We start from the raw sequence: 60,378 nt of genomic DNA, 5'->3' as shown, positions 1-60,378 counted from the left end.
TCATATGAGAATTTTCAGTATTATATGCACACACACACACACACACACACACACACATTTATTTAGCTATCTAAATGGGGACATTACATAGACTTGTAATGTTTTTATAGATTGTTATAGGTTTTATAAGCAAATCCTAACTCACGCTCTAACCCTACCCCTTACAGAAATGTAGATAGTTTCCTCCACTGAATGCTGAACACAAGTGATTTCTACAGCTCTGAAAGCTCTGATTGAATTCAGTGGCTATAAGAGATAAACAGCCATTCTTTATGAGCTACAGTCAGCGTTTGTGCTGAAGATCCTGTAGTAAATAAGAGCGTCAGACCTGAGCTCACCTCCTTGACCCTCTTTGAGCTCTCTGCTCACCTGTGACCTCAGCTCTGGATTTATGACGGCCCGGCTCGGGATTCTCTGCATGATGTCAATATGGTGTTATAAATACATTGCGGAATTATTTTTCTGTTTTAGCATGCACAGTTTTATTTATCCTTATGAAATGTCATTGGCTCTGCATGTATGACCACACTGAAACAAGCTTAATCAAGCACAGCAATATCTGGGGGAGATTTAAGTAGCTCTTTAATTATACTGCTGCATGCTGATCGGTCAATACAGAATTACACAAGTGTTAACACTGATTTCAGGAAGTTTCAGGATTACCAGGAAATACTTATTCATACATAATGAATTTGCTTAATAAAATAACGTTTTAATGAATATAGACAATGGATGGATAGATAGATAGATAGATAGATAGATAGATAGATAGATAGATAGATAGATAGATAGATAGATAGATAGATAGATAGAGAGATAGAGAGATAGATAGATAGATAGATAGATAGAGAGATAGAGAGATAGATAGATAGATAGATAGATAGATAGAGAGATAGAGAGATAGAGAGTAAGTAAATATATATATATAAACTAAGATAAAATATTTATTTTTATTGTTATTTATTACTGCACATATCATTTAAAAAATCTGCATTGCAAAAGGGAAAAAATAATAATGTTAAATCCAGATCATGTTGAGGTCAGAATTGTGGAAGTCCAGTCATTCATCCGAGATTGTTCCCTGTATCAGATAAGAGTCTTATCTGCTCTTGTTCAGAAACAAAGGACGCGCTCTGCAGCCTCATCCAAACCCGCTGCACGTTACATTCAGCAGTCCGATGCATCTGAGCGTATCTTCTGAAACCAAAAATAACTGTGTGGATTGTGCTCACGGTTGAGGAGGCATTGTCAGACTCTTACAGCTGCTTCATGTTGCCTCAAATTAAAAATTAAATAAAAAAATCTGTTGCAGGAAGATTAGATGGCCCTGAATGTGAGCACGCTTTCTGACAAAGCTTGCCAGCAGCAGATGTGTTTCCTGAACCAAATGTGATTATGATTTATTGCTGTATTTGTGTGAGATGAGGAAACATGGACTCAAGATGGTTTCTTCTAAACAATGTCATTAGTTTTTGCATAGACACGAGAGCAACTAGTGAAATCCGACTTTCGTGTACATTATTCACAATAAAAGAAAAGTACCAAAACCAATAAGGGTTTTTTACTGTTTATATTTTTATAATGTCTCAATAGCAGGGCAAGTTGTCACAAAAGGTCAACATGTTTTCAATAAACACTTTTTACTTTCTGGTATGTCACATCATTGAACCCTTATATATTTTAAACAATTAACAATAAATACAAATATATTATGCATTATATTAAATATAAATATATTATAATTATATATTTATAAATATATCTAAATTAGCTGGCAAATAGTTATAACATATACATTTAGGAAAACATACCATTTCATTAAATTTGCCTGGGGGTAAAATTAAATATGTTTCTCTTAATGTGTAAATAAATGTATATTAAAGTTATATTATAATGAACATTTATAAATATTTCTGATACAAGGCAAAATTGTCAAAGTCCAGCCACTCATCTGAGATTGATGAATGTATCAGAAATATGTTGATATTTTTATTATATCCCATTATGACAATACTCTGCTACTGGGGCGCAAAATCGGTAACATGTTCAACTCTTCTTTGCTTAAAAATTAACGGTGCTCCTTTTCCTCATATATATATATATATATATATATATATATATATATATATATAATGACATGATCCTATTAATGTCTCTGAACCAGAACTCTTTTTTTTTTTTGTGCTTGTATTCATAAAGGAAATGTATACTCCCCAAGGCAAGAGCAGTGGTCACTTATAAATATTACACATGTAGATATTAATCTGTCTTTTTGTGAGGTTTTTATTATATTCCCTGCTGATATCCAGTCACATTGCAAGCTGTTTTTCATGAAATCCTCAATCTGGCGCTCTGATGTCTGCATGGCTGACGGTGGCTGTGGTTCAGGTTATTGTCGGCTCTCTGTGTCAAAGCCACACAGTAAATCTGCAGAAATGAAAGCTCTTGCTGCTTATTTACATGTCTCTGAACTGATCACAGGCAGATTTATTTCAACCCAGCCGCTGATTTATTGCAGCATGAACGCTTGAGATATTTGCTCTGCTGTAGTCTGAATGCAGCATAAGCCAGCGGTGTGAGAATGACTTTAAAATCCCCATTCATCTGAACTTGCTAACAAAAATTTATATAACTACATATTGTCAGTAATTTAATATATATATATATATATATATATATATATATATATATATATATATATATATATATAAGAAATACAACAAATGGCTCATTTAAAAATTATCAGAAGATATTAATAATATCTGAAATATACATTTGTGTTTAATTTATAAACTGTTATTCTACGGCTGAAATAATTTACCCAAAATATATATCACATAGATGCAAGATACAGGCCATTTGCAGAAATATAACACAATGTTAATAAAACTCATTTTAAACCTGTATAATAAGGTCTCATTAGTTAATGCACTAATTAACATTAACAATGAGCAATGCATGTGTTACAATATTTATTAACATCTGTTAACGTGAGTTAATAATTGTTAGTGTAGGTCCATTAAATAATACTGACAGAAACATTTTTTTAAATTAATTTAATAAAGTATTAGTAAATGTTAAAATTAAGATGAACAAAGATTAATAAATGCTTTAGAATTTTTTTTTTATCTTTGATAGTTTATGTATTAAGTGTTACCTAATAATTTATATAAAATGTATTCAATTTAAACACATTATATTTAATTAACAAACATTTTATTGATCTAATTTAACCCATAATCTGCCTATATATATTAAATGTGACAATTTGTGCTCTATGGCAAAATTACATATCAGTTTAAAAATCTAATTGTTTTGATAGTATTGGACTAAGCTAAGAGACATATGTCTAATCTGTTGAGAAATGATTCTAAAAAAATCATGGGAGTATATAGGCATTATTAATGATGCATTTATCTTAATAAAATAACCATTTTAATAATAATAAAAAAAATTGAATTCAAACTCCACTTCAGTATCATGGAGCAACACCAATTCAACTCGAACAGCCTCAGGAACTGAAAGAAAGCCAGTTGTTAAATTCAGTAAGTAATGTGTGTTTGAGGGGATGAAGCGCTCCAGAGATTCAGTGAGCCATGGAAGAAGAATCCAGCACACCTTGCGTCCCACTCGCTCGAGCTGTCAATGATTTATGAATGAAAAGCCTTCGCTTGGCTCTCTGTAATTCCCTCCAGAACGGCTGGAAGAGAACCGAGCTTTCATTACAGCAGCCATCTGAGAACCATTTAAAAGTGAAAGGTGTGTTTTTATGATGTTAAAGGAATCGTATACCCAAAATGTCCATTTATACTCACTGCAAATGATTTTTAGAAGATCACTGGAGCACATTTGGTGAGAAAATACTATTTTCAGTCTTTCAGTCTACTTTAATTCATGTTTAATTCAGTGTTTTACTTGCCGACTCTTTCAAATTATTTGGAAATTGACTAGGAATTTCTGAGCAAAAATGAATTCTACACAATATTTCTCAGTAAATCCCTATGTTAAGTTTAGATGGTGTTTTCTTTTGATCTCGCCTCTGTATGATGCATTCAAAGCAGTGTTTATAAAAACCTTAGTTTGTTTATATGAAGAGATTTATTTATATTGTTTATTTATTTGATTTGGGATTAGTTTTAAAATTTCAGTTTAGTTTTGTTATTTAACCTATTTCAGTTTTACAAAGAAATGTTGTATAAGACACAATAACAAGACACCTTTTCATTTAAAATTGGCCTTAAATCTCATTTTGCTAAAAAAATTTTTTATTTTTTTTTTAATAAAAGATTTTATTGCGAAATCAGTATCATGATTTTTTTACATCCCTATATGACACAGTTTGATATCACTTGAGATAAACAAAACAACACATACAGATGTATCAAATATCATTTATTTCGTTTTTATAAAATCACTTTTATATCTTAAAAAAAATTCAACCTTTATTTTATTGTTTGTAATGATGTAAAATAAAGTCCAAGGAGGAAAGAATCAAAACGGAAATACATGAATCCTCATGTGTGTTAAATACACGTACAGACATGAGGCCGAGTGAAAGAGCGACTGAGATGTGTCTCCTACAAAACAGGAAGGAATGTCAGTACTGAACAAATCATAAAAACTCCAGTGTTTGACAAAGAAAACTAAACAAAGTGAACAAGACCAGAGAGATGTATGATACCCATGATCAACCATATAGAGGATATTATGAGGCGAAGTGTCTTGAGAAAAGGCACATTTACTTGAGAGATAAAAGTCAGATTGAATGCTGATAAGTGTGACTAGAACCTCATAATAATGATATCTTATTTGGAGAGATGTTTGCCAGAGTTTTGGCCCAATTCATGCACATCGTTCTACATTCCTAAATGTTTTTCCTCATCCTACAATATTTGGGACACATTCTGTTCTGTATTGTCACATTACTCCTTGTTTCTTTCTTGAGTAAAGAAAATAAAGCAGTCCAATCAGATGATCACCATGCAAATATATTAACAGTCAAACAAAAGTTCACACATTTCTATCGTCACATGATCCAAACCATCAATAATATTAAACCCTTTTGTCTGTAAAAGAGAAAATACTCTTACAAAAGTACTCTACAAGGTACTTTTCTGTAATTGTATGGACATTAAACCTTAAGTCTGTGTAGATTATTTTATTATAAATTATATTTAATTAACAGTTGGTTAAATACAGTAGATTGTACTGTCTTAAGGTGCTATATCATGTTTTGAAAACAATAGTTTTTTTTTCTTGCAAAGACGTATTTTTATTGACAACAAAACCCATTGAACAAACTATAGGTCCGTCCCTCAAAGTCGCGTTTTCATTCATGCAACGTTAAATATGGCATCTACCCTGACTTAGAGGGATAGTTCACCCAAAAAATACTAATTCTTTCATCATTTACTCACCCCTTTATGTCGTTCCAAACATGTATGGGTTGCTTTTCTTTTGTTGAACATAAAAGAAGATATTTTGAAGACTGCTTCAGTTGATGGTTGGAAGTCAATGGCAACCACCAACTGTTTGATAACCAGCAATCTTCAAAATATCTTCTTTTATGTTGAACATAAGAAAGCAACTCATACAGGTTTGGAGAGACATGAGGGTGACTAAATGATGACAGAATTTTCATTTTTGGGTGAACTATCCCTTTAAGACCATGTTTAAGTATATGGATTTCGATCAAATGTACTTTTGAATCGGTCTCCACTGAGACAGCCTGCTCTATCCATCCCAATCTGAGAAAAACAGGATTGATAATGAGTTAATGGTTCTTTCTTAACAGAAAATCAATTGAATACATTCTCAAAACTCAACCTGAAGCTCTAAATGAATGTCGTCCTCTCGTAATCAAGCATTTCCAGACGTTTCATTGATTTGCGAGAGTAAACGCAAAACTAGTGTTAAATATCTCTTTACAACCACATATCCTGTGTGCTTAGAGCGAGTGATTCTAGAAATACATACTAGCCACGTACACATGAAACAACATAGGGATTATTGAATGTAGTTTTCTGAAAAGGAACAATGTTGAAGTTATAAATAGATTTAAATGGATAGATTGGAACATCCATATAAAGAAAGAAATATTAGTAAAACAAAGATATTAACATTTAAAAAGTTTAGCAAACAACCTGTTTTCAGTCCCTCCATGTTTGTCATTAGACAAGTGATGTTTGCATAAACTATTTGTTATTATTAGATTGATTTGTAAAAGTGGTTGTCACTATCTAATCTTTCCAGATCAAAAACACATTTGTCTCTTCCAGATAAACAAGTTAAGACCAAGATGAAGCAGTCAGAAGTGGAGTGACAACTGAATTAGTTCTAGTGTGAACGTGGTCTTATATTACACTCATAAAAAACCAAGACAGTAAATGATTGTGGCATTGGTTCTAAAACATAAAAAAATACTAAAATTACGTCAGTTTGTCAATTTCTATAAAAAGAAAAGAAAAATCTAAAACTTTGGGGCCAATTTGTTGAAAACCTACATAGTAGTCTCATACACACTGACTGACAATTCAAGAAACAGATTGCAGTATTGATTTAAAATGTTTGGTCATTAGCACGTTACGTCACTGCATTAACAACCTGTTATTATAAGACTGATTTGTAAAAGTGGTTGTCATTATATGAATATTTTTAATGTTAAAATGCGTCACTTTCAAAAGAAAAAAAAAGTGAGAAGAAGTGGAGTGACATCTGAATTAGCTGCAGTGTGAACTTCTGATATGGCATATTGTAAGACTTGCAAGAAAACCTGACAAGGAACGAGATGTTTGTGGCATTGGATCGAAATCATCAAAAAATACTACAATTATGTCAGTTTGACAAAACACACCAAAAGGCTTGTACAGAAAAAAAGGAAAAAGGAAACCTTTGGGCCAATTTGTGGAACACCTACATTTGAATCCAAATATAAGCAGCATGAACAAGGTGTTTTTGCATTCATACAAAACCCCTTTTGGCTCCCAGATTTGGTCCATCTGAAAGCTCAGGCACTGTGACGTTGTGCGCGGTGTTTCACACACTCGACTTCTCTGCGGGACATCATCCTAAGTCTTTAAGAGTGGCGTAACGCTTGCAGAAGGCAAACTGAATAAACATGCACTGCTGGATTGTGGGCGAGCCTTCCAGCCAGGCATATTGCACATCTAACATGAAGAGGACTGATCCAGAAGTGAAACCGATGTATAGTAGTCTATATTCTGACTGCATGTGGATGTGTGTGTGGCTGCCTGGCTTTGGCAAAGTTGCCATGTCACCGTTGTCATTGGCAAAGCATTTCAAGAGGGGGTATGGAAGACAGAAAGCTGCCAATATTGGCTTGTCTTTGTGTTGTGCTAAACTCAGCCAAATAACGTCAACGTGGTCTCGAATCTAACCTCTTGCTTTCATATATTAATAGTGACAATCTCTAACAGACGGATCTTCATCGAGCACAACACCGTCCCCCAATCTCGATGCACTCCCTCCCTGAAGGTTTCCATGCCCCCGTTTTTATCCCTGTTGATCTGGTTTCTCAGGGTTCTGGGGGGTTTTCGGATGCCGTTTTCTATCCCCGTTCAGAGGGAAAGGTTTCTCAGCTTCGTCAGAGTCTCTCGATGTCTCTGTACTTCTTGCGCAGTATTGATACCTGGTCTTTAAACAGAACAGGATCCAGTCTCATCTGCGAATGGACCAGGGGCATGGTGCCAAACCAGCTGGCAAATTTGTTCATGCACGTCTGCCGCTGGGCAAAGTGGTCAGGATCTGCCCAACGTGATGCCCGGGACGTCTGTGGATGAAAGAGACAGTTAGTTAGCTGCCATATCCACCTTATTTAAGACTGGATGCGTTATTTGTAACTTAAATGTGCAAGACATCTGCTGTCATTTGCTTCTAGATATTTTACCTGCACAAACCCATTATGCAGCTTGAAATTATTTTATATTATCATAATCATGAACACACTGGTCTGTATTAAACAGTTTTACTGCAGTGTTATTCTTCTAGTAATCTAGTATAGTGGCCAATGAATCACAATCATGCCTTGCTGTGGTGTTAATGCCTTATGCCTTGTATGTGGATAACAGACTCTCTCTTAATGCTTGTGTATCAGTGTTACGCCAGATCGATGCAACTGCATATAATGCATAATGGATAAAAGTACAAATTCTTATTCAAACAAAAAATGGCTTGTAATTTGCTTTAAAACTACATTTTACTTGTAAAGAACAACAGCTTCATCAAAAATACATAATATTTAGACACTGGCTATTCAAGATAGGCTATTGGCTATTAAAAAGACGTTTTAATGTTTTAATGATTTTACATATAAATATTTCATTACATATTATTTTACATATAAAATAAAATCTTTTGATGTTGATGTGAACTATAATCCAGGCATGATCTTGACAGAGTTACTATAGTTAACTAAAAAAAAAAAAAATAAAAAAAAAATAAAAAATCAAACAAACAGTTTTTAATTAAATAAAATGAGGATTACCAGAAATAAAATACAAAACACTTATTTTAGCAACATTTCTCACTTTTATCTAGTTTAATTAATTAAAACTGAAATTTAAATAACATTTAAACATAAAAAAATAAATATGTAATTAAAAACTAATTCATATAAAAAATAAAAATAAATAAATAAAAATGGAATATTTAATTAATAATACAAATGAATTCAAAATATTTATAAAAACTATAATAGTACCTCAATGATATTAAAGTAACACTGGTTCATGACAGTTATCGTGAGATCTTGGATTTGCTGAGGGAATTCACTGAACACATTCAAAATAACAGACAGATCTTAATATGAGAATAGCAGAAGCTTCTGGAGGAAGCTGAAGTATTTCCTCAAGTCATTATAAGCTATTTTTAGGAGAGGAAAACGGTATCGCACTTGTCTCAACCCTTCCCCAGAATTCCAGATTGAACTCTGAAAATACTAGCACTCAAACAGCTGAACATATGAGGTGAATACCTGAAACACTGACATTGATTTAGGCCCGTATACACTAGTGCATTTTCGTTTTAAAACGGTGTTTTAGAATTAAAATGATCCACGTTTACACTGCTGTTCAGGTAATGATCTCCGTCTACACTACCGTTCATGATATGGTTACACGGTTGCAGCCACGGCATCGTTTACGAAAGTCTCTGTTTGGGTCCATTTACACTGGAACCCAACCTCAGAGTTTTCAAACTAAAACAGGGTCAGCAGCGTTTTAAAAATTCTATGTTGTCGAACGTGGAAAATGTTGGAGTAGTGTAAACGATAGGCCGCGTAACCGTAGCAAAAGTTATGCGTTTTAAAACAAAACCAGGGCATTAATGCAGTTTGTACCTGTCCCATCATCGTCTCCTTGTACTGCTTCTTTTGGGTGACCTTGATAGGAGGCATCTTAGTGACAGCAGACACCAGGAAGTTCATGAGGATGTCTTCACAGTTCGAGAGCTGGTCAACCATACTCTTCAAGCTGCTGGGCAGGTAGTGTGTATACAAGTAGTTATAATACCTGGAGTAAGAAAAGATGGCCTGTTAAAGCCTTTATAAAACTTGTCAACCATGATGAATCACTAATGGGGGGAAGTCGTGGCCTAATGGTTAGAGAATCGGACTCCCAATGGAAAGGTTGTGAGTTCGAGTCCCGGGCCGGCAGGAATTGTGGGTGGGGGGAGTGCATGTACAGTCCTCTCTCCACCCTCAATACCACGACTTAGGTGCCCTTGAGCAAGGCATCGAACCCCCAACTGCTCCCCGGGCGCCGCAGCATAAATGGCTGCCCACTGCTCCGGGTGTGTGTTCACAGTGTGTGTGTGTGTGTGTTCACTGCTCTGTGTGTGTGCACTTTGGATGGGTTAAATGCAGAGCACAAATTCTGAGTATGGGTCACCATACTTGGCCGAATGTCACTTCACTTCACTTCACTTCACTTCACTAATAGTAGTGAGCTGCCTGCCTAGGGAACATGACATAGTTTTGACAGTTTCAGCAGTACAGGGGGTTGGCAGCTAATTCCACCACAGATGAGCAGAGACGGTGAAGGTTCTGGAAAGTGGCTTTGTGCCTCCTTGTAAAGGAAACTTACCTGTGGTAGAAAGCAGCTCCAGTCAGCACCATGGAGTAGTCATTGGTCCACTTGGAGGTGTAGCCCCAGCGCTCCTTGTTGGAGTCCCAGAAATGGCTCCGTGCAGGATATCCCACAATCCTCTCTGGGAAACTTTGCCAAACTGTAAAGGCAAAATCCACCTGCAGAAACAAGTATTCTACAATAAGTACTTACTCAACCATTCACACATAAACCCTAAGATTTGTCACTGTGTTTAAACTGTTCACAAAAGAAAAAAAAACAAGATTTCAGAAATATTTAACTCAGAAATCAGTCCTGTATAAAGAGAGTAAAACCCAAATTAGTGGTCAACCAATGCAGCAGATATTGATATTTAGAGAGCAGGATGACTAATAACAAATTTATTGGTGAAAATACAATTTAAAGCTCCATTTTTTGTTTGAAATTAAAATATAAAAAATTTTGTTAAAAAAATGAATCAACATAGACTTGCATAGCACTGCATTGTTACAATGCAATTTTTGAGTTACAACTTCAATGTATTTGCCAATACATAATAGTTTTCATCGTTATCTGATATGAATAGCATTTGCTTTGTCTGATGTCAGTGCTGCCAAACATTTGAGATATTTTTCTTAAAACTATTGATTTCAGCAAGTCAAAACAACAGCATACGTTTAGAAGCTTGCTTCCAGCAAGGGATAAAAAAAAGAAAAGAAAAGAAAAAGGTAATTGACCTTTTATTTCACAATGAATTGTGAGATATAAAGTCAGAATTACCCAGTTTATTTTTACTACTGTGGTGGAAATCAGAATTTTGAGGTTTAAACTCAGAATTCCAGAAAAAAGCAGAATTTAGAAAATGTGAGAAAACAAGCTTCCATAAAAAAATCTTGTTAATAAGATTTTCCAGATATCCTTCTTTGGTTATCTTGATTTTATTACATGTGACATTCACACTGATGAGGCAATTAATCCAGGTGATCATTACCAAGTAATGTGTATTTATGCTTTAACCACTAGTGGATAAAAAGTTACATAGTGTAACCCTAATGAGCAAACGTATACACATTTTCTGAAATAAAATGAGCACTTGTTTTATACAACACGCACGAAAACCTAGAACCTTTCTGATTTGTTGTCTCACCTCTGTAGTCGAGAGCACAGTGTCTTCATCCAGACTTAAGACTGCGTCAGTTTTGATGTTTTCATAGGGCAGAAATCGGCTGCTCATCACCTAAACATGTAATCAATGCATGAAATCTCAAGAAAATGCTCAATATCTCTAACTTAAGTATGATAAACAATCAAGGCAGAATGCAAAACCACGGCAGTAGCAAAGTTATGCACCATCCATCATTTGTCATCGCAGACGAATAACACCAGACCCTTCAAAAGATATGATGAGAATATAAAGACAGTGGTGTGGAGATTCACCTTGCTCTCGCCCTCGATTACGATGACTGGAACAGAGATGGCGGGCCAGCGGTGCTTCGCAGGGAGAGGCTTGTCACAGTTCCACAGGACAATGATCTGACACAAGCACATAGTGAGAACATCAGATGCTGTCAGTCAGGGTCATTTCTATTATACAGGACATTTTATATCATCACACACAAGTTTAGGGCCTCTTGAGTTTCGTGAATGTTTTTGAAAACATAACAGAACATCCCCTACACTGCATTTATTTGATCTGATATACGGTTAAGACTGAATATACTGATATACTGTAACGCTGAATTTTCAGCATCATTCCTGCAGTCTTCAGTGTCACATGATCCTTCAGAAATCATTCAGATATACTGATTTGCTGCTCAAGAAACATTTCTTATTATCAATGTTGAAAAGAATGAAAGTTTTTATTGTCACTTTTGATAAATTTAATTCCTTTCCGTACCCCCCCCCCCCCCCCCAAATCTTACTTTTGAATGTTAGTGAATTCAAACTTAAGGACATAAACTCACAATATCTAAAGATTATAACTACAGTAGTTTATTTTGTTTCCATTTTATTGCAGTTGTTTAAATAATAAAGTTAGAATTCATGAAATTGAATGGTTCGAGCTTGACCAGAGCATATTTCTGAAAGCCTGATATTTGGCTAATTAACTGAAATAAAATGAGATTATGTTGAAGTATTAAAACTGAGAAAAATAATCTAAATTCAAATTATATGAAGCTAAATAGAAATATTACTAAAAACTAATAAAAATGACAAAGGCACTTAACAAAATGACTAAAACCTAAACTAAAATGACATGAAAATATAAAAATAAAAGCTATTTCAAAATACTATAATAGCACTTATAGTAATACTAGAATAACACTGACCTGGGCACAGTACTGGGATTTTGCCACAGCCACCAGCAACTTGAAAATGGGTTGAGATTGAGATACAAGAGGCGTGACGGCGTGAATGACGGCTGTAAACTTCTGCTGTGGTTTAACACCTGTGAAGATGATCGATATATCTAATCTAGACAACTCATATATACCACAAACATAATAACATGCGGTGGCCTGCTTACCGAGTACAGCATAGAAGAAAGGGAAGTTGCCTAGGTAGGATGAGTATTGGGGCAGAGTGAAAAGTCCTCCTGGCAACCGATTCCACATCAATGTGCTTCGGGCATTATGTTGCAACACACGGTCCTGGATGATCTGCAAAAGGAAGAGTTCTGAATGACCACCAATGATGTTCAGTAGATCCATCAGACTCACTTTAACATTAACAAGGCTCAAATCTCACGAGCGTTTAACTTTGATAAACATGAGGCCATCTGGACTGTAGCCATGTTTATTCGGATGCATATCAATGCTCAGTCTCACAGATCCACCCCTCAAGAGCTGACCCGGGTGTCCTCTTACACACCAACGCTTCCTCCAGGGAGAAGTGTGTGAAACCAGAGCCTGAGACCGGCCTGATGTAGCTCTGTTCTCCCTTCAGGAATAGCTCCCGACATGACTGATCACATGCCTTTCAGTCAAGTGGGAGGGTAAAAGAGTTTGTGCAAAACCAGAAATTACACTTTCACAATTAAAAGAAAATGAAGCATGCTTTAGGACCATTTTGTTTTTTTGGTTGTTGTTGCTAGATTTAATTTACATTACAGTAGGGGAGAGCAGGGGCGAAAGTACCATTTTTCAGAAAAACATCATTTTAAAAGATAATGTTGTAGACAGAGATATATTTCTGCTGTGGTCAGTAACTCATAAGTCTGGTCTATCAATACCAGGTGGTATTTTGTAGAAATGTAGAAAGGCTTCAGTATAATTTCAATTTGAACATAAGTTGCACATTAATACTTTTGACCCCATCAGTTGGGACGAAAGTAACACACAGGTGGGTTAAAAGTAACACAACAATATAAGCTAGATTGTTTTCTGTTACTCTTATTTTTATTAAGTATACCTGACTATGACCTTGTAAATATGTAACTGCAAACATATTCTGTCTTTTATTTTTGTAAAAAAATTTATTAAATTACATATTTATATTTTTATTTTAAATTTAAGTTTCATCAAATGTCTCAAAACCCGACTGTACAAACTTTATTTTTTTATTTTTATTTTTTTATTTCAGTGTATTTTTATAAAACATTTTTTCAACAGAATGAACAATATAATAATTAAATTACATTGGCATAATATAAATTCTAAACATAATGTAACAGTAGGCCTATTCATGTTTCCATCCAGTTGTTTTTATGCATAAATTCAAAATGTGCATTAAAACATCTGGAAACACTGCAAATTCATAGCTGGAGGTGTAAAAGCTAAGGTATGGCTAAAACCTAAATATAACTAAGGTAAATGCAAGGTAGGAGCTGCCCAGATGTTCCTCTATGTCCAGAAACGCCCTCTCAAAAACATTTGGATAAAACCAGACCACTGTTTGTCCTTCTGACCCTCACTCAGACATATTCTTATGGTATAATATGACATAAACATTTTAATAAATGATGCAAGAGACAGAAATTCACAGAATAGCATGTACCGGAACAAAATAAATACTTCTTGTCACTGTACCGGGACAAAAGTAACAACTGTTACTTTCGTCCCGACAGGAACTCCTGGCATTTAAACCTGATTTACTTTTATACTAAAAAACTTTGATAATGCAAACTTTAGGATGTGTTAAAGCACTAAATAACCTGTAGATTGATCATTACTGTGACACATGAAACAAAAAAAACAACACAACTAATAAAAAAAAATACCGCTTCAATAATTTACTTTTTGTACTCGAAAACAGTTTTACCGACCTAACTGCGGGAAATGATGAGGAAATCACGTGATATTTCTCAGCTCCATCAAGGATTGAATGCTGAATATACTGTCATAGCTGGGAATGCAAATGCAGTAATAGGCTCGGAGAAAATCGTTTTGTTACTTTCGTCCCGCGCTACTTTCGCCCCGGTTCTCCCCTAGCTTAATTCTAAGTTATTTAAATAGCAGAATATTTATACATAATACGTATTTATGCTAACTTTACTAAATAAATCATTGCGTCTGAATGATTCTCATACTTTTTTTACCTTTCAATCAGTAAAAATACTTATAATTACAAACTCATAACTACATCTGATTGTGGCTGTATTATAGTATTGAGAACTGTGCTGTGAAAATGTGCATAATAATCATGAAAATCACAATGCTAAAATTTGAATGCTCCTAAAACGAGTTTCATTTTCTGCAAAATATAATTTCCCATTTTTCCCTGTTCATTTTTAGGGTGAAATGCGACTCGGTCCAGTTTTGGAGGGTCTTGATGGCTGCTTGTCTTGTTTTAAGTGATCAGGAAGTTGCTTACCTCCAATGTAGTGAGCACAATTTTCTCCACAGAAGAGAAATACGCTTCCCATAAGAACTGCGTCTGCTGGCGGAGAGACAGAATGTGGTCTTGATGGATGGAGCGAACCGTCGATGGAATCTGAGGAGACGGGAGCAGTGTGATAATGTGTTTTCTACTTGACTGGCCTTTTCAATGGGGGCACCATTAAAATAACTCAGATTTCTCCCTGAGGACAGAGCACTCTGAGGGGGATTTCACACTTGGTTCAATTGCCTGGTCCAAACTAGAGTTCGATTGATTGAAGTGAACAGAAATGATACACAGCTCTCTGCTCCTCAAGAAAGCGAGTGAAACACACAAACACACATTTTTAATCAAACGATATGTTATTAATATCGGTTCACTTCCACGATTTGGCACAATTGCGTACATATTAGCCGTACCACAGACCACCCTTCTAATTGGACTTGGGTATGGTTCACCCATGTGCACCCGAGTTCAGAAGACAGTGTTTACATCATCCAAACTTACCGAACTCTGACGTCAGTCGAAACCCGGGTGCGCACCAAAAGTGCTAGTGTGAAAGTACCCTGACAAACTGGGCTTTTTCAGTCAGTAAAGTTTAACAGTTCACCTCAAAATTAAAAGCCTTTTATAACCTTTTTATTTCTTCAGTGATTGATAGATGTTAACATCCTAGAAACTACCTATCTACTTGCTATGTGCTTACTAAGGCAGTTACTACGGTATTTTAAGTGATCGCAGACAGACAGACAGACAGACAGACAGACAGACAGACAGACAGACAGATAGATAGATAGATAGATAGATAGATAGATAGATAGACAGATAGATAGATAGATAGATAGATAGATAGATAGATAGATAGATAGATAGATAGATAGATAGATAGATAGATAGATAGATAGATAGATAGCGAGTACATTAAACACACTGGAAATAGCCTGAGGTCTTGCTCAGTCTTTCGTGCTTCTGTTCCAGTATTTACTGAGAGGAGAAGTGAGTCACAGCAGGTGTGAGCGATTATTAAAGTCTCTCATCACTGTAAACACAAACGGCCCTTGAGGTAGATTTCCATTACAATTATATCACAGGCCGATTAGTCTCACCTTTTGTTGAGCCAGTCAGTGCCACAGGGGCACGAGAGCATATTAAAAGCTACTGCGGCCTGACAGAAGCTGTCACTCCTCTCACCAGAGACTGTCTTCCTGCCGCAGGCCGCTAATCGGCAGGGCAAGAGGTCTCATTTCAATTACAAACGCACATGCACTTGCTTTCAGTGAGGGGGTCTCCAAAGGTCTGCAGACCATCACTGATAGCTGCAAGCTTGTGCCCGGCAAATTAGCATGTGACATTAGAACGATTTAATTCATGCATGATTAATGAAAGCATGGGGTTAAAACTAATTTCAACATATAAACATGTCTCAGTTCCAAAACCATTTGATTTGACTATGTAGGCATTATTATAAGCATTTTCAAATTCAGATTTTTTTCCATTTCAATCTTTCTGGACTATATTTTAATAGTTAAATTAAGTTTTAGACCAAAAGGCATTTCTAATTAATTGTGAAAATTAATTAAACTTAAAATTTGTCATCATTTTAATTCATGTTTAAATTTGTAGAGCCCTATTTAAAAATGTTTTTTCTCAAATTCCATTTTATTTTACCAAATAGTGTGATTTCCTTTTTGCACTGTTATGGTTTAATTAAATTTTAGCAAACATAAAGCATGTCTAATAAAATGAATTAATAATTTATTTTTGTATGTATTTATTTTTAATAATAATAAGGCCCTATGAAATGTTTTCAGAAATTCTGTGTTATGTATTTAAAGGCATAAAATATTAAAAATTTAATTAATCTCTTAAAAAAAAGAAAAATCAACTATTTCATTTTTTTTTTTATTAAGTGCTACTCAACAGGGGCTTACTGTTACAATTGGCAGAGGAATAAAAGAAAAGGATAAATTATTTATTTAAAAAGAGTTTTAAATATTATTATTATTATTAACAGAGTATATATATATATATATATATATATATATATATATATATATATATATAGAGAGAGAGAGAGAGAGAGAGAGAGACAGAGAGAGAGACAGAGGGAGTAATATATTTATTTAGAACATATTTTTATATATATATAAACCAAACTTTTATTCTGGTGGGTTGCTGTGATATATGATGAAAGTATTTCTAAAATGAAAAGGTAAAATGCTCATGAAGTGATATCTCAAACCAGTTCTGGAGATGAAGTTCATGTGTTCTTGTCCTCATACAGTTTGACAGCAGACGCTGAAAACACATCTGCCTCATTCATTCACACAAACAAGCAGAACAAATACAAGTAGAATGTATTTCAGTAAAGATGCTGCCCATACAGCAGGCAGCTCGCTGAATTTGGGAACAGAGCTGTTGTTTCAGACAGGAACAAGAAACAGAACGAGCTGAACTAGCTCCTATCCTGATATATTCTGGAAGTCGTACCTGTAGAAGAAGTCTCTCATCCCCAATGACAGAGGCCATGCTCCAGTCGATGATCTCTGAGAAGGGAAGCTCCCAGCCGTTACTGAGCATGACGGGAACACAAGCGGCCTGCACACACACACACACATAAAACACACAGAGAGAGAGGCATGTTAGAACAGGCTGAAGAAACATAAAACAAGCGTCATGAAAATTTTATTAGCGTCTTCGAGTGGAAAGTCTGAAAGCAAGAGGAGCTCTCACTTCAGACTTAGAAATGAGGGAATCATGGTTTATCAGATCAGTCATGTTTCTGAAATCTGGCAGCGACTGAGGGAAACACAAAGCGTGGCTCTGCCTGTCTGAACTCGGGCCTCATGGGTCATAACAATGAGATAATCATCAAGAATGGAGACAGAGACAAATGCAAAGATCTACAGGGGGACAAAATCTTAATAATTTATATATATATATATATATGCACACCAATTTGGCAATATACAGCAATGTGCAATCTGGACAATGGACAAATGAAATCAAGCACATCCAAGCAGCTCTTCTGTGTATGTACACTGTCAGACATGTTCACTATTCAGCTACAAATGAGCTGTTGTGTCTTGTTTCTGAAGCAGCGCTGTAGCAGCAGGTACCAACAGACAGATGGTGCATTGTTTATAATACCTGGTCTCCAATTTGCATATCAGCTGCCATTATTGCTCATTAGAGCAGAGCTGCTTTTATTATCCAGGATGAAGTTACAGTTAAAACAATCCCAAAAGCTCAAAATAACTTTATAACCTTAGTACAGTGACTATATATATATATATATATATATATATATATATATATACTGTAATTTGTTCATAAAACATTATAGTAGTTTGATACCAAATAGTGTTGTTATTGTTTAATAAAACAAACTGTTTTGGGGGGTTATAATATGTTTTTGTTGCAAGTGTGGACATGCTACCATATACCAAGGTTTTTTGAACAAGGTACAACATTATTTCAATGTTTTCTGGCCATAAACCACCGTTAAAAATACTGTATGCTTTTTGGACATGTACCATAGCACACAAAAGTGGTAATAAATCAGTATCATGGCTTGTATTAAAATCATTATCAGCCATCACAGCATCGCAGTACCTCAACAGAACTTTAATTGTAGATAAAATGTAATATTTTCCAAGCATAACTGTGTGCTTGTTGTCCTGTCCCTAATCTGTTCAGCTGCTCCCACCCTCTGACCTCCCGTCATCTCTAATATCATCCTGCTGTTTCATCTCTAATATCATCCTGCTGTTATGGACTAATCCTTGCAATGTCATTAACCAGCCCTGCAATCTGCTGAAATACATACAGACCATTACAGCCCTTGAGAGCTGAAGACAGACACAAGAGCACATATGCAGCATAAAAGCCCTGCAAACCTCAGCTAGTCAATCCTCAACACCCACACAATTCAAAACACAATATATAATGGCCTGTTAAGCCTTATGGCTGCACAACAACAGACAACCTGAAAGAGCACAGCCACACTCCCACACAATAGACACCCGTCTGACATCGGCATCACAGCACCACAGAATAGTGCTGGTTATGGACAAAAGTGGATTATTTATTTGACATAGGAATGAAATACCACAAATGAGATCTTTTGAATACCTCAATTTGCTTCTTATATGAAATATGAATATGTTATTTTAACTTAATACTACTGTTTTACCGTATTTTTTATCAAATAAATGCAGCTTTGGTTAGCATAAGGGATTGCATTGATAAAGTATGTGTGTGGGCATGTGTAACATGCATGCAAACTGCTAAAGTGTCTTTCGTTGGCTAGCAGTACTGGCAATGGGAATGAACTGGAAAAATGTACCTGCAGAGCCTCCAAGAAACGGAAAGAGCCCAGACGGCGTCCTCGAGGCACGAGACAAAAAGTGGAGTTATGCAGCATTTCTTTATAGTCGTACCTGTTGAGAAAAAGAAAACAAGGAAGCACATATTAAGAACCAAGGTCAGAAAACATCCTGGCGCAGGAAAACATGCGGTTAATGCTCATCACATCTGGCACTGTGGAAAAAAGCAACTGCATACTTTCCAGTTTACACAACCTTTTTGAGTCACAAATATTTCAACTACATAAAAACATGAGTGAAACAGAATTCCCCCAAATGTTGTCCCAACTAGTCAAACACAGTGGTCTTAAAGAATTTCTACTATAACTACCACAAACTAGAACCCCATAGCAACACATGGCAAGTAACCAAAATATTCTAGAATTTCATACAACTAGCTAGAAGCCATAGCAAACCCCAGCAACTCGTCAAAATACCATAGCCATACCTTAATAGCAATGGCTATTAACCAGCTACCAGGCTTTCAGAAAAATGTCTACTGACTGTCCAAATGCTAGTTTGATTTAGAGAACCAATACGTGAATCTAACCTGCTTCATTTGCAGTGTAGAAAGGGTTACAGACATTTAACGTCATAATATGAATCACACACAAGTGTGCAGACAGTCAGAAGCGAGCTCTTAGAAATCTCTGTTCACGCTCTTGACCTCTCGACCTCTGCTTTGTAGGCTGCTCTTGCACTATGGTGGGATAAAAGCTTCAGCAAATGCTTTAAGCAGTGTTTCAGTCGGCACTTGGATTAAGGGGCTGTTTGGAATTCCGAATGCAACATTCCTGCTTTTTCGCCGGTCTCGCCCTCCCTTCTCCTCGCTTACACATTCTCCATCACGTACTCCGTTCCTTCTCCTCGCTCTCTCCAATGAGTAATCGGTGATGCTGTGCATTCCAATGTGAAGCCCCTGAGGTCTTCCTTCAGCTCTGCTCTTCAGCACGGATGAATGAACAGGTCAGGATGCCTGCCCGGACTTCGGGCCTGATGTTCTCCATGTTTGAGATGAAAGGTAAAGCTTGAGGTTGAGAGTCGGCGGGTGTTGTAGGATGCTGTATTAACCTCGGCTGACCTGTTGGCTCAGTGGGTAACCTGATATGGGGGGTCTGAAGTGAAAATAGGACGGGATGATGCAATCGAAAGACTTCATGATTCTCCAACACCACAGGGTTTATCCTACCGGGTCATTGTGTGCAGACTAATATTTTTAATATGACTCTCAAGCAGATGTTTAAAAGGACTTTTTTTCTGTGTATTTTCCAAATGGTTGTGGTGTCCTTAAAGGCTGAATGAAAGGCTGTCTGTTATTTATTATTGAGCAAAAAAAGAACTTGGGTGGGACTTAATTTTATTCAACACAAATTAACTAGTTTTGGAAAAGTGAGCAACATTTTAGAACACATTCAAAAAGGTGCTAAGCAAATTATTGAGTTTGATAAAAGAATACAAGACCATTTTTTTAAAATACTAAAATCAGGTAAATGATTTGATTGCATGCGATAAGATAAGAAATTCACATTTAGAAAGTAAAAGTATAGACTAAGGTAAAAATAATGTACAAAAAAAAGAATGTTAAAAATAAATAAAATATATAAATATAAAACATTAGAAATAAAAAAATACAATTGTAATATTTGCCTTTAAAATAATTTTACTTTGGTTCTTAAAAAAATTCTACAGAGCAAGACAATTAAAATACATACTAATTGGAAAGTATTGGATACGATTTTACGCTTCAAAAATTTAAAAAATAGATAATTTCTATAATGATACACATTATATAAAAATGATACAAAATAAATTCAAGTTTAGCTAATTACTAAAACTATTAAAGCTGAAATGAAAGGAATAAAATAAAACAGTATATAGATAATAAGTCAAAAAGTTCCTAATTGGTGGTTTAATATGAAGCTTGTTTGTTATGTACAACTGTGTACAGATAAGCAGGGCTGTGAATTATAAGCCACAAGTCTATTTCTTCAAGCTGGATGGCAGGCGAGACAACAGCACAGCACAAACCACACGGCTCCTGTTATAATGAACAGCAATGAGTTCACACATGCAGGTCAGGAATAACTGCAACCCTGCGCCATTACTCAAACACAAGCAGCCAGCCGAGCGCAGTGCAACCTGTTCTCAAAACACACTCTGGCCGGGGCGAGGAAGTTCCCCGCATGCAGGAAGTGATGGAGTGGGCTGTGGGAAAGAACTTTCTGTTGGAATAAACACATCCATAATTCAGCTGCACCTCGATGAGGAGTTGCTCCACAGGCCTCCATGCTGATATTGACCACACACAACTCCACAACATGATACACTCTTACTAACATTAAAACAAATGTAAATAAATGGACTGTGTGTGATAAGACCAGGAATGTACAGTTAGAAAGTAAATACTTTAAATGTATGCTGTGCGTTCAATGCAAGCCTTTTTTTAAGCACACACACACACACACACACACACACACACACACACATATATATATATATATATATCCTCTCTCCACCTTCAATACCACGACTTAGGTGCCCTTGAGCAAGGCATCGAACCCCCAACTGCTCCCCGGGCGCCGCAGCATAAATGGCTGCCCACTGCTCCGGGTGTGTGCTCACAGTGTGTGTGTGTGTGTGTGTATTCACTGCTCTGTGGGTGTGCATTTCGGATGGGTTAAATGCAGAGCACAAATTCTGAGTATGGGTCACCATACTTGGCTGAATGTCACTTCACTATATATATATATATATATATATATATATATATATATATATAGAACTTTACATTTTTAAAATAGCTTCAACCCTCTGTTTGTAAAAAATAAAAAAATAAAAATTAAGTAAAAATATATTATATTATATAAATATATTAAGTAAAAATATAATATATTACATAATAAAAATAGATTAAACGTGTAAATATAATAATTTAATTTATAATATAATAAAAGCAATCATTAATAAAATAAAATAAAATGTTTTGCTATAAAATATTCACTTGATTCTAATTAAAAATAAAATAAAAAAATTATTTGGCTATTAAATAAAATAAAATACAAACAAAAAATACAACTGGTTCTAAAATAAAAAGTTATGTTTTATAAAACAAAACTATCTACTGCCAAATCTTTCAACATGTATCACCACAGTGGTGTTACAGTTAATTATTAAAATGGTTTTCTTTAATTGAAATAAAATACAAATATCAGATGAAAAACAAAAACTGAAATAAAACATTTATGCTGAAGTACTAAAATTACTGAAATAAAGCTAAAAAGAAATGCAAAAAACTAAGAAAAATAAAAAAGAACAAAATTATGAAAATAACTTTTAGCAACTTATTTTCATGATGTTTCAAACGGTTGGCTGCTGAAAAGAAAGCGTGGCATTGGAGTTAAAGGTGTGTCTTTAATCTGCCGTTGTGGGTTGGTGGATGCCCCTGAATCTACTCTATCAAGTCGACAAGCGTGCAAGATGCATGAGAAAAAACAGAGAACTAGAACGTAGGCAGCCAAACTGTCTAAGTTTTCTTTGTTATGTTTATATTTGCCATTGTTGCCATAGCAGCCGGTTGGCATGCGTGGCATTTGTGCCTTAAATCAGATTAGTGGAAATCAGAGCTTGCATGGCAAATGCTGGTTTCACCAACGCTGCCAATCTGCTTGTAATGACTGTGTAATCAGAACAAGATTAAACCTGTACTAAATGCCCGTCTCCCGACACACTTACACAGAGAGAACTACAGCACGCACAACTTCATGAGCGTGTTACAACTGTTTTAACATCTGCGGGATCAAGTGAAGAACAGCCTCTAAAGATACTGAAGCAGATCTAGAGGAAAGAAGTTGGTGCGAGTCTCTGGTGGATGATAGTAAATCCACGACGGCCATCTGAGAAGCAGCATGACAACATATGTGCTTATGATACAGATTTATGATGCTGCATCCTGTTCTATTAAATGGATAGTTCACCCAAAAATAGAAATTAACCCATGATTTACTCACCCTTAAGCCGTCCTAGGTTTATGTGACTTGCTTCTTACAGACGAATACAGTCAGAGTTACATAAAAAAAAATGTCCCGGCTCTTCCAAGCTTTAGAATGGGAGTGAATGGGGGACGAGATTTAGAAGCCCAAAATAGTGTGTCCATCGAAAAAAAAAAACATTTCTTTGCTTCAGAAGGCCTTTATTAACCCCCCGGGAGCCATGTGGGACACTTTTTTATGATGGATGGATGCACTTTATTGGACTATTGAAAAATAACATATCATTTAAAAAAAATATATAACTCTGATTGTATTCTTCTAAAATAAACTAGTCAAACACACCTGGGATGGCTTGAGGGTGAGTAAATCATGTGGTAATTTTCATTTTTGGGTGAACTATCCCTTTAAAGTCCATCCAGATAATATAAAAAAGTGACTCTGCTAATGACAAACTGCTAATGCACAAGCCACACTGTTTATTTGTTAAATCCCACATTTTTCCTTGCTCAAAATGCAATACTATTGCACTGTGATCTGTTCTTTTATAACCAAAGATGACTTTGAAAATGCATGAAAAAATAAAAACAAATCATTTAAGTCAAGTTAATAAATCATAGATGGCCAAATGAGAAGAAAAGACGCATACCATAGGTTCATGCGCATGTTTCAATGTTTATGCATGTACCATAGCAAAAATCAAATAAATAAACAACAACATGGTATTACTATATTATAAAATGAGACTGTAGTACAGTATAAAGTGTAGAGACTGTAGTGCAGTATGGTATACTGCATTGTAATTTCTTGTAATTGCTGGTTAAACTCAGTCTAATCTAATAGAGATGTTTTTATAGGAGTCACTACAGTGCCAACTACACGCTCCCATTTTGCTTGTTAAACAAAAGATGGCATTTGACTTCCACAAACAACAATGCATGCTAAGAGTAAAAGTGCAACGCTTGTATCCGCTGTCTGCGCAATCAAGAAAATAAGACATTAATGGCTTAGGCACAACTGGTTTGCCAAGTCCATTTATCCTGTAATCCCGCTCTTCTGACAGAGAAAAAAACGCCATTTGTAGAGTCCAGAAAACACAGAGTTACTGAAAAAAACTACTTAAAAGTATGCAGTATAATAAGCATAATTATATTGCATGCGATTCTTTGCCACGTAAATGGCAAAAAAACATGATCATCTTAAAACACACCAAGTATCTTAACGGTGAAGTGTGTCACTTTTAACAACAAATGGTATTGCTAAACTAATGACAAGTTCAAACAGATCGCACCAAACTCGCACCAAACTCGCACCATTGGTTGAGCCAATCCTGATTAAGTCTGGCACTTAAAGCTGTGAAATTTTAAAAGCTTTTAATTATCTTGAAAAAGTGGTTGCTAATAAATGGCTAAATGGGACTATAGAGGTTGCCGGGAATATTACACAGCATGATGCTATTGCTTACTTCTGGGCTGGGCTAAAAAGTACACTGCAGCGATCTATTGAAAACAACCATCTGGATGGTTAAATTTTCTACATCAAACACAGGGAATAAGCAGCATCCGAATGAACTAACTTTCAAACACAAAAGCACATTTGCTAAAAACTAGGACACATCGTTGCAAGGCCTTCTGTCTCTCCAGAGTCAGAAAAACTTCCCTGCAGTCGTAACTTTTACTCGAGTTACTTTTGACTGGGGCTAAAAGCTAAAGGCTACTGGAAAGTTTATCCGCAATGCCATGCCAGATGGTCCAAAAGCAGAGGTGTCAAGTAACGAAGTACAAATACTTTGTTACATTACTTAAGTAGAAATTTGGGGTATCTATACTTTACTTGAGTAATTATTTTTTAGCCGACTTTTTACTTCTACTCCTTACATTTTCACGCAAGTATCTGTACTTTCTACTCCTTACATTTTAAAAATAGCTTCGTTACTGCTATTTCATTTCGGCTTGTTTTCATTCCGGCTTGTCATCATTCAAAAAAAAAAAACTATCCAGACAAATCGCGCCATCCGGATGGAGTGAATTTGATTGTGGTTGGATGAGAAGTATAAACAGATACCATTCCGACACCCTATTGGTTTGTACGCGATCCATCGCACCTGCACATGACACAAATCAAGTCACACTCCAGCCAGGACATAGCCAGTTTTGGGTTCGTTTATCAAAAAATATATTTCTTAAACGTAAGGTTGGATATGGAACCGGTATGCACCTTACTGAATAAGAGGAAGCAGATTTCGGTGGCTTTTAAATGCCTGAGCGATCGATTGAAATGTTTGTCCTGGTTCTCCGAAATGTACACAAGAAGCACGGGCATCGCTAGGCTTTATTAGCGGGGCTGTAGCATTTAGCTCCATAAACTGTATACAAATTTGTGATCGCCTCAGAGTCAGTCCCCTTAAGTTTCATATGAAACCGGCGTCAGACCGGTCTCCTCTCAGTCTTTCAGCGCGCTCTTCAATCCGCAGACCGCGGCGGAGCAGCGCGAGCGGAAACAAACACAAACAGAGGACACAAGGTATGTGTTTATCGAAAGATTGTTAGAATATCCGTATCTGTGCAGTTCTTTGTCATAAATACAGTTTACAAAAGGTCACGAGGGAGCAGTCGGTTTCTCATCTTCTGTAAAGTTTTCGCTGCGTTCACCCATCACTAAACAGCTGTTTCCTCCAGCAAAAATCTAGCCCTTAACACATATGAACGAACACTTACACTTATTTAAATATACTTAATTTAATCGTACGTACTTTATACATACACCAGCTACTGTGCAAAAGTCTTGGGCACGTTAGTATTTTCACTAAAGAATGGTGTTCGGCCAGTTTTGCTGTTTCAGTATAAAATATCTGTTTAAATTTCCAAACATTCATTTCGCCGTTGTCAGACTGCTTGTGCATTCAAAATCGCACTAGATTATTAATAAAATTAATGGCAAACTGATATTTCCTACTGACACACTACAGCATATATATAAATAACTGGCTTAAAACCCTTTTTTGGGGTGAAAATACTAATGTGCCTTTAGACTTTTGCACAGTACTCTACTTTACAAACGACTGTTGCTACTTTATAAAGAATGAGCATACAGTCATTCACAGAATGGATTAAAGACAGTGACAGACAGCACTCATCTTAACTAAATATCAGAGTGAGTGACAGAGATACAGTTGAAACATTATGTGTGGTTTTTGTATTAAGTAATGACCCAGATTATGAAATACATTTATTAGCCTTAGATTAAGCATAACTTGGGAAATAAGAGCATCCAAAGTGAAAGCTATGTATTTATTTTAAATATTTGTAATGTTCTTTAATGTTATCCATAGTTTTTTGTGGGTCTTTTTTTTAAAGTATCGGTTCAGGCACCGTTTAGGCGCCGGTACTGTTTTAAAAGTATCGAAATGGCACTGGATTATTTCTCACTGGCTCATTTACCAAATGGGTGCTTTCTCTTCGTCCTCCACAAATTAAGCTACTGTAGGTAGTTCGGTAGCGAGACGTTTTAATAAATGATCGTTTGCGATTGACGACGCGATTGACAATGTTGTGATAAGTAGGCTATACCAACTTTGTAACTCGTTACCCCCCCCCCCCCCCCCCACACACACACACACACACACAGACTGGACATAGCAAATACAGGAAGCTATCAATCAAGAAGGTATCAGGATTATGAGTTATTTTTTCATTTTTACTTTATGATTAATCACTTGGATTAATCATTCACTTTGACAGCACTATAATCTTTCTTGTATATAGACAACCATACAAGGCTAATTGTTTTTTAGCCTCCACCAATGTTCTTGTCCATTGCCCTCGCAGATTCCTGCAGCTAAACTTGGATGTACACTTACATTCCATTAAAGGTTATTGATGACATGCCTCTGAAGTTTGACTTTTTGCACCATAACAATACTTATAGGCAACTATAGGGTGACCATATGAGCCATTTTCCCAGGACACGTCCTTACCAGGATTTTTATATTGCCTAAAATATCCAGATTTTGGCTGTTTGTGCTTTGCAGATCGATCATTGTATGGCATTCATAAGTGTCATACAATGATTGGTGCGCAGCGACGCTTCAAGTTGAATGAACGAACAAACACCTAACATGTACGTGTATTTGCATTACTCTGATCGTTCTCTGTAGATCTCACCTTATCACATGCCACGACTGGTTGATTATGTAACATACCTGCATGTTATTGGTCAAACTACTTTGGATGTTTTAGGCAATATAGAAATTCTGGCAAGGACGCGTCCTGGGAAAATGGCTCATATGGTCACCCTAGGCAACTAGTCATCATATCTCTAGTTCTTTAATGTATTTGCATTGTACTAAAGTACGTTCATTTTCAATGGGCATATATGCGGCTGAAACAGGTAGCCTAGTGCATCCCAAATTTTTCAACATGAACATTTTAATATAACATTATAGTCATTATGGCCTATGGCTTTTAGAATAATGTTTTTTTGAGGAGGTGGGGTAGTGCACAATAGGCCCCTGTGGCGCGGCCTAAGCTTTTGTTCTAAATGGCATTTTTTTCCCTTACATTACTTTTACTTTTATACTTTAAGTAGTTTTTTAAACCAGTACTTTTACACTTTTACTTGAGTAAAAAGCTTGAGTTGATTCTTCAACTTCTACAAAAGTCTTTTTAAACCCTAGTATCTATACTTCTACTTAAGTAATGAATGTCAATACTTTTGACACCACTGTCCAAAAGGATGTCTGGCCTCAAGGGCAAATACAGCTGATTAATTATCCACTGCAGACTGTGTCATTAATCATAACGACTCGATTTGAGTTAATATCATCCTGTTCTGTCCTGTAATTACACTGGGATTTCACACTTGGGATTTATTCTCCGAGCTGCCATTATCAAAACAATCTGCGTATACTCCACAAATCAACAACACTGGGAACAGCAGAATGAAGGCCCTGATTTACCTGAAGCGAATCAAAGAAAAAAACGGTGTCATTTCAAACAAAATTAGGCCAAACAAAGTTAATTTGGAGTTTATTTAGGAAGTCCAGGACAGCTTGCCAAAGCAAACTTTCTGGAAAAGCTCATTTCTGGCTGGTAAACACCTCTGAACTCTCTTTGGTCAGTGGAAATTAGATAATAGGTAGGTGTGCTTTGGGGCTCCGCCTTTTTTAATGTGGAAAATGTTTCCAGTCCATTACTTTTGTTCAGACGAAAACAAACACACTGTTTTATAGTAGATATTGAAGTTGTAATTCTAATCAAAAGTGACACTGACACTGGTTTTCCATGTTTAAAACTGTAAAGCTGCTTGCTTTCAAGCAATCTATTGTTAATAATGTATGTAAAATAAAAATAAGCAAAAATAAATAACATTTTAGTAAATAAATGTGCAAAGCACAAATAGAAAATAATAATAATAAAAAAAACAATACATATTATGAACAAAGCTAATATAAAAGCAAATACATTTAAATAAACTAAACATAAATAAAACCATAAATAAACTAAGAATCCATAAATGGAATTGTAATAAATAAATAAAGCATCAAAACATGTACCTAAAGGGTCAGAAAGAAGACAGAATACAGACTTTAATACAATGCTAATGTTATTTAAATAAGCAAACATTATATACAGAAGAAATTTAGTACCTTTTATATGGATTATCTTAACTTTTAAGCACTTAATAAATAAACAATGTGACTTTTCTCGATGAGTGCAAACATCCACATCACTATGATCAGATGCTTTCTTAACAGCTGGTTTCTCAGCTCTGTCATTTTTGTGGTGTATTTTTCGTTATTAAGAGGAAAAGCTCTACTAACAGTCCACTAACAGTAGGTATATTACTATTTTAAACTTATTTTTACCCCGAAGAATGAAAGTTAGTATAGCCGTGACTAGGATAAAAGAAGAAACTTAAGGAAAGTTTCTGTTTTATTAATGCACACTACAGCGGTGCACTCCAATGCGCCTGCTTTCTGTAGGAAACTGTGTCTCAGACCTAAGGGTGAAAACACAGCACGGGCCTGTCTTCGAGATTTCCCATCCTTAATAAAAGCCTGGAGAGGGTGTAGAGGTTGAGAGGAAGGGGCAGGGAATCATAACCCCGACAGCGGCAGGTCTGCGGAGCTGCAGGGAGGTGAACGCAGTCACTAACGGGACTTGAGTTTCAAACAATGTCGTGGCTCATGTTGACCCTGGCCATCTGGTCAGCCTGTAGACGTTGCTCTCGTCCGTGGAGAAAGAGCTAGCAGCAGTCTGCATGTTCTCCCTGGTTTTGCTCAACATGTAGTTAATGTGCATCCAGGGCAAGTGCGGTCTACAGTTTAATTGGACACATTTAATGAGAGAAAAGATCAAACTAGGACAAATAACATAAATAGCACTGCAGACTACAAATATCAATGAGATACTGAAATGGATCAAACTTTCTATTCTTTAATCATCACTTTTCATGGGAAACCAGTAGAGCCCGACCGATATGGATTTTTGGGGGCCGATGCCGATATTAACTCGAAAAGAGCCGATTTATAAGCCGATATTTTTGATTTTAAAAATAATCTGGATATTAGACCCATTTCCTATAAACTGCACTTACACAACATTCAATAGCAAAATATCTGCCTGTTCTATGTATGTGGGCTGTATAAACCATTTTCCAGAATGGACTATGTTAAAAAAAAGCCTTAGATTACAGTCTCAATGACTAAACAATTGCACATCAAAAGTATATATTTTTTAATGATCAAAAAACAGTCTGGTTTTAAACATTTAACACTTTTACTTTCTTCCAGTTGAAGCTGGTTTTAACAGTCTGTGTGTTTACTGTAAATAAATTATAATACTAAAGTTAAAGTATTTGCAGAAGTAGTCCCACACTTTGCTGCTACAGCATTCACCTTTTCCAGCCATCTGTAGGCAGAAAGAGAGACAGAGAAAGAATAAGCATGTGTATTAATAATATCACCATGTATCATTACTCATGTCATCATTAGAATTATAATAATAATAAACTGGGATCTCCTACATAGGCAAAAATGAGAAATATATATATATATTTTATTTGTCAAGTAATAGGTATTACCTACTTATATTTAACAATATTATTTCAACATTTTCCTGTTATGTCTGTAAAGCTGCTTTGAAACAATATGTAAAAAAAAAAAAAGCGCTTGTTCAGCTCACATTTATTTACATGTCCCCTCTGGTTTAATCATTTCTGACGCACCTACTGTAGTTACTGTAACTACACTATATTTGCTCTCACAGACACATTCACAACGGACCCGTATATCTTCTTCTCTTCTCTTTGTGCAGTCTGAATCAAAACATCGTCATGCGCTGGCGAACGTAAAGTTAGCCTACTGTTACCTGAAGATTACGGAATCAATTCGAAGCTGAATGGTTAACGTTAGTGTCATGAACACACCGCTGTCAATTTTGAGAAGAACCACCTTCAAACAAGTTAATAGCAAGCATTTAAGGGGCCTGCTAAAAAGGAAGCTATTAGCGTTAGAGTAACGTAACCAGCCTGAATTCACCAAATTGTTCTCTGGACCTGAGGGTAGCCTCTTCTTCCTTGCTTCTCTCTTAATTCTCATCAGAAGGACTAGCGCTATCGCTCGCTTCTTACAACGGGACAGATACATGTTTGCTTCTGACCGAAAGGAGGAGGAACAGACTATGAAAGAGCTCCCGCTAAACGTTTTTAAAACCCCGCCAACGCCATAGGGCAGCGCAAATCGCGTTGTATCTAAAGGGCAACGCTGAACCTAGCGGCAAGCGCCGTGCATACCGCGTCCTGTGTGAAAGGCCCAATAACGCGGTCATTATGTGGGAAACACACCGCAATAGAATAAGAATAAGTTAAACGCTAACGTTATAGTTTGACTTCCTATTAACGTTCGCGCTCTTCCACTGATAAACATGGTATTAGCTTTGTGGCTAATCTAATATAGCAATGCATTAGCGGCTGTAAGTGATGTTACAGAATATTTAGAAGTGATAATGATAGGACCGTTAGCTAGAACTACCACACAGTTTTTATACAGGGTATGAACTAAATCTACAATCATTTCACATGACGAACGACAGACTCACCGTCAAAACAGTAAGTTACATCTCCGTGGCTTGGCTAATCGCTTTCTTCTGTAGTGGACTTCTGGCACTGTTGTTAACTCTGGAGCTGCAGAGCTCCCTCTGGTGGGCACACTATGCAACACTCATAACATGAGTGAAGCATGAGACTCTGTTTCTCATGTTTCATCGGCCGTTATAAATGCCGATGCCGATTTAAATGCAATTAGCTTATATCGGCCGATAATATCGGCCGGCCGATATATCGGTCGGGCTCTAGAAACCAGATATTCTTGCTGTTTTAAAATAAGAGTATATTATAGATTTACACTAACATTAACACGTTCACTCCTCAGTGAATTTATGAGCCATGTAGAAACTGACTGTCCATATTTAAATATAAAAATATTGAAATTAATAAACAGATAATATTTAAATATGTAAAAGACTTTGTAGACCTAAATAAATAAATAAATACAAATGTGAATGAGTAATGTATGTAAGCGAAAAGACAAGCACATTAAATAAAACAAATTATAAAAATAAACAAATTATATACATAAATATACATAAAATAAATAAACATTTAATATATTTTATACATATTTTACATATTTAAATAACCAAAAAATAAATACAATTATAATTTTATTTAAAAACATCAAATAAGAGATGTAAACACACACAGATACATACATACACATGTATATGTATGTGTGTGTGTGTGTGTAGTACATACACACACACACACACACACACACACACACACATATATATATACATACATACATACATACATACATACACACACACACACACACACACACACACACACACACACATACATACATACATACATATACATACATACATATATATATACATACATACATATATATATATATATAACAATTAACAAATAACAAATAACAATGTTATAACAAATAACAATTAACTCAAATAAATTAAAATACATTTATAAATTATAAAAATAAATTAACTAATAAAAAATTTATATAAAAATAATTATAAGCAAACAAATAAATCTGAAAAAATAGAGTATTCTTTTTCCTGTATTTTAACAGTATAAAATAATTGTAACATGATGACTGTCATGATAGCATAATTTAAATCAGCACAAATTGAATATAGTGTAAGCTAAAACATCAAGATGATATACTGCTTGCAACCATTTTATTTTCCAACGCTGCATCGATGAATCATGTAAAATAAGACCAATCTTGCATTAAGCTGCTTATGCTTAACAGCAGTTTATGTATAATTTCAAAATTTATCATACATTGTGTTACATTTTGATATTATCCACCCTCAGGTATTCTTCAAAACCAGCTATTTTCACTTGCAATGTCAGTTTTATTTGATTAGAATGAAATGAGAGATGCGAGCAAATCTTCTGTAATCCATCATTTACATCTCTAGAGAAAACATGAAATCCATTACAGTAAGGTAACAGAATGGGACGCAAGCCACATCTTGTAGACGAGAGAAATCAGAAGAGGAGGCTGCAGAGGTTCGACTCACACAAGATGCGACGTGTCATTTTAAAGACGCTTTTACTAGGTTGTCGTGACACTGTCATTGTGCTCCACTGTGAATTAGGAGACAGTTGGGAAGCTAAAAATAAATGAAGCTGGAGCTGAAAGACATTATCATAAATAAAAAAAATAAAAAGCACTGGCGCTCTAGAAAAAGTTGCTGTTGCTGTGTCAGACTCCCACTGTCTTTAATCTCTCGTGGAGAGTTATGCGTCGCTAAGCACGAGTTCAAGCCAAAGGAATGCCAATCTATGAGACGAACAAACACACACACACGTACACACACACACCAACAATCACACTCCGTGTCTTTTGCTTTCAGCATGCATCTGAGATCCAAACGCCCCCTTCAACCCTGTTGGAAACAACCAGGCTCATTTCCTCACAGCTATGCACTAGTTTTAGCTTGCAGGGCCAACGCTGACTGCGGAGAAGATCAGCATTTCCAAAGGTCATAAAAGATCATATCATGAGACTAGACGTCCTTTGAAGACGTGCATTAACAGGCATCTGTCTCCATCTCCCATTAAAAACTAGTGCATGAAAAAGCAAGGAGAAGGCCTGGAAAAATTCAGGCATGAGAAAAAAAACATTTTTCATCTAGAAAATGACACAGTAAATCTGCACTCCTTATAGCACTTCAAACATGCATTATAAACCTATTTAATGTCATAAGAAACCAAATGCATTGATATTAATAAATGCAATGGACAACATAAGCACAGCAAAATGACTTCCACGGTGCATTATTAATTCTGTGCATAAAACAATAGTCTCATTGGCTCCATGCTGCTATTATGTGTATGAAGGAGTGGGTGGAGAAACTCCACAGTCAGATTTCTATCATTTCCTCAAGCCTTTGGAAAGGATGGGTCACCACTGATGAAAAACCATCATTGAGCATTTTTTTCCTGTTTATTCTCCTTTCTATTAGACATTTAGTATACATAGTTATAAATGATATTGGCACAGCTTATTTTTGATGGTCATCGGTTTTTCATGTCTTTCCAAAGTTTGCTTTCTCTGTATGACACACAGAAAAAAGATACTTTGAAGAACATCCATGCAATGAAAGTCAGTGGGGTCCAATGTTGTTTGAGCTCCAATGTCTTTGTATCTTCTTTCTTTATTCCACAGAAGATGAAGAACAGGAAGAACACAAACTATATAGTTTAATAAATATATAGTCCTAATAAACTATTTTTTATCATGTTCTTGGTGAAAATGGGTTTTTCAGTTGCTAAGTGGACACAGTTATTGGTTGATACTGATAACTTTTAAAATTCTGTCATTTAAATTTAAATTCTGTTATTATTTACTTGCTCCCAAATTGGGCTGATAATACAAGTGATTTGGAACAATAATAAAATGAAGAATGAAGATCATCAGTGAACAACAACCTTAAATTCAGTCAAAACTATCTTAGGACTTCAGAAAACTTTCAATCATGGGCGTCAGAAGCACTGTATGTGGGCGGTTCAAGACCCACCCGACCAATGATATTGGACCCACTCACTTTTACCATCTCTAATTAATTCAGCACATATGTCTGTTCACTTTTCAGAGAGCCATCAGTCAAATCCATTCCACTTGAGGAATGCCCTAAAATTAAACTCCAGTCCACATTTTAGCTACAGCCTTGACTTCCACAGTGCTGCTTCTTCAAATCCATTCCACTTGGTTCATTCAGAGTCTATATATATATTTAACTCCATTCCGTGTCTGCAATCCAGTGTAAATTCCTCATCGTAACAAAAGAAACAAGGATTGAGCTGACATTATTTATTGTGGTAATCAACAATATGCCACAATACCTGACAATCCTTTAAAATTATTTGTCAAATTTACTAGCAATTTCTGAGCAAACAAAAACCCACACCAAATCTTGTGCACAATAAATGTGCAAAAAAATCCATGAAAGATATTCGTTGGTTTACAAAGGAGCCAGAAGTGTTAAGAAAATTCAAGGTAAATAATCAAACTTTTTTATGAAGTGTTATTTCCAATCGTATAATTAATTGTTAAAATATTAATTTAATTATATGGCTTGCTATGAAAATAGCCATAGCAAGATAAAGACATATTGCAAAAGTCACACTGTAAAATATATTAAAACATCAGTCATTTTAAATTGTAATAATATTTACAACATTTACTGTTTTTTTATCAAATAAATGCATTCTTGTGAGCAAAAGACAATGATTTATGACAAAAAAAAGAAGCAGCCAAAAGTGTCAAAGAAAAATTCACAATTAAATTTATTTTATGAAGCGTCATTTCCAATAAAGCAGTCAAATTTTGTGTGAAAATATTCATTTAATTCTATGTCTTGCTATAAAACAAACCATAGCAAGATAAAGGCATTTTATTGCAAAAATACTGGAAAAGGTAATACCTAAAACTTAATTTTATCAAATAAGTAAATAATATGTAAATTAATATGTAGTAACTTGTTGTCAATTACTGGAAATTTATAGCAGCCAAATAAAAGTGTAAAAAGTCATTTTAAAGCCAAAAGTGAAGAAGCTACAGTTGCCTGTAGCTTTTAAAATAAAGTTGGATATACAGGTATGTCCAGTTTTATCCTCATATATGTACATTACATTATCGCTCTGCTCTGATCTGCTAAATGCAAGTATAAACACACATGAAACGGTGAAAAGCGCAATACAAATACATTTGACTTGACATATTTAAAGAAACAATCCATAATATACTCAATAGAATACATCAGACTGAGTCACAGAAACCCAAGAACAGCAGCTTGTGTCATTTGCGTTCGGCTCATGTATCGGTGAGACACACGGGGTCAGCGCTGAAGGCTGATGGAGTGACTGGTGAGGTCACCGCTGGGCTAAAGCTCATTCTGCCCTCTCTGGTCAGCACTACAACTACTTCAGTCCCTGGATGAACCGGCCGTATGCATGATTCACCACAAAGGAAACTGTGTTGACAGAGACAAGCCAAGACATGCAAATATTGATTCCACTGTCCTGTAGCACACAACACGCTCACTCGACTGCTTAATTCACTTCGCTTCGCCAAACTGTACCAGAATGGAAATGAACTAGGGCTTAGGGCACAAATGCCAACAAAAATGACAGAAATACCCTTCAATATAAAGTGCTGGTTATGCGATAATGACGTCTTGTACATTATACATTACATTTGTGCTTTCTTAACTTGCTTTTGAATATAAACAGCAGTAATTATTCAGAAAGAAAATTATAATGATGTTAAAACTAATTGATTCAATTAAATTATGGAACACAGATGGATGGCATACTGTGCATTTTTATACGATAAAAGGAAATAGCCCAAAATAATCTTATATATATATATATATATACATAGCCAATCAGGATATTAGAATGATTTCTGAAGGATAATGTGACACTGAAGACTGGAGTAATGATGCTGAAAATTATATTTAATAATATTTCACACTTTTACTGTACTTTACTGTTTGTTTGTTTTTTGTAAAATTAATGCAGCCTTTGTGAGCATGAAAGACTTTGTTCAAAAACAATAAAAAAATGTTTTTGTCATTGACATATTATTATAGTTAATTAATATTTTGAATTGTGATTTTTATATTTTCTTTTATAAGTTCAAGTTTAAGTAATTGTTTTTTTTCTGACATGTTTATTCGTTTTTTTGTTTGTTTGTTTGTTTGAAAAAAAAGATCATATTTAGTTATTTTAGTATCGAGTAAAACTAAATGAAAATCAGAAATGTTGCCTTGACAACTAGCTGAAATAAAATGTTTTTTTTTATTTTAGTTCATTTTATTTCAAGTAAACAAACTTATGGTTTTAGTATTAGTTAACAATAAAAACTATAATTTCAGATCCATTTATTTGTTTACTTTATAAGAACATATGGAGACAGCCAGAGTAAAACTACAATTTTCGTATCAACACATGGATGCATTACTACACCCCTAACACCCATTAACCTATTCAACAACCAGTAACCAACCACCATCCAGATCATAATAGCTACAGGTTATATCGAGTTTCTGACCTACCAGGGGTGAAAAAGCACCACATTAGAAGTGGGCAAAGAGATCTCAAGGAACGCATTCACACTGAAATGCTATAATCCTCTCGGGTCAGGGAGAGGCCATTGGGTTTAATGAGGGATGAGGGGAACACAGGAGTCCTGTCGGTGGGAAATAATGACAAGTTCCCAGTTCTCCAGAGCAGGAAGTGCACAAGCTCACATCCACATGAGAATTCTGAGCATGGAACGGATCCAACCGGGAACCAACTGCTTCAACACCCGGAGAGAGTGAATCTCCAACAGAGAGGACGGTGAAAACAGGAGCACTGGGACTAATGCCAGACTGGATTTCTAATTGCATTTGATTTCACTTGGACTCCTAATGAGCCGCGCTCAATGAAGCCCATTCGCACTAATTCCTGAACAAAAACAGCAAAATCCCAGAGTTGAATGCGGCCTGCAAATCATGCCAAGTAAGCCTGGTTAACACTTTCCCCGGCCAAAACTGTGGGCAGGTAATTAGTTGAACAGCGGGTGGGATTAAAAAGCGAGCTTCCAGTCGAGGTCTTTGGTTATAGCCTCACACAGGGGAGTCTGCAACGGAGCTGGCAGAGGAAACACATTGTTTGTACACATTGGTTCTCTTCAGTCTAACAGCAAATACAAGAAGAGATCATATTTCGTTTTTAGAGAAACTCACTTGCTTATATAATGTCCATGAAGCCACACATTTTTAAAACTTATAATGAATTCATAATTAAACCTAAACCCAGACAGCAGACGAAACAATATATAATGAATTATAAATATACTAAAAACAGTAATATTGTATAAATGTGAAGAATTATTATTATTAATGTTGAAAACAGTTGTACTGCTTAATATTTTTGTGTAAACAAAACACAAAACATTTTTTTCCAAAATTCTTTGATGATTAGAAAGTTCAAAAGAACGGTGTTTATTTGAAATAAAACATTTTGTAGCATTATAAATATCTTTACTCTCACTTTTGGTCAGTTTAATGTGTCCTTGCTGAATAAAAGTATTAATTACTTTAAAAAAATAAATATATAAATAAATACATTAATAAATTAATCTTACTGAGTTTTGCATGGTAGTGTATGTAATTCATACCCAGAAAATACTGATTAAAAAGGTCAATCAAATTCAATTTGGACTATTTGACGTATTATATGTGTATGCTTTGTATTTATGTGATTTTTAGAACTTAACTGCTAAACTCTGTTGAAGTCTGTTGAAGTTGTTCTCTGTTGGTCTGATTGCTTCTATTGTTCTCATTTGTAAGTCGCTTTGGATAAAAGCGTCTGCTAAATGAATAAATGTTAAAGTCAAGTGTGGGTTTCCTCAATTCCATCAATGGATGCTTATAGTGCATTTCTAAATGAGTTCTATTTCAGTTGGTTCCCTGCCTCAGTTTCTAGTCAGTGTAGGGTGCTCACTAGGTTTTGGAAAATATTTGCAATTAACAAACATATATACACACACACATATACATATATATATATATATATATATATATATATATATATATATATAAAATATGCCACTAAAGGGTTTTTGTTCCTGGTTTAGAATTCATTGTCAGATCAACATATGAACAAACTGTGAACCACTAAAACCCCACCCAAAAATGTTCCATCTGCATCAGAACATGATATTTGATATCACGCATAAGTGGGTTTTCTACCTGTGCCATTGTGGTGATGTTGAGACAGGTTTGAGAGACACACCAAGTTGTCAAAGCGCCAGACAAACTCTGGAAACGTGCAACCTGATCTCCAGCAATCACCAGCATCACCAGAAAGTGGACAAAGGCCAAGACAAGTCCAGGCAAAAGGCAATAAAACTCCAGCGTTGGGATGCGAGGTTATCAGAGAAAAGGTAGACATCTTGATTAAAAAAAATAAAATAAAAAATGAAGAAACTATGCATGCAATTCACACTCCAAATAAGATTTTTTGAAGGAATAGTTCATCCAAAAAAGAAACTACTGTTGTCATTTATTTTAGTGTTGTTACTGTTAACCAAAACTAAAACTGCTAAAAAAAAAACAGTGTTAACTGAAATAAAGCCAAAATAAAATATAAATATTACATGAAAATTTTCTTAAAGAAACTGATGAAAATGATAAATCTGGCTTTGACAACTAACAATTACCAAAACTGAAATAATTTTTTTTAAATCTTAAAAAATAAGTATACAAATAAAAATGATAAATATAAACCTGAATATATAAAATAAAAGCTAATACAAATTTTTAATACATACTATATAAATAATACTGAAATATCACTGAATGCCTCGACTGTTGCTCTCTAAACAATGACATTTCATGTAATTGACCAATAAAAAGCTATTAAATCATTTCAGAAGACATTAAATACAACACATAGGTATAGGTATAACTGTGTCTCTTTATGGAGCTTGACAGCACTCACACGGCAATTCAAATTCATTCAGAATATGTCTTCAATTCATTTCAGGTTTGGAACGACATGAGGGTTTAATTGTTCTGTGAACTATGCCATTTAAATATGAACAATAATTGGCATTATATGGCTAAAGAGTCCATTACTACACTCTTAGATCATTCATTATTGGTTCTCCAAAAAACCTTTCAGTGATCAGTTCTTCTGTGGCATGAAGAGTTTCCATGGATGTTAAATGTTCTTCATGCAACCAGAGATGCAAATAAAGAACCTTTATTTTTAAGCATGCGTGGCATTGCAGTATGATTTTTCTACATTATTCGGATGTGCATAACTGCGGGCCAGGATGCATCAGCCAACACCGACGTGTTTTATGGTTGCCCACATGTGAATAGGCACAGAACCCTCATAGGCTCTTATCTCAGCAGATGAAGTGAAGCCTCTGAGAGAGCAGATAAGTGTATTTTCAAGAGTGCAGAAGTGTCTATCTTCAGAGCAGTCAAAGCTTTTACCACGCAAAGGCCCAGGCTTTGGGCACCGGGTTATCATGACACCTTTATTTTTTGTAGAAGCTGCTGCCATTATCACAGTATGCCAACTCTTTGTCTATGAAACCAAGAGATCCCTGTGGGTGATCATGAAAACGGCCGACTACATACATATTCTAGCAATGAAATGAATAAATCACCATAAAATTAAAATTTAGCTCAGAAAAAGTGCCATTTAATCTTTCCATATTATGAAAGTTGTGAGTTTGGATATAGAGAAATGCACATGAGATCCTCAGGCAAGATCTTCTCTGCATATTGTTAACTTTTCTCCTCTGAATTCTACTTGTACACTCAAAGTACATAACTGCTTTACTATTTTCAAATACTGACTAGCACAAGCAAATAGCAAGTGAATCGGTTGAGAGAATGATTCAGTGGCCAGTGAACAAATCTGCCGTGCACTGTTTCAGACGGTTCAGTCCGATTTAGTGAACTGGTTAATCTAGTTCACTAAAAAGAACAGGTTCAAAAGAATGATTCGTTCATGAAACCAAACATCACTGCAGAACGTATGTCTGAGGCTATGGATTACAGGTAATAATAACTGTCATAATGAATGATGCCTTCAGGCTCCTTGTAACCTATTAGTAATTAAAGCACATAATTGCCTTTGGCATGTAAAGTCATTTTTTAACTTGACAATAAGCAATTCAGAGGCACTCATAATGTAGTATTTGATTAAAACTCAAAACTATCTAATAGCATGATGATATTAATTTCAAAATCCTAATACTTCTCTCAGCGGGAGACAAGGAAGAGCTTGAGGCAGGATCATTATCAAATATTTTTGGAACATGCACTGAAGCTCATTTTGAATGCACCACAGAAACTGGCAGTGATGAGTCCAATCGGGTCAGAATGACGTACAGAATCAGCAGCTGTGTTTGCAAATGAATGACTGGGATTTGTTCTATGCTGGCCGTTCTATGTAATTCTCCTTGTAGCTTTCAAAACATATTTCATAGTACAAGTAGAAAATATTGCAAATGCCTTGTCATACCAAGGAAGCAAGTCATCACTGGCTCCAGAGTGCCGACAGAAGCAGCACCGTGGTCACGCGCAGGACAAGCCCAAAGCACACTGGAAATATCTGCTCTCAGCATTCCTCGTCAAATATATCACCTGCACAGCACTGCCAAGGTCTACAAATACATCATCCTGTCAGAACACCTGGAACGCTTGGTAAATAAATGACAATGGCCTGCAGCCCAAAGGAGTGGCATTCCGAGCAGGAGGAAAATATTCACTGGATTTGGCGAATGGGTGTAGGAAACGTATACAGTCTGAAACTTAATCTAACCGTGAAACAGAACTAGTTTGCTTTAACCGGTTTGTTTCATGAAAGCATCCAAGACAATGGTGTCAGAAATGACCTTTGAATGCTTGGAGTTAATTTTCATAGGCATTTCTACTTTCAAGTACAAGGGTGTCGATTTGGTGGGGGGGGGGAATATGAAATGCAATTTTTCAAATAAAAATTGTGATTGTGATCTAAAAAAAATCCAGTTGTTTGCCAGGCTGCATAATTCGACCAATAATTAAATAAATAATAATGATAAAATACTAAATACAGCAGGTGTACTATTTTACTGAAAAATAAAGAAAATCTAAAATATTTTGTTGGTTTTGATTGCATTGTCCTCATTTGTAAGTCGCTTTGGATAAAAGCATCTGCTAAATGACTAAATGCAAATGTATTTATTATTATTATTATTATAAATAATATAATTATATAAACAATAAAATACAAAAAAACAAAGCAATTGCAATATTTGCAATTGTAGTTTTATAGGCTAATTGTAATATTTCAAGACTTGTATTGCCAATTTGATTACAGTAAAAAAATTAATGCAACAGCTGAAAATATGCAAATAATATATCAAATAAAATAATAATATGCAAATAAATAAATATGTTGTTCATCATGTACACAGCTGAGGAACATTATAACCTTCTCTCTTCATTAATGTGCATCAGTTGCACACAATTGCTCCATTATTCAGAGTCGGCAGTCTGTTAATCCATATTTGTTTTAAGGGTATGCTTGTTCATCAATCATCCATTTATCCTCCTGCGCATATGGAAAATGTTAATTCAGCTTACATTAAAAAAGTTGAAAAGCGCTGAATATTCAAATGGCTTACTCTTACACCGAGAAACAGATGTATAATGCAGAAGCTGAGGTGGACTGACATGAGTGGGGTCAAACATTTTTAGCTCACATAACCACTATCATGTCACTCCATGGGCCTAAGTACCTAAAAAAAAACATTGGCTTCATTGCTTTTTTCACACGGTCCACTTTAGTCAAAATTTCTTACGATGAAAAGTCATAATTCAGTATTTCATGACTATTTGACACTGTCACTCTGACACTTTGGCACTAATCGGAACAAATTTATTGGAACAAATTTAGAGAAATCTAGCATTTCATCACTTGGATCATCAATGGATCCTCTGCAGTGAATGGGTGCCATCAAAATGAGTCCAAACAGCTAATAAAAACATCTCAATAATCCTCAAGTTATCCACACCACTCCAGTCCATCAGTTAACATCTTGTGAAGTCAACACAAGATGTTGAGTGAACTATTCCACCCAAGTAAAAGCAAAAGGTATGATTTAAATCATGCATCACTTCATTCTAAAACACACTAACTGCAATTCATAATAGTGAAAAAAACATGCCATTTGCAGGTTGCATTATAGTGGATATTAACAAAAAAATATCTTCTATAGTCAATGCAATGTCATACCAATGTGGCTGAATCAGTCTGTATTTAATTCTAGATTAAATCTGAGGTTTGTCTTATTCCCACCACAGAATGTTTGCAACATGTTGACCAAGCATTTGCATCTGCATACTTGCATTGAGTATATTTCTGTTTGTTTGGCTGACCTCTTTGCTTGCAAAATGAGTTGTAACAATTTCACTAAGTTGGTAAATATTGAATTTTCATTATGGAAATGTGGTGGTATTATGTTAATATTCTGCAAATGGAAACTTGAAAAAATGGCATTATAAGCATTTAGTATGTGAGGCACAACTATTTGCCCAACTATTAAAAGAACATCAGAAAATGCCAGTAAGACCCTGACTGCTTTCCGAGCCTTTAACCTTGTCTTGTTCCGTTCCTCGTGTCACAAGAACAAGAACATCTGTTCACTCCCACAGCTTCTTTCCATCAGCAAGAAATATGGCTATTAAGCTGCATCTGGAAAACACACCTCAGTTTTTAGCAACCCAAAGCAAAGTAAAGCAACTTAAGGACAATGTTTCCCTATTTAGAAGAGATGGCTTATTAAAACAATAAAATAGTAAAACATAGTAACATTTCTATTGCAATGCTGTGATATAACATTAAATGGAAGTGGATTTAGTTTTGCATTTAACATAAAATCTCAAGCATTTGTTTAGCATTTGTTGCATGCCACTTGGCGCAGAAAATATTTAACATTACTAAAAAAATAAATTAAAATAAATAATTGATAGGATTGCATTGAAATGAAAGTTCTGCGCCGAAACCAAAACTGAAAATGCTTTGTAATAATTATTTATTATTTTATTAAATAATATAAAGTAATTTTGTAAGACTTTTGAAATTTACATAAATTTTTTTTCTACATTACTGTTCAAAAGTTTGGGATCAGAAAGTAAAGAAATTATTACTTCTATTCAGCAAGAATGCATTAAACATATCAAAAGTGACGGAAAAGAAATGTATAATTTTACAAAAGATTTCAAATAAATGTTGTTATTTTGAATTTTTTCTAATTTTTCACAAAAAAAAAAAATTCTACATGAATAATAATCAGAAATATCTTGAGCGGTGTGACTTCCGGAATGGCGCCGACACGTGCAGCAGCCTAATGTAAGTGCTCCCAGACGGTCTGGCGTTAATCCCCCATTTTATACTTCTGATCAACCAACAAATTTAATTAATTAACATGGAGGGGGACAAAGCAAAAAAGGCTAGACTTAAATCACAACCAAAACCTGAAAAGGCGGAAAAAACAGTGGAAGAGATAGCTGACGGTCCCGCTGATAACCTGTCAGCTAGTATTGCGGCGATACACGCTGACATTAAAGCCTTTCGTGTGGATATTAAAACTGAACTGGCGGCCTTTCGAGATTCTATTGCGAAAGACATGAAAGAAGAATTGTGCAATCTTAAGCAAGAAGTCAAGCAAAAAGTGAATGAGCTAGTCACGGACCTAAACGCCACAGCAGAGCGGATCGACGAGGCCGAACAGCGAGTGGCAGATTTAGAGGAAAACAATGCTGAGCTGAAAGAGGTCCTCGGTCAAAGCATCCAAATACAAGATAATCTACAGGAGAGACTGTTAGATCTTGAAACACGCTCGCGCAGAAATAACATCCGTATTTTCGGAATACCGGAAGGATGCGAAGGGAATAATGTCCAAGAATTTGTCGAATCTATCATTAAAACGGAGCTAGCACTTGGCGACCTGGACCTCAAAATCCAACGATGTCACAGAGCACTCGGACCCAAGCCCCCCACGGATGCGTATCCGAGATCGGTGGTGGTATTCTTCCTGGAATATAAGACAAAGGATTTGGTTCTTCGGTCTGCGTGGAAGAAGAAAGAGGTGAATTGCAATGAGAAAAGAATTTTCTTTGACCACGATTATCCACCGGAGATCCAACAGAAAAGAAGGGCATTCGCACCGATCAGGAAAATTCTTAAAGGGAAAGGAATCAAGTTCCAAACGCCACCACCTGCAAAGCTGAAAGTCTTTCTGGAGAACGGCCCGGTTACATACAATACGACGATGGATGCAATGAAAGACTTAAAAGAAAAGGGCCTGATAAATACTGAAGAGGCTGCTGGAATGGGCCCTCCTGAAAAAACTAAGCAGAGATCGTGGGAAAAAGTGGACGCGACATCAAAGAAAAATAAAGAAACGCATCGAGCAAAGATCCGGGAGAAACTGTGCGGGTTTCAGAGAGATAACTCAAGCTCTATCTGAATGATTGGATTTAATTTGTTAAGATTGCGCAAGACTCAGAATACTGGATGAATAATGAACATATAACGTTAGGTCGACAAGAAGACTATAATTTCCTAGAATAAAACAGTTTATAGGCCTATAAGGGAAGAAAACAAGGACTTAATTTATAAACCTAGCCGAAAATACAAGAATATAAGACCAGTCATTATGGGTGCTGAAAAGATAACACATTTTGTGCAATTTGCACAACAGAGAGGGGCCCTTTAGAGAAAGAAGGCCTACCCCTCACATGTGGAAGTTAAGAAAAACTTCAAGTTTGGAGGTCAGTTCTTTTTTGTTCTTTGTGTGGTTCAATATGTTCACTGTTTTGAATTGTATGTTTTGGTCACCTCAATTCCTACAACTTTTTTTGCTTAGATTACATGCTGAGACAGGAATATAAGGTAGTTACCTTGAATGTTAATGGGTTACTAAGTCCAATTAAAAGAAATAAACTTATTACTAAAATGAAAAGAGAAAATCAACAAATAATCTTTTGGCAGGAGACCCATCTTTCTGACACAGAACACAAGAAACTGGGGAAAATGGGATTTAGAGTATATTTCTCTTCATACAATAATGGCCGTAAACGAGGAGTAGCAACATTAATCTCAAACAAGGTTAATTTTCAGTTGCTTTCTGAGATTACTGATAAAGAAGGGCGATATATTGTTATAAAAGGGACTATTGACCAAAATGAAGTTACATTAGTAAATGTGTATAGACCACCTGGAGAAGACAAATTATTCCTCAAAAAAGTATTTAATATTATAGCAGTGGAGACATCTGGGACACTTATTTGCGGGGGAGATTGGAATGTGCAACTTCAACCTAAGCTTGACTCTTCTTACTCCAAGCGAATTAGTCAAGAAGCTAGACAAATGAGAAATATTATGCAAGAATTAGGTTTAATAGATGTGTGGAGAGACTTAAATCCTTTTGAAAAACATTTTACTTTTTTTTCCTCCACTCATAGGTCCCCCTCTAGAATTGATTATTTTTTTATGTTTGGCTCAGAAAGACATAGAGTCAAGGACTGCAAAATAGGGACAAGGGACATCTCAGATCATTCGGGAATGTACCTAACGGTGCGCATGGAGAGTAGAACTAAAAACACATTCTGGCGGCTCAATGCAAACCATATAAAGGATCAGGCATGTCAAGAATATATTCAGAAAGAACTCTCCGAATATTTAACACATAATGATAATGGAGAGGTATCACCCTGTATCCTATGGGATGCCGCTAAGGCGGTTATGAGAGGAAAACTTATAATGTGGGCTTCACAAAAAAAAAAGGAAAAACAGAAATATTTAAAATATTTGAACACAAAACTTAAAGAATTAGAGACTAAACATGGTAAGAAAAGTGACCCAACTATTTTGAAAAAGATAAAAGAGGTGAAATCCGAGCTTAATAAGATTTATGATGAGCAAGAACAATTAAAACTGAAATTTTTAAGGCAGAGATTTTATGAAAATGGTCCAAAAGCAAAAAAACTTTTGGCTTGGAGAATAAAGAAACAGCAGGCAGAGAGAAACATATTTAAAATTAGAGATCCCAAGTCCAAAAAGGTATGTCATAAACTGGAAGAAATACAACAAGCTTTTAAAAGATATTATGAGGAATTATACTCTCAAAAAAGGGATATCCAGACTGGAAGCATACAGAGTTTTTTGTACAAGTTAGACTTACCATCGATTGGATCAACACAAAATAAAGTCTTAACTCAAAATATAACTATAGAGGAAATAAACAAAGCTATATCTAAACTTAAAACAAATAAAGTATCAGGAATGGACGGTTTTCCGGCAGAATGGTATAAAACATTTAGGGAACAATTGATGCCAATGATTCATGGATGTTTTAACTACACCTTACAGGAAGGTGATGCCCCTAGATCCTGGAAGGAGGCCGTAATATCTGTAATTCCAAAGGAAGGAAAAGACCGAATGGAATGTAGCTCGTATAGACCTATCTCAGTTCTAAATATTGACTACAGACTTTATGCATCCATAATAGCTAAACGATTAGAACACATTCTCCCAGACTTAATAGATACGGACCAAACAGGTTTTGTAAAACAAAGACAGACATATGATAATATATGGCGAACCTTACATGTAATTGATAAAATACGTCAGAATAAAATAAATGCCCTCATAATTAGTTTAGATGCAGAAAAGGCATTCGATTCAGTAAGTTGGGAATTCTTATATTTAGTTTTGCAACGATTTGGGTTTAAAAATGACTCAATAAAAATTATTAAATCCTTATATTCAACCCCTACAGCAAAAATTAAAATTAATGGTGAGGTCTCTGATTATTTTAATTTAGAAAGAGGATGCCGACAAGGGTGTCCATTAAGCCCCGCCCTGTTTGCTTTGTTTATTGAGCCATTGGCACAACTAATCAGAGATGACAGAGAAATTAAAGGAGTGATAGTAAAGGATATAGAACACAAGATATGTTTGTATGCTGACGATGTGTTGTTATTTCTCACATCCCCTGAGCTCAGCCTTCCCAAAGTGATGTATTCCCTTGAAAAATTTGGATCATACTCAGGATACAAACTAAATGTACATAAAACACAAACTCTCTCATGCAATTATAATCCGAGTAATAAAATACGTAATGAATACACATTTAAATGGAATACATCCTCTATTAGATATCTTGGAGTTCAAATTCCGGCTGATTTATCAATTATTTATAAATTGAATTTCGACCCTATCACAGAAAACAAAGACAGACTTGAACAGATGGAATCTCCTACCCTTAGATCTATATAATCGAATAGAGATTATAAAGATGAATATTTTGCCACGAATACTTTTTCTCTTTCAAGCCTTGCCAGTGGACATACCAAAAAAGCAATTTGATGAATGGAAAAAAATTATATCACGCTTCATTTGGAAAAGTGGGCGACCTAGAGTGAGATTTAACACTCTACAACTTCCTAGAGAACAGGGTGGAAGAGATCTGCCATCATTAGATGATTACTATAAAGCAGCACAGATAAGACACTTGGTTTGCTGGTGTAAGGATGAATACTGCGCAAAGTGGAAAGAATTTGAACAGTCACAATTTGAATTACCCCTTCAAGCGTTATTAGGAGATGGAAAGTATCAGCAGACACAATTACATAATTTGAACTGCTGGACAAAGACCCCCTTGGAAATATGGTATAAAGAATTAAAAAACCCTAAAATGGAAAGACAGGGAAGAATATTAAGATGGGTGGAGCATGACTTACAATTTAGACCAGCAAAACTGGATCTGAGATTTAAACAATGGAGTTTAAAAGGTATAACATCCTTCTGCTTAATCTCTTCTGGGAATGGAATAGAGAGCTTTCAACAACTTTCCCAGAAATACTACTTAGATAAACAAGATTTTTTCAGATATCTTCAAGTTAGAGATTACTTCAACAAGAATATAAAGAATGTGGAAGAAGATGGTCCCACAATAGTGCAAATATTTATAGATGCATATAAAAAAAAGTTGAATAAGAAAGTAGTATCAAGAATTTATTCCTGTTTAATGTCAGCAAAAAATTACTCTACAACTTATGTGAAACAAAAGTGGGAAAAGGAAGCCAATATAAGTATTACAGGAGAAGAATGGCTAACTATGTGTAAAACGCAGATGAATACAACAAGTTCAGATTCATGGAGGGAATTTGTCTGGAAAAATACCATAAGATTTTTCATAACCCCCAAAGTAAAGTATCAACAAACTGGGAATCCAAAAACTGGTGAATGCTGGAGAAAATGTGGAAATGTACTGGCAGACCATTTTCACATCTTTTGGGACTGTAACAAAATTCATACTTATTGGCAGGATTTAAATAGAGAAATGAATGCAATAATGGGGATGAATCTGGAATGTGACTTTAAAACTATGTACCTGGGCATCATCCCTTTAGATATGACAAAAGAGGATACTTATCTTTCTAATATACTACTAGCAGCCAGTAAGAAAGCCATTACAAGGAAATGGCTCAAAGAAGATCCCCCATCAATGTTTGAATGGCAAGAGATTGTAACGGAGGTGTACAATATGGAATCTCTGACTTTTTCGTTAAGAAAACAAGCTGAAAGTATGGTATCACATTGGCAGAAATGGTTGAAAAGAGATGAAAATCATTTTTGACTTCTAACTAATGGATAGAGTTGGCAGTGTAACCCTTAACAAAACAGTATTGCAGAATTTGAGTGAATCATGTGATCTGGAATATAACATAAGTTCTCTCCTTGGTGACCAGTGTATGTCCATGTATGTGTATATGTGCTCAGAATATACTTTTTGTTTGTACTAGTGTACGCAAAAGTATGTAAGGATGGAGATGTGCACTTGTATTATAAATGTTTGTTGATGTTGTTTTATCTGTTTGAAAAAAAAAGTAGAAAAATAAAGTTAAAAAAAAAATAAAGAGTCTTTTGTACAGAAAAAAAAAAAAAAAAAAAAATATCTTGAGCAGCAATATTAGAATGATTTCTGAAGATCATGTGACACTGAAGACTGGAAGATTGATGCTGAAAATTCAGCTTTGATCACAGAAATAAATTACATATTAAAATATATGTAAATAGACAACCTTTTTAAAAGTTAATATTTCACAATATTACTGTTTTACGGTGCAAAAGAGACTTCTTCCAAAACATCTTATTGACCCCAAACTTTTGAAGAGTATTTGTGTTGACATGAAACTAGTGTGACAAAATCTCTTACTAACCTTGTCTGTGGAAAGTTATATGCAATCTTTTCACTTTAAAGTGGTAACATGACCAGAAATTCATTAACCTAGTAAAGTATTCCTACATCAAAAGTTTAGAAAACTGTTCAGCTCAAAGAATAAATGAGTTTTGCTGAATAATTCATGCAAATGCATTAACAAAAATACAATCTTTAAAACAGCCCACAACGCTGACACAGTTTATTTCTATTCAAAGAGTATTCAGTCATATTTGGAGAAAAAAAAAAACTAGGTCGATATTATATTCTGTAACAACTTGCATATCACAAACACTAGAAAAGCTGAACTTTTCTAAACATTCAAGTCTGCAAAACTTTTTTTGTTATATGAGTTTTAAACTTGGTCTCATAAATATTAGATTACCGTGATGTAAAACATTGCTTATTTTGCTGACCTTTGTTTCATACCATGCTAAAAAGGAGATCCAGAATTCAATCGAAAAACTTTTAAAGTTATGAACTGGAGCTGGCACAGTAACACATGTAGTTACCAAATGTTGATCAAGAAACCAAACAGGCCATGGGGGAAACCCCGAACATTTAATGTGCCAAGGAAAAATTTGTTTTATTGGGAAACATCTGTATGGTCTGTAATTAAAGATGTTGACTAATATCACACTTCAGAATGCCAGAAGAACCCTTCATAAACCGAGGCTATCGGACCACATCAGACAGAAACCGGAGTAAACGAGTCAACGTTTTGCCATCTCTACTTGTTTTTTTATGTTTCCAGGACCTACAGAAACATCCCTCACCCATTTGACACTTGTATAATGAGCCCAATCATTAAAAAAAAATCATTGACTTCAAAGACAAAAACCTTTCTGAGATTCAGAAAACCAAACTGCTTCCAGAAAATGAATGTTAATCTGCAAAATAAATAAAAGCTGTATGATCCCAAGCGCTATAATTCAAACGGTGTCAGTGTTGTAGCATAAATCTAGTGTGAAACCACCAAACTCAACCAGCAGCACCTACTGCTCCGAATGGTCAGAGACTTTCTTCCACGGCCAGAAGGGATCACATGCTCACCCTAAAACCGAAAGCTCACGTCACGCTTCTAATTAAGAAGCGGTGCCAAACGAGAGATGAGCAGAACACATGCTAGCCGTATGATGTGAGGACAGCCTGACGTCGACGGAGAGATGTATTTATAGAGAGGATTTAATCCACGTCTCTGGCAAGCCAACACGTTCTCTCGAACCCTCTCCCAGTAGCTGTAGGGAACGAGACAAGACAACGACATGCAAAACAACACAGGGAACAAATAAAACACATTTGGTTACTGTTCCATGTTATTCATTAGACGTCGTCTTGTCCAAAGCAAACTATTGCCTATCGTTGGGTTTATAATCAACAATTCTTTGAATCAATGCCATGTACAGTTTAATGAATGAATAAACTTACCAACTGATGTTGTTTTCTCTGTATATGCTTTCATATTTGTATGGTGTATGATAGCAAAAATTGTACATAGCCTTTGGGTCTTTTTTAGAATTAAAAATCAATTCCTACAACAAGTCTTATTTTAACTTAAAAAAGTGCTTAAACTCACTCAAGTTGTCTTAAATTCTCTTGGAAGAATCTTTCTGTTGACTTTGGCTTTGACTGACTCTTCATATATTAGCATTCTGCTCTATGGGCTCAATGTTGTTTGAACAAACAGATAACATTTCATCTAAATGAAAACCGATAAAACCAGCCATTTCTACAAGGTTGTTTAACTGTAAAACATCTATTAATATTTCTTGAATTAAAGCTTTGAATCAATTCACTGTAATGGACCATTTGAACTGATTCACATAAATGAATCAAACTAGAGTGAATCAACAACTCCGTTTTAACACTTTCATATTGCAAAATGTAAGGAATGTAGCCTTTGGGTCTTTTTTGCAACTTAAATCGATTTCAACAGCAAAAGTCTAATTTTAACTTGAAAAAAAAAGCTTAAAGTCACTTAATAAATTTATACTGATTCTGCACCAATATCAGACTGACCCTGGTATGTCGTTTGACTCATTAGCATTCTCCTCTACTGGCTGAATGCTGTTTGAACAAACAGATAACATTTAATCTATAGGAAAACTGATAAAAACAGACATTTCTACATGGTGGTTTGACCGTACAGCACTCTGAAGTTTATCTGTTTCACACTCAACTCACTGGTTGTGGAAAGAACGTTCCTTAAACACCAATGTAAACACTGCAGATGATATGCATGTAAACAGTGATATGGCATGTTTATTTGTGGGCACTTAGATCACCACTTGGTCAGTGGAAATGTGGGCAGATCAGAGAATCACAGATCCATCCCCGAGCATTTCGGAAGAAAAGGGAGAAAACTAATCTCGGGAATGTGATTATTTGACTTGGGTCAGCAAGCAACCACCTAGAAACCACATAGCAACATGTTAAACTAGGCAACACACTAGCAGGCATCTAACAATGTAGTGGGGCATTTTGCATTGAAAAGCACCACATAAAGCACTTATAATATATGTCAGTGAAAAACAAAAACATTGTAAGGCATTCCAAAAAAAAAAAAAAAAAGTTTTTGCAGAATGATCCAAATCAAAACGTCCACCGGAGAATCACTTGTCCGGTTCATGTCCATTCTGAAAAGGAGATTCTGTGTCCCAGCGTGTTTTCCCACACATCTGAATGGCATCTCCCCATCTGGTCTCCACATACATGGTGTGAAACAGTCTAAACTATCATTACATCCGACTCACACATTAGCTGAACACTTGACCCAGGACACTTCAACCTGTGAATATACTACGTTCATGTTACCATTTCATGGCAACACCACTAACAGAGCTGAACTGAGACACATCCAACACATCAATCATAAAGTCCTTCAAACGAAACTTCGGCAAGTGAAAAAGAAACATATCAGGCTGGATTTTTGTTATGTTTGCCCATGGAAAACTCATCTATACAAGCCTAGGGTGTTGTGGGTGGTTTACATTTATGTTTTAAGGAGATACATCAAAAGGACATTTTCTCATCTGCCAGGCAAAAACTGTAGGGCCAATTGTTTAGAAAAGTAGCATCTTTTATTAAATAAGAGCAACAGTAATATTCACCATTGAAAGTAAAAAACAGCTTAAGCAATTCCAATTTACTGAATAAGCTGTCTGAGACACAAATGTGAACTACCAATGACTAACTAAATAAAAAGGCTCTTATAAGAACTTATGACACAAGAATTCATTCGCTCATGCTTCAAACCGAAATCCAATTCGACTTCAGTCATGACTGACAGCAAAAACTACAATACGAGAGGCTACAATGAGCCCAACAATGGAGTTTACAGACTTATTGAGTTTACGGTCTAATTTGAGAGTTTATAATCAGGGCATGTAGATACAAGCCCTTAAAGACACTTGGCAATGTTCTTATCATCAGGACTTTGATTAATAAAAGTGAATGTTTTATCATTATTATCGCCAACTGAATGCTCTCACCACTATATTATGATCTCCAGAGCTTGTGAGATACTTGGGTTGTAATTGAGCAGCGAGGAAGAAGTGGAGAAGCCATTGATTTGTGAACAGTCCGCTGTCTGCTGAAGTGTGCGATCTTATTAAAGCTGCCGCACAGCCTGAGTACATAATTAGAGAAGCTCATGCGGGTGAAAGTAGTCAAATCTGCATTACAGAAGTGAGACTTCAGATGAGCACTTCCTTTATAGAGAACACAATAACATGGGTAAAGCTGGTGAAGAGCCACAGATCCTCTGTGAGAAAGCAAACAAAAATGAGACTATATGAAAAATACCATCTGAGATGATATATTCAGACAAATTCGATAACAGTAAAACGATACTTGTAGAATTCTTGAATACAAAAGTCAAAAATATCAGATAAAATTTGATGTTATATATAATTTTAAATTGCAGTTCATACACTTGACTAACTGCATTCATCGATATTTAATCAAAAGATGTAAAAACATTAGTAAAAATAAATAAAAATCATAGCAAATTATAATTTGTGGCACTCTGATATATGAATCCATTGTTCATGACAGAAGATTCACACAAACACTGTACAAAAAAACTGAAAATAGTCTCACAAAGAAAACTAATATGGAGCTCAAAAATTCAGACTTTATTCAGGTGACAAAAAGTCTAAATAGAGTTAAATCAAAGCTGTGTGACCAGAAGTTACGAATGATTCAAATCTCAACAGTGTCGAGAACAGACTTGTGATGTTTTGCACTGCTGGTGTTTTCAGTGGCTGAATCGAGACGACCACAACTTCCTTGTTATTAGTGACAGATAATGTCTGGATTTTCCACATAACAGGCAGTGGAAAACTGGGAGACCATTACTTCCACCTTATTTAACCACAGACGGCACTGTCCGTTTTTGCATTTTTGAACGCTCATATTCTAGAAATGTTCATTAGGGGTGACCCAGAGTGGTTAAGTAAATGTCCAACAAATGTTTAGAGATGCAGAAGTGCTAAAAAGTGTTTGTCATTTTGTGCACTTCAGCATGTTTACAGTAACTGCTGGAGTGTCAGTATGCTAAAACTTTGAGAAGTTGCAGTTTTAAATTCATCCTCTATCAACTAGTCAACTTCAGACAACCCATCAACTAATTGATTCTTAAGTTGTTAACACAACATAACAAAACAATGTTTGTAACGCTTTACTCCAAGTCTTTATAAATAATGCATTTTGAAAGTATCTTTAAAGCATTGAAATGCACCTTATGATGCATTGTATCATTTTATGAATAACTGTTACCACAGTTAAATATGACCTTTTACATCTAATGCAATTAAAACACATGACAACTCTTAGTGCAATGCATTCAATGCTTCAAGTAAAGCATTACAATTGTTTTTTTTTAATTTAAAAAAACTCAAGAAACACATGAAATAGTCCCAACCAACAAGAAGCAGCAGCAGACAAGTTGGCCGATGCCCGGTGTCATTTTCTTTTGTCAATGACATCATATAAGCCACTTCCTCAGAGCCCCAATTGAGAAGCAGCCTAATAAAGGATTGAGATTGGTTTGAGATACGGACTGAGCAAAACAACGGACACACTACAGATGCTTCAGGGCAGATCATCAAGAATTTTGTGGTCTTTGTTTCTTACATCTGTGGAAGTCATTCTTTTCTGTATAACAGGGATACGGAGTTGAGAACTTTCAGAGAGCTACATAGTAACATATTATATTTCAATAGAATTCATTTAGAAAAAAAAACATTTCTTTTTAAGAGTGCAACAAGTGATTCTAGATGTGTTTAGAGAGTCCAGCTAGCTGATAAAAACATCACAATAATCCACACCACTCATATATTTGTAGCAAAAAGTTGCATGTTACGCTTCATGCATAGCACTTCCTCTATTAACTTAGTCCATCTCCTGCTATCACATCAAAGCCCACTCACATATGCTTAAAGCTGTTTTGGATTGTTTTCACTGGTAAACTGGGTTTGATCTGTGCATATTTCTCTCATGATTCAGACGAGATTTCATTTTCACTGGAGAAAACAGAATTAGAGGTACAGAACTCTCATCTGGACCCCAAATCTGTTCTGATGAAGAATTAAACTCATTTCAATCTTGGGTGGCCTGAGGGTGAGTACAAAATTCAGCAAATTTTCATTTTTTGGTGAACTATTCTTTTAAGGCCTTATGCACACAATAATTGCTTGAAAATACTTTTTAAAAAAATCAATAAAACCCATGCAGTTCAATTTGATCAGGCTATTCATTTTGTTTCATAGTCTTTTGTGAGCAAATCTGAAATGTTGGACAGGAATGATGCAGATGATTTTGTTCTCATGAATAATTCATGAACACCCTGAAATTTTCAAGTGGAGAAAAAAACACATAACATGAATAAAACACATCTGATCAATTATTCAGCACCACAGCCATCAGCATTTCACATTCACAAAAACGGTTATGTTCAACAACTTCATCATCCGCTCCTTGTAGAGCGCGAGCAGAGGGAAGGCCTATGGCTACAACAGGAAATGAGAACGGAATGAACATCCGCCTCCAAATGGAAATATGCCATGCATTTTCAGAATTGTCACAGCACTTTGAGGAAAACGGTCCTCACTGAGAGCTTCAGTGCAACCAAGTGCATTAAAATCAGAAGTTTACTACATCTCAACTCCATAATCAAAGTGAATTTGGTTCATATGAATATATTAATGTCACTAGTTTTAAACAAGTTTGTGTGGATTTCAATTTCAATTCTGAAAGCAAAGCTAGGAGCAACATGCTATCATCAACATGAAATGTCTGCATTAAACATTGCTAGATTAAACATCATAAAAACACCACACAAGTAATGTAAAACCAAAAAAACCTTTCCACCACTGCTTTTGCACCCAAAATCAAAACTGAAAAAATAATTCTGAAACTGTCTCTACGTCACTTTAAGCAAAAACCATAACATAAACTGATGCATCAAGCTGTGACCGCATATACATGTATACCAGTGATGCGCGGGTTGATCCAAAATGAGCGGGTGCCTGCGGTCGCCCGCGGTTACGAGTCATCCAAAAATATTTTTAATGATATTCGGGTCACGGTCGGTCGGGTCCTTTGAAATAAAAATGCCAATTAAACCTTTTTGAACACATTTTGGAAATACATAGGCCTACACTTTATTGGCTGAATAGCTGGCATGAAGATGACGCACGAGATCAGTCAGCACGTAGAGATGGAGGCGGCAAAGAAGACTGAACTGAAAGCCTCACTGTCTGCTGACCTTGCAGAAACATACAAATAGACGGTCCGAGTTGCGGGCGAGTTAGTTGAAAACGTCGGTCGGGTGCGGGTTATTAATACATTGTCCCGCGCATCACTGATGTATACATATACTATAAAAGGTAACAATTTATGAACACAGGTGTCTTTATAAAACGTAAGCAATAAGCCATTAAAGGCCATGTATTACAATGATTTCACCAAAGTAAAGGTTATTAATTAAATAAATTTGACAATTACAGAAATATTTTGTTTTCAAATGCTGGTAGACGAATTAATCACTGATTAGATAAATTAATTTCTTTTACTTCCAAATTTCATGTTTATTTCAGCGTGTTACCTTTTATTTATTTGTAACATTTATTTGTATTTTTCTGTAAAACTTCTAAGTGTACATCAGCCATCCTGCCATTTAGATATCAGCATCAAACCATAAAAAACCTATAAGTCAACCACCATCCACGTCAGACTCAAAGGGGAATCATATTTCAGCGATGTCTCATTGTTAAGCACACAGCTGTGTTTCTGAGGGGTTGTGTTATTAACTGTGTGAGTGGCATGTGAGTATCTCTTCAGATCACCCATAGCTTGTCAGTATACTATAGGCAGGATGACACTGAGTTCATGCTGCCAGAGACGAGGGGTTACGCGGGACACAGGCATTCCTGGGTGATGGAGTGGGGTCTGGGAAATGGCTGTTTAAACAGAGGGGAGGCAGCTTTCCCCCCACTGGCACCAGGGGCATTGTTTCTACTAATCCTTCAGAGACCCTCGTCCCCATCCCAGCGAGCGCCGCAGCCACCGGGGAAAAAAAACAGCAGGAAGCCGTGGCCCGAAGCACCCACAACAGAGACGGAGATAACTGTTTGTTTAACAGCGAAGTAAAGGGGATGCAAAAGTTTGACTTCTTCACACCTACCACTGAAATGATGAAAGGGGCATGATAACAATCAAGGGGGAAAATTATAGCAAAACGTTTATTGCAATCCTAGTTCAGATGCACACAGATAAAGCAGCATGACACAGACGTACTGACAAAAGCATTTGGAATATATCTTGATTGTGTGCGGTAGATATTCCGGGAGCATTCAGGGTTATGTGATACATATTGAAAGCTTTTGCTTCCTACGAATGGTACATCTTTATGCATTAATGCCAAAGCAGCTTTTTCGTGTGCACTTCAATTGGAAATGATGCATTATGATAAGAATCAGCTTAGGGTTTAAAAACCATTGCTTTAGTAAAAAAAAAGGTTTTTAAATCATCATTTGAAACAATCTCAACATGAAACAATATCTGGTGCAAGATAAGCATTTCAGGATGTATTAACACCATTTCCAGTGCATTCTCCACCAGAAAGTGTTTTCTCCAGACAGCAAATATGTTTAGGTAACACTTAAAAGATAATTAAAGTCAATTAAAATAATTAAGAGATAATTCATTTATTACAGTGGCCCCCAAAAGTATTTAGGCTCTTTTTGATAACAATATATCAATCCAAACACTTATTTGAAAGAAAGAGCACATTGCACACTGTTCACAAAAATAATTATTCCACTATAAATCATCATGACACCAGTTGCTTAAGGTCAATGCAAACACATCAGAAAAGTGAAGTTTAGCATTATTTTTGTGCAGTTTGTTTAATATTTTATTATCTAATGCAATGAAATTTACACGTTTTAATCACGACAAATCTAAAAAGAACATCTTTTGCAAAATGGTTTGGCCCAAAACAAACACATCTTTAAAAAAAATCTTCAATACATCTTTAATAGAACGGACGTCATAAAAAAAATGTCTTTTGTGAAATGTTTTGGTTTAAAAACATAAAATAGCAATTCAAATTAATTAAAAAATATTAATTTAAATTAATATGACTTGCTAATGATATTTTGTTATTTACTCCAATGTCACTTATAAACTCCCAGTGTGCAAATACTTTTTTGGGGCCACTTTACTGATCGGCATAATATAATAATAGGTCTATTTAGGATTCACTCATTTGAGTTATTATAGAAGTTTTTTTGACAGAAGAAATCCATCTGTTCTTACCTGTCATATTCAGCATTGTCCTTGTCACAACGAGCATCTTTATGCTTCTGCCAGTCTTTGCCATGTTTGCATGTGGTGAGGAGAACCACATCTTCAGCATTATGGATGTGATGAAGCGCATTTCTGGTATCAGATCCAATCCCAGTAAGATAGCGCTTACCTTTAAAAACCAGCACATATTTCCTAAAGGGAGGGATGGTGTTGTATTTTAAATACCCCTTTTCTCCTCCAGTCTGGGGGTGATCTTTAGAGAACAAGGGGATGGAGATGTCAAAATTTGGTCTGAAGTTCTCTGTGTTGATACTGGCTTTGGCCAGCATGGCTTGTCCGGTATCAAACCCCAGATCCTCTGTGTAATCTGGCCATGTGCCCGAGTACAGGTTAAATATCAGGTGGTTCCTCCCGTTATTCCACAGGTTCAAGTTCTGGATCTTAGTTTTGAGGTTGTGGACGTACTGCGGAGACAGCTGGTCTCGGTCCAGAGTGTCGAGGTTCAAAACAAAGAGACAAGCCTGTCCCGGGTCAGACGTGTAGAATCTGGAGCCCTCAATGGAGGACAAGATGTTTTGGTAGCTTTCTGAGATCTTCTCACCTTTCTGTTGAGGATAGACGTAGACTTTGAAGCCATTCCTCCTGCACAAGGAGAAATCAAAGCAGGAGTCCATTCTGCACTTGGAAGCTCCAGAGTTGTCATCTCTTTTGTGTCTCGGAGAAGCACGGTCATTGTAGTCCTCCGTTTCAGTCTGATCCCACGGAATAAAAGCTTGTAAGGGGTCTGAGAAGTGGGGCCAATGTGGATGGGGGTCATCCCCTCGGTTTGGACTCCTTCTGGAAGCTGGTCCCTGAAGGTAAAAGAGGAGAATGAGGCTCACACCTGCAGAGAACAGAATTAAATAGCGTTTTTTGGCCTGCATGTGTCCTTAGATCCAGATGGAGCTGGTTGCTGATGAATGCAAAGGTCTCAACTCCTGCTGGACAGCATCTTCCACAGACCTGCAGGGATTTGATGCTCTCAACTTCCACCTTGTGATTCCAATCCCAAATCCAGAGCATGTGGGCGACTTAACCTTAAACCCTTTTTATGGATCGACCTCTCTGCTCTCCGGTGCCTGGTTCACATTAGACAGCATCTAAACTCCTGACAGATGACACCTGAACCCCGCTGGCCATCGGGACTGTTCGGAATCAATGGAAACCATCAGAAAGTTATTTCAGAGAAGAATTCTTGAAATCCAGCCTGGAGCAATCACAAACATCTCCCGGTGATGGATCTCACGAGATGCGTGTGAGTCAGAAAGACCCTGTCCGAAACTTCCTGAGCGGATAAATCCCCACCAATCCATGTATTCTCACATATTTCTCTCTGATAAATCATCCAAAGGTTGGTTGTCTTTGTTATCGTGCAGTTGCTGCTTTGGAAGCTCTCGTAAAAACATTACAAACCGACAAAGCTTTCTATTCCTTGTTACATTCGAAAAGCGTCCGCGGCGCCGACGACACAACGTTACATTCCAGCAGCGCTTTAATCTGGAGCGACTAGTTGCGATTGTTACAATGTAGCATTCCAATCCCAGCACGACGTCTGTTGACGTCACGCGCCTCCGGCGTGCATCGCGCGCTGTGATTGGGTGGAGTCATTTCCGGGCGGGCCGACGGAACTGTAACCCTTTCACGCCCACAGTCGAGCGTGACGGTTTTTTAAAGCAACAACAGCAAATGTAGCTTATCTCTCAGAATCTAGTGACAAACAGAATTATTTAGACACTTAAGCTACTCTTAAAAATGGCCGAGCGTCATTGTATTTGATAACAGAATATCAAAGCAAGTGGGATTTATTTTAAACAAAGATAGCATACTTTTCAATGAAAGGGAAAATAAAGCTTTTGTACTTTGAGGTAATAAAACAATGGATGTGC

General features: G+C 35.8%; 1 protein-coding gene across 1 annotated transcript; it reads right to left on the bottom strand.

Moving 5' to 3' along the window:
• Positions 1-6,470: 6,470 nt before the first annotated feature.
• LOC132103416 (exostosin-1a) lies at positions 6,471-60,073 on the bottom strand. The gene is made up of 11 exons (XM_059508498.1): positions 58,463-60,073; positions 19,249-19,342; positions 17,391-17,498; positions 14,895-15,014; positions 12,610-12,742; positions 12,413-12,531; positions 11,520-11,615; positions 11,230-11,319; positions 10,101-10,261; positions 9,356-9,527; positions 6,471-7,789 (listed from the first exon to the last, which is right to left on the bottom strand). The coding sequence occupies exons 1-11, from the start codon at positions 59,374-59,376 to the stop codon at positions 7,604-7,606; spliced, it is 2,193 nt and encodes a 730-aa protein (XP_059364481.1). The 5' UTR covers positions 59,377-60,073; the 3' UTR covers positions 6,471-7,603.
• Positions 60,074-60,378: the final 305 nt, after the last annotated feature.

Source organism: Carassius carassius, chromosome 24, assembly GCF_963082965.1.
Source record: "Carassius carassius chromosome 24, fCarCar2.1, whole genome shotgun sequence".
In the NCBI taxonomy this organism is placed as follows: Eukaryota; Metazoa; Chordata; class Actinopteri; order Cypriniformes; family Cyprinidae; genus Carassius; species Carassius carassius.
This window is presented reverse-complemented; position numbering and strand designations above follow the sequence as displayed.

Excerpts from the sequence above, each read along its gene's own strand:
- LOC132103416 (XM_059508498.1), bottom strand. The coding sequence starts at position 59,376 with ATGCAGGCCAAAAAACGCTATTTAATTCTGTTCTCTGCAGGTGTGAGC. Across the intron at positions 12,743-14,894 it reads TTGTGCTCACTACATTGGAG|ATCATCCAGGACCGTGTGTT; the intron begins GTAAGCAACTTC and ends TTCCTTTTGCAG. Across the intron at positions 11,616-12,412 it reads AATCCCAGTACTGTGCCCAG|ATCATTGTCCTGTGGAACTG; the intron begins GTCAGTGTTATT and ends TGCTTGTGTCAG.